This window comes from Salminus brasiliensis, chromosome 19 (genome assembly GCF_030463535.1).
Source record: "Salminus brasiliensis chromosome 19, fSalBra1.hap2, whole genome shotgun sequence".
Lineage (NCBI taxonomy): Eukaryota > Metazoa > Chordata > Actinopteri > Characiformes > Bryconidae > Salminus > Salminus brasiliensis.
The window spans coordinates 33,967,008-34,039,096 of NC_132896.1; the positions used below are offsets into that span (position 1 = coordinate 33,967,008).

At 44.0% G+C, this 72,089-nt stretch overlaps 3 protein-coding genes across 3 annotated transcripts; all 3 read right to left on the minus strand.

Annotated features, from left to right (window-relative positions):
- Window positions 1–6,732: 6,732 nt before the first annotated feature.
- Window positions 6,733–15,406, minus strand: eif4ea (eukaryotic translation initiation factor 4ea). Its single transcript, XM_072662949.1, has 8 exons — window positions 15,339–15,406; window positions 14,179–14,282; window positions 12,682–12,777; window positions 11,975–12,038; window positions 10,847–10,960; window positions 9,842–9,981; window positions 9,049–9,181; window positions 6,733–7,383 (listed from the first exon to the last, which is right to left on the minus strand). Exons 1-7 carry the CDS (start codon window positions 15,354–15,356, stop codon window positions 9,067–9,069), a joined length of 651 nt encoding a protein of 216 aa, XP_072519050.1. The 5' UTR covers window positions 15,357–15,406; the 3' UTR covers window positions 6,733–7,383; window positions 9,049–9,066.
- Window positions 15,407–17,216: 1,810 nt separating this feature from the next.
- Window positions 17,217–23,973, minus strand: adh5 (alcohol dehydrogenase 5). The gene is made up of 9 exons (XM_072662948.1): window positions 23,925–23,973; window positions 22,302–22,403; window positions 22,056–22,197; window positions 21,141–21,228; window positions 20,792–21,011; window positions 19,383–19,643; window positions 19,014–19,149; window positions 17,473–17,611; window positions 17,217–17,386 (listed from the first exon to the last, which is right to left on the minus strand). Exons 1-9 carry the CDS (start codon window positions 23,940–23,942, stop codon window positions 17,362–17,364), a joined length of 1,131 nt encoding a protein of 376 aa, XP_072519049.1. The 5' UTR covers window positions 23,943–23,973; the 3' UTR covers window positions 17,217–17,361.
- A 1,982-nt stretch (window positions 23,974–25,955) lies between these two features.
- Window positions 25,956–34,038, minus strand: gar1 (GAR1 homolog, ribonucleoprotein). The gene is made up of 7 exons (XM_072663660.1): window positions 33,901–34,038; window positions 30,679–30,893; window positions 30,399–30,553; window positions 29,360–29,419; window positions 29,110–29,224; window positions 27,342–27,479; window positions 25,956–26,427 (listed from the first exon to the last, which is right to left on the minus strand). Exons 2-7 carry the CDS (start codon window positions 30,875–30,877, stop codon window positions 26,417–26,419), a joined length of 678 nt encoding a protein of 225 aa, XP_072519761.1. The 5' UTR covers window positions 30,878–30,893; window positions 33,901–34,038; the 3' UTR covers window positions 25,956–26,416.
- Between the last annotated feature and the right edge of the window lie 38,051 nt (window positions 34,039–72,089).

The following is a 72,089-nucleotide window of genomic DNA, read 5'->3' on the forward strand; positions in this document are numbered from 1 at the left end:
CTGACCAGACAACAACTGACCAGTGATGAATGGCGAGAGGGATGGATGGGATGAGCTGCAGTCTGTGACTGTACTCCTACAGCATACACTGTCCTATGAAGTAGGTGGCTCTCATATAGAGGGTTTTTTTAAAAGAGAAAATTGTGTGTGTGTGTGTGTGTGTGTGTGTGTGTGTGTGTGTGTGTGTGTTTAATCTCTGTCTCTGTTGTGATGCCATGCCACAGTGCAAATAATGACTTTGTTAGGCCCCGGTAATTAACAAATTAACTTTAAATGAACTCTAGACTAATAAAGATTTTCCCTCAGTATTGCGTCTCGATGGGATTTCACTTGTTAATTGTGGAGCGATATACTGAGTCAAGGAGTATGTTGATTATGAGATTAATTAATCAATTAATTACAGTACAGATCATCCAATTTAAGGGCTGTTCTTTAATTACTCTTCTTTTTAATGCAGATAAATGCCTTGAAAAGCTTCGAATTTAGCTGACAGACTGTGCAGCCACGTGAGCCAGAGACACTTTACGTATACATACAGTATGTACAGTAAACAGTGTGGATAATATAATAATATAAAATAATATAAATACCCTAACGATTTGTGCTGTTTTTATGCAACAACATGTACAGTGTACATTTAAATATTATAAACTAGCCATAACATTAAGACCCCTAATATCGAGTAGGCCACCAAAACAGCTCTGGTTCCACAAGACCTCTGAAGGTGTCAAGACGTTAAGACCTCAAGACGTTAAGGTGTCAAGACCTCTGAAGGTGTCAAGACCAAGACGTTAAGTCCTGTAAGTTGCCAAATTGAGTCTAGTGCGCCCATGACCCTGTTGCCAGTTCACCAGTTGTCCAGCACTTTAGGTAGGTAGTGACTAGAGCTGGGCAATATGATGATATATTTATCGTGTCATGATAAATTTGCTGCAGGTTCAGTTACTAACAGTGTGATTAGACTGGGTTAATTAGATGAAGAGCAGCAGATGTTGCATAAAAATGACTGTATTCAGTACAGAGAGAGAATCTGAATAGTGGCTAATAAGAATCTGTTGATACTGATGTTTTTAGTCTGTGATTTACATGTATTATGATAAATATCGAGTATTTAGCCTTTAAAAATCGTAATATAGTATTTTTACCATATCGCCCAGCCCTAAGACTTTTTGGAGATGCTCTGAGCCAGTCGTCTAGCCACCACAATCTGGTCGTTCAGATCTACTGAGACCGTCATATAAGTGCAAAGTCAGTGGAGCCACTGTGGTTCAGAGGTCCAGTTTCTCCACTTACTTGTGGATTGCACTAGCAAGACGTTGTGGCATGGACTGTATTAGGTGATTGACAGTCCACAGCTGGTCCACAGTGGCACTCGCCAGAGCCGTTGTTCCCCTCAATGCTGCTGGGAGGCACTCAACATGCAAGCATCCATTCTCAGTACACCTTCACAATGGTGGCTGTAGAACATCCTACGAAGTTAGCGGTTTTTAAAATGCTACCACTCTTCACCTGGAACCTGGTAATGCCCTTTTGGACATCAGTCAAATCGTGGCCTTTGCCCATGACAATCATTTTGCACTCTGTACAACTGACTGGTGTGCCCGCTTATTTAGACCTGCAGCAAACCAGCGGTCACATTGCATTTTTGACGTCCCAGGCCGAGTTCATTCCAAACCAGGGTGGTCATGATGTTTGGACTGAAGCTTGATCTTGTTTTTTTTTTCCTTTATTCTCTTCCTGCATAGTTGTTTTTTTTATTATTATTATTATTTGGTTGCCATGTACTGTATATATTTACAAGTAAATAATAAACAAAATAAAAGAATGGGGTAATGCTGGAATGCCGTGCCAAGTCGAAGGCCATGGTTGAAAAGCCTACAATCCATTCATAACGTAACGGCCCCGTTTGGACTTTACAGGCAATCAGAGACTGAATCTCACTCTCATTCTTTTTCCTTTTCAGAAATCCTGACCGTCACACAAGCATTAGCTAGCTGACCTGAGGTTTGGAATAAGAGTGACTCACACACACACGACTCGGCGAGCTCTCGTAAACTGCACAAAGCTCGCTTACTTCTGATACACTGATGCATTTAATCAGAGGGGTATTTTGCAGCAGAGGCAAAGCAATCATTTCTGCACAATAAGCCACTTCTAAGGCCGTCCACTTCCATTTGTGTGAGTGCGGCTCACAGCCTCCCTGCTGCATTATTTATCCCCATGATGAATTACACTCGCTGGATTCGTGCTGCTCTCCTGATACTGGATGTTTCTTTAATCAGTCACTCTGAAAAAAAAAATACAAAAAAAAAATGCTTGAGTTTCCTCGGGCCTCGGGCTCTCCAAAAATGTCTCTGTGAAGAAAAGCTGAAGGAAAGGAGCAAAACACAATCACTGAAACTCTGAAACGGGCCGCCCGAGATTGAAAGATGGAGGGATTGTTGAAATCAGACAACGAAGACGTTGTTTTCCTGGTAACAAGTGTTTAACGACCAACCAGCCGATGATGATGGAAAATGGACGGGTTCGAAGCCATTTCCTCGTCACGGCAGGGATTATTTAAAGGAGGCTTTCTAAGAACTGACAGCCGAACGCCGATTTCCAGTTACACTCTCAGCTGGGTGGAAGGTTGTAGAAAGCTCTCGTGAGAAATGCCGGGGAGTCGAACCGTCGATTAGGCCGAGTGGCCATTCTGGGTCAATATCATTGTTTTGCTCTTTTATCGATTGCTGTTTCTGAGCCAAGAAAAATCAAAACAAAATGCCCACAAACCATTTTCCACACACACACACACACACACACACACACACACACACACACAGTAACCTAGTCCTTGTCCTTGGTATTCAGTCATATATGCAGATATATTAGGTACTTTCCAGGAAAACACCATGATGACCACCAGGAGGCAGTGCTACATGTATACTATATGGCCAAAATTTGTGAACATCTGCCCATCCAATTTTTCTTCCAAAACCAGTTCCGCCACTCCAGTGAGTGTAGTGTAGGACTGAGTGAGTGTAGTGTAGGATTGAGCGAGTGTAGTGTAGGACTGAGTGAGTGTAGTGTAGGACTGAGTGAGTGTAGTGTAGGATTGAGCGAGTGTAGTGTAGGACTGAGTGAGTGTAGTGTAGGACTGAGTAAATGCAGGGCAGATTGAGTGAGTGTAGTACTGAGTGAGTATAAGGCAGGATTGAGTAAATGCAGGGCAGATTGAGTGAGGGTAAAGCAGGATGGGGTAAAGCAGGGAGGCAGTGTGAAAAAAAACATGTTAGGTGTTTATGCAAGGCTTGCAGTTATGAGGTTCAATAGAAATCCCTTTAAAGGAGAGATACCCTTTACAACGAGCTCTCCGCGCACAGTGAACACAGAGTGAACACACTGCCCTGGATTGCTGTCTTGGGAATTTTCAGTAATGATGCCATATGGTGTGTATTCAGCATTAACAACCAAAGCATGTGTTTTGCATTTCTCACATTACAAGGGCATTTCAGCAGCCAGTGTTGGAATAGAAGCTACAGATATCCTGAGACTGACACCAAAAGTCCAAAAAAGATACCTTGAGACTGACACGATACTCTTAAACATAAAGGAGCTACAATGACTTCATTTGTTGTCATAGGAGAACCACTTCTGGATCCATGAAGAAGCTTTAAATTGATAAATTGATGACATCTCTCAAATAACCCAATTCGTAACCCAATCTCTCAAATAACAAATTTGTTTGGTTAGACGATACACTGTATACACCATATTCTGATTAGCCATAACATCATCTTCATCTACAGTGGCTCCTGACAAGGGGTGGATACTTTGATCAATAGATGAAAAGTCAGTTCTTGATGTTGATGTGTTCAAAAAATGAACAAGCTCATCTACTTTGAGAAGAACCAATCTTTGATTGGCTAGACGACTGGGTCAGAACATCTCCAAAACATCAGACAGGTCTTGTGTGGAGTTCCCGGTATGCAGCGGTCAGTAGATGCCAGAAGTGCTCCAAAAAAGGACAACCGGTGAACCAGCGACAGGGTCATGGGCACCTAAAGCTTACTGATGCTCTTAAAGGTCCCACCTCACAACTTACAGGACTTGAAGGATCTACTGCTAGATACCACAGCAGGATGCTTTCAGAGGTCTTGCGGAGTCCATGCCTCAAATGGTCAGATCAGTTTTGACAGCCTCCACAAACTTCAGCAAGCAGTTCACCATAATTAGTGACCTACTTGAAGGTGTTCCCACTGCTGGAGTTCAGTTTCACCATAGAACAGAACTGACCAATTGGAATTACCGTACCCAAGCCTAAGGTCACCATGCCCAATGCCAGGCCTGGGCGCGAGAGGAGTAGAAAAGCCCCCCAGTATTGGATTGTGCAGTTCTCCGGAGTGATGATGGAGCTCGATCCAATATCTTTGGGATGAGTCAGAGCTGCAGAAGCGATCATCCAGCACCAGTACCTGACCTCACAAGTGTTTGTATGGCGAAATGCAATCAACAATCTCACAGCAATGTTCCAAAATGTAGTGTAAAGCCTTCCCAGAAGAGTAAAGGCTGTAACTTCAGCAAATAAGGGACAAACTCCCAATTAATACCCTTGATTTCAGAAGGAACCGTGGAGGATCAGGGGTCTACAAAAGGTCTCACAGATCGATGACCAGTGCTTCAGGATTTTCACCCCTAAAGAAAGTCTTTACGCCACTTTTTCTACTGAAGAAAGAATTTTCCTGCAATTACACTCCTGCCGTCTGACTGGCAGTAATGACTCATGCCAAAGCTCAATACAAAAGTCAGTTTCCTGTCATTATATCCCTCGAAAATGCAACTGTCTGAAATAAAATTGCATAACAGTGGACACAGTCAAGGCCATACGTCCATTACACAGGCGCATAATTACAGTCATTTTTTTTCCGCTGTTTGAACAGTCGTCTGCTTCACCACTCTGTGTTGTCTGGCCAGCTTCTCTCTCTGAACACTGAGCCTCGTTTACAGCCCTGAACGATCATGGTTAGTGGCATTTATTGGGAAACCTTCCTAGTTTCATCCCTAGGAATCTAGATCCTACACTGTTTTTATTTATTTATTTATTTATTTTAATTTCCCTTATTTTCCTCAGCCAATTACCCAACCCACTCCTTAGCCCTACCCCCCGCCCCCCCCTCAAGTAAGTCTCTCTCTCACAGTTACCATAAACTGGAGTGCACCATGAGTAGAATCGCCACTGCCACCCTAGGCCAACACCCACCCATCCATCATTGCAGAGAACACAGTTCTTCCACTGCTCCACAGCTGGATGCTGGGGGGCTTAATACCCCTCTAGCCCACGCCTGGCATTATTAGTTAGCATGGTGCCAACAGGGTCATGATCTTTATCTGCAGCAGAGAGTCCTATTCTACTGACAGTACTTCTCTACAGGGACTAGACTTGTAGAAGAGGTGTCCACAAACATTTGGACATGTAGCCTAACTATCTTCTTACTCTCTATTGATCTGGATTTTGTATCATTGTACTCCACATTCCTAAATCAGGAAATGCTGCCATCTGCTGGATGATGGATGAAACATACCACCAACTGAGGTGAAGCAGTAAAATGTGCCAGAACCAAAGTCCTCTCTAACGCTCTTGTCGCTGAATGCAATTAAATCCTTCCAGAAATGTTCCTCCAAAATCTAGTAGAAAGTCTTCTTCTCTGGACAGTAGAGACAGTTACTCCAACAAAAGCAGGATCAGCTCTTTTTAAAACTCTTGATTTCAGAAGAAACTATGAATGAGCAGGCGTCCCAATACTTTTGTCCATATAGTGTATGTGTTAAAGGCTGTGGTTGTTTGCACACGTACTGAAAAAGTTCTCCAAATCTTTCACAGATGATTTTGCCCTGGTTATTAGCTGAAGTTTTCCTCTTTCCCGAACTCTCCGTCCCACCTTAAGTAATGCAGCAGTCTTTAAGGTGGATTGGAGAGTTAGCATTGAAACCACCTATAGCTTTTGTTTTTCGGCTGCTAACTAGTACCATAACTGCACCGATCGGCTCAAATAAAGCTCGGTTTTGTTTTGCTCAGCAAAATAACGTCACAGATGAACTCTGTGAACAAAAAAATGTGAAGCTGAGAATTACGTAAATTAACGATGCCTGCAGGACACCAGATGGCGCTCTGCTACAGCAAACCTAAGGATCGGCAGTAGATCGGAACCTTAAAAGCCAATTCCCAATCTAATAAAACGCCTGAACCAAGCCCTGATCCCAAGTCACTGGATTGGATCAGGACATAGCTAATTTTTTATTTATTTATTAATTCTATTAATACTGTCCCCTTAAAAACATACCGCGCGTGACTCCGCCCCATCCAGGAGAACTCAAACACTGAGCAACTTAGCAGCTTATATAACCATTAATTTATCATAATCGAAGTCAAATGCTCAATGCATTGTTTTACTACAGTTGTGAGAAACGTTTGGCCTTAAAAATGCATTGAAAATGCACTTATGGCGGAGGGGTACATCTGGGATGTTGTAAGGCAAACTAGTCCCTCCAGAACTGAACTTATCTCCACCAATGCAGTGATTTTGAGAAACTGGTGCAGTTCCCCTATAGGAAGCTCTGCTTTACGGTGATACATCATCTACGGCTTTGCTTTATGGTTCCTGCCGGCACAGGCTCAGTGTGTAGCGGGTGAGCGTGATGACAAACAGCTGATCACAATCGGAACAAGAATTAAACACTGGGTAAATCACTGGGTTAAGACAATGCACTGTACACGTTTATTTACAGTCGTCTATCACACAAGGCTTTCAGATTAGCTCCCATTATCATAAAGCCTGAAGCACACTTAGCATTGTTTCAGTGTACACACCAGCGCAGAGAACGCAGTGTAATAGAAAATATCAATCATACACATTTACAACAGGGTCCAAATGGACTCGGCATTGTCCAGCTGAAATACAAGAATACCTGAATTGTGGGGGTTTTTTTTGCATTTTGGCCAGAATACAAAAATAATCCATAAAAAAATAACATCATGTTTTACCAAAAAATTCAAATCAAACCTTAATCTGAAACAAACCAAAATTAGAAAAGTGACAAAGCAAATGATGAAACACAATAGAACTATAATAACACATATATAACACACTCTACGTCCTCAAATCAGTCACAAACAACCCAACACTACACACACACATTAATATGGTTCTGCGTTTATACATGTACAGATATAAGACACTAATTGATCATGTCTGTTTATGTCAAATCCACAATCATCCCTCGATCAACATTTCATTAAAACATTACTTGTTGTAGTGTGCTGATCCTCGGAATTCCTCTCGCTCGCTCGCTCTCTCCCGGTGTAACTTTGGTTTCATCATGGGAACAGGACGGCTGTCGCAGCCGCTGTAACAAATTCAATCACAAAATGCTAAATGATAAATAAATACAATAACAGTCCCGACAGTACAACAGTACAGTCTTAGACACTTATCAAGTTACATCAACATAAAAAAATAATAAAATAAAAACTAGCTTTGATTTACAGACGTTATTCAGTGCTTATGCACAGGGGCTATGAAGTCTCTGTCAAAAAAGCATGAAAATTATTATAATTATGAAGACAACCTTGCATTCTGATTGGACCAGGAAACAATGTTTATAGCCAAGATGCTCACTCGACATCAGATTATAGATCAAAAATGAGAGAGTCGGTTTCCTGGTCAATGATGAAGTCTAGTCCTGGACTATGACGAAGCCTAGTATTGGACCATGACGAAGCCTAGGCCTGGACTATGACGAAGCCTAGTATTGGACCATGACGAAGCCTAGTATTGGACCATGACGAAGCCTAGGCCTGGACTATGACGAAGCCTAGTATTGGACCATGACGAAGCCTAGGCCTGGACTATGACGAAGCCTAGGCCTGGACTATGACGAAGCCTAGTATTGGACCATGACGAAGCCTAGGCCTGGACTATGACGAAGCCTAGGCCTGGACTATGACGAAGCCTAGTATTGGACCATGACGAAGCCTAGTATTGGACTATGACGAAGCCTAGGCCTGGACTATGACGAAGCCTAGTATTGGACCATGACGAAGCCTAGTATTGGACCATGACGAAGCCTAGGCCCGGACTATGACGACGCCTAGGCCCGGACTATGACGACGCCTAGGCCCGGACAATGACGAAGCCTAGGCCCGGACAATGACGAAGCCTAGGCCCGGACAATGACGAAGCCTAGGCCCGGACAATGACGAAGCCTAGTATTGGACTATGACGAAGCCTAGGCCTGCACTGTGACGATGCCTAGTCCTGGACTATGACGAAGCCTAGGCCCGGACAATGACGAAGCCTAGGCCCGGACTATGACGACGCCTAGGCCCGGACAATGACGAAGCCTAGGCCCGGACAATGACGAAGCCTAGGCCCGGACAATGACGAAGCCTAGGCCCGGACAATGACGAAGCCTAGGCCCGGACAATGACGAAGCCTAGTATTGGACTATGACGAAGCCTCGTCCTGCGCTGTGACGAAGCCTCCACTGAATGGAACATGTAGTCTAGGACCATGCTTAATCCCAGTATGAAAACCATATACCAGGATAAACACTATGGGCCGGGATTAAGCCTAGTTTTGGACTACAGCATTCTGAACGGTGACTCTCCAATTCTTCCCAACAGTATTGGATGGAGCACCACCATCCATCATTCTAGAGAAGCTCAATGCTGGCGGGCTTTATACCCCTCTTGCCCACGCCTGGCTTTATTAGGCAGCATGGTGCAGATAGGTTCATGTTTATTTGCTCCAGAGAGTCCTACTGTATTGGCAGTAGTTCTCTACAGGGACTAGACAAGCTGTGTGTGTGTGTGTGTGTGTGTGTGTGCGCGCATGTGTGTGCATTTCCACATCTTCATCAGCAATGAGTGCAACTATAAGTAGCTGAAAGCATTCATTAGAAGGGGTGTCCACAAACTTTTGAACATATGATGTCTTTAAGGTCTTTAGTGTCCAGTAGGTGTTACTGGAACGTAACTAAGGTGTCACAGAGGACAACGATGAGACTTACTGTGCACTGGGACGGTCCTTACACCACAAACATGTTCTTGGTGGTGGAGCCGCTCTTCGTAGACGTGTCTGCATGTGACTGATATCCGATGATGACTTTAGGTGGCACGCCTAACCTGGCCTTATACACTCTCCTGTTTAAATACAGCAACCAGATCAGCACAATTCAGCAGGAAAAAGACACAGTTGAGATAACTGATGAAATGTGTGTGTGTGTGTGTGTGTGTGTGTGTGGTCAGCTGTAGGTTAGTATGTGCTGAGCCTGCAGAGCTTCACATGCAAATGTTATTTGCTTCAGTCGTACTCTGAGGATTTTTACACACAGCCACAACCACCGGGTTCTGAACCCCATCAAAGGAAATCAATCGATCGATCAATAGATACATTTTCACAAGACGTGCCCACAAACACGTTGGCTGCTCGGGGTAGACGACTATTGGTTGTCTGGATAAACTATGGTGTCTGGGCTTTCCAATAATTTTCGGCAATTTGTAATTAACCCTTAGAGCCCCAGGGGTGTCCCCCCGCTGCCCCACCTGTACAGGTTTGATTTAAATAATACTTAAAGGCTCAGTGGCTTCAGAGCGAGGGAGAAACTGCTGTTTTTTCCACTAGAAACTGAATTGCTTTGTAAAAAAATGCATCAGCCTTGTTTAAGATGTTCACACATGTTTTTAACGAGTCAAAAGAACAGCCATCGGCTCTCTCCCCACCCTATGAAAACACATGATGGAGCTCAAGCCTAAGGTACTAAAAAAAGTCCACAAGGTCTATAAATGGCAGGTCTGCCTCACCCGACGTGCATGATTGCATCTTTGTTTTCATAGTCTGTCGTCCAGATCGCTATTTTGTCCCCTTTTGTCCGAATGTTGACGACCGCGCCACAGACGTCATCGCTGTGGTCATCAAACGCTTCGCCCACGAGGCACAGCAGCTGAAACACAATCCAGATACATCAGCAAACTAAATATCTATAATATTTTGCACCTGCATAAAGATTTTTTGGTGTGATGATTTAATGCATTAATAAATAAATAAATTATATATATATATTTTAAAATTAATTTATAAATAATAAAATCTCATAAATTCTCTTTTTATTGAAAATGGGTAACATTTTACAATAAAAGGTCCCAATAAAGAGCACCTTCAGCACAAAAAAAATCTATTGGATTATTAATGACAGTTCAAGGGTCTACATCCTCCATTTGTCTTGTATTAATATTTTTATTTTTATTATTATTATTATTATTATTATTATGGACAAGCATTTGGACACCTACTCATTCATTGGTCTTAATTGTCTTTTGAAATCAAGGGCATAAAAAAAAAAAACTGTCTTTACTGTCCAGGGTAGAAGGCTTCCAACCAGATTTTGGAGGAGCATTGCTGTGAGGATTTGATTGCATTCACAACAAGAGCAGTGTTAGTGAGGTCAGGATGTTGGATGATGATCACCACCTCACCTTATCATCCCCAACTCATCCCAAAAGTACTGGATGGAGCTCCACCACCATCATTCCAGAGAACACAGTTCCTCCACTGCTCCACAGCTCCTCAATGCTGGGGGGCTTCATATCCCTCTATAGCCCACGCCTGGCATTATTAGGCAGCATGGAGCCAATAGGTTCATGAGGGAGTCTTATTCTATTGGCAGTACTTCTTCTCTACAGGGGCTAGACAAGCTGTGTGTGTGTGTGTGTGTGTGTGTGTGTGTGTGTGTGTGAGAGAGCACAAATACACAGTGTAAATGAGTGTAAATTGATAACGAGGAGTATCATTATTTTGCCCAAACCTACCGTCTCGAGCCAGAAGCGGTCAAGGTCGGCTCTTCGTTGCTGTTTGGAGAGAGTGATGAGCCAGCGGCCACCTTTCCTGTTCCTCTCGTCCTCCCACATGGGCTCGATACCATCCTGCTCCAAAAACAGAACCGGGGGTCAACACGAGGTCACATACTGCCCTCTCTCTCACGCATGCACACATATAGGGGTTCGGCTATAAGGTAACACACTCTTCTCTTGTTTCCTCACACAAGGGGTCAGCTGGTCTCACACACACACACACACACACACACACTCACACACACACACATACATTAAAAATAACCCTGGGTTGCAACTAGTGGTGTAACAGATCTGTATGGATCACCCCTCAAGGTTCAAGACACACATGAACCGCGGATTTGTCGGCAAACACACCGAGCACGGCCTCACATCTGCAGCTCCATCAGTCTGGTGTGAGAGAGGAGAGCAGAGGTCTGTTAGTGGGAGGAGGGGGAGACTCATATGGGCTCGGGCTGAGAGGAAACAAAATAAAAGTCACTGATACACCTGAGCAAAAGGCTGTGTCAAAATAAAAGCCACTAAAACAAATGATCAGATTGTCAAAATAAAAGTCACCAATTAAGACAGACCATGTAAAAATATAAAAGTATAAAATAAGAGTCTCTAAACCAGAAGTAACACATAATACTTTTGGCCTGAAAGCTAAAATGTCACACATCTATCTGTCACTTTTCCTTTTTTTTCTTATCCGAAAACCATCAGATCCATGATTTAAAAACTGATCTGATCTGAACCATGACATGATCCATTACACCACCAGTTCTAAACCACACTCTGCTTGGCCCTGTTTAGGAGTTTAGGGCTGCACGGTAACTCTCCTCAATAACACAGTTCTGATACTGTTTCCAAAAGCAGTGAAGAGTGAACTGCAGTGAGGTCTTGGGAAGTGAACTGGTCTGTTACTCAGTCCTAACTTCCACCATTCCAGCCTTTTACTGAGAGTTTTCGTTCAATCTAAAGGAAACACCCTCTATGTAACCTAGCAGCTCCTTTATCATATTTAATACACAAACATAAATATCGTACTACCATTAAACACACATAATAAACAGCAAACAGAACAGGTCAGGTTGCACTGCTTACCTTGAAGAGTGAGTAGTCACACCCAGACATTAAGTTACTTGATAACTGTATATGGTTGTAAAGCCTGGGGGGGGGAAAGCTTCTGTATTAGAAACTTCACACAGGACCGTTACTTCAGAAAGAGTATCAGATACTAACATTAACATATATTATTTATTAAATTATTATTATCATTATTATTATTAGCATTATTATTATTATATATTAATCATTACAAAAGCTTTAACTGTATAAACATTATAAACATATGTTTTGTAGGTTCAGGAAATACGAATGTTGGGATTTGATCAGTAAAACAAATTACCAGACTGTCAAAATAAAAGTCACCAATACAGACAGACCATAAAATAAAGTGTTATATAATATTTGTGTTAAAAAAAGTAATATATAAAGTATAAAAAATAAAAGTCTCTAAACCAGCAGTAACACAAAGTACTTTTGGACTGAAAGCTTCAGTTCAGTTCAGTTTATGAGGACAATAGCATCCATTATATATATATATATATATATATATATATATATAGTGAGAAAAAGGGAAAGTAAGCATTACATCAATCTTAAAGTCTCTCTCTAATTATTGATGATCACCTAAACACCTAATCTAGCCTATATACCCATCGGCCAAATCATTAAAACCAGTTCCTGATGAAGTGAAAAACGCTGATTATCCTCATCTACAAAGGCGTCTGCAAAGGGCTGGAACTTACGCCCAAAAGTCTTCGACGGTGTCGAACTTTGAGATGAGCCGCAGGTTAGCTTGCCAGGTTTTGCTTTTGTCGTTTTTAAAGAACCACAGAGCCCATCTGAAACACACAAATATTAATGCTGTTATCATGATAATAAGCTTTTCTAAGCATACGGAGGAGACTGCTGGTGCCTAATAAACACTGATCAGCTGCAGGTTTCATTACAAGCAGTGTAATTAGACTGGGTTAATTAGATAAAGTGCAGCAGATAGAAATAAAATAATAAATAATAATAAAAAGCACTGTATTCAGTACGGGAGAGAATCTGAATAGCAGTTTAAGATAAGATGAGATAAGATAAGATAGGATAATCCTTTATTAGTCCCACAGTGGGGAAATTCTCAGTGTCACAGCAGGAAAGGGATAGCAAGACACTCAGATGCAAAAACGTAGATAAATTACCATTATATACACAATAGAATTAATAGAATTAATAAAAGTAGAAGTTTATAAGAATCTCTACTGATGTTAGTAGTCTGTGTATCGTTTTAGTCATGAATTGTGATAAATATTGTGTATTGTGAAAAAAATCTATATCTATATATATATATATATATATATATATATATATAGAACAGTCACTTAGAAAGTCAGGGCTTCCCAAAGTCCGTCCTGTGGATCAAATAATCAGCCTATCTTATGCACTTCACCTCCTCACACATCAGGAGCTTGTCAGGTCAGGTGTGCTAGTGACTAGTAAGGACCACGGCCGAGGAAGCTGGAACGGGGAGGGGCTAGAGTTCAGGGCAGCTTCGAGATAGGTGCGTGTGTGTATGTGTGTGTGTGTGTAGCCGAGCCCCTTGTAGCTAAGGTCAGCAATGAAGGAGAAGGAAGGAGACGGGTGGAGGTGGGTGCGAAGTTGTTTGACTCAAAGGTGAGGTGGAGGGTGAATATATAGGGCTGAGGAAGAGGAGGAGGAGGAGGAGGAGTTGAGGGTGTGGTCCAGCTCCCAAAATTCAGTTATGACATAAACTCCACTAAGCGAGAGGAGACAGCACTGAGATCAGTTTTAATATAACACTAATGTGTTACTCTTATACGAGCTTATGCAAAAGTTTTGGCACCCCTGTTAAATTACACAAGCCTCTGATTACCTTTATTAAAATAAGTGAACATCCTGTCTAATAACAAATAACAAATTGTTATTTATTTTATTCACATTTAATAACTCCAGCAAATAAACCGGTGTGTCTAAAATATGCAGACAGTGCTATATTTAACATTTATTTATTTCTAGAAAGTCAACAAAGAGCGTCATATGAACTGGGGTGTCCAAACATTTACGACCACAGCTCCTTTCTCAAATATAAGGTCAGATAAAAGACTGAAAAATATGTTTTTATTATTTATTTTAAGAAAGTTACCAATACAAAAACATGAGGCCGGAGTGTGAGCGTATTTATATACCATACTATAACGATCTGGTAGAAATCCAACCTCTAGATCCCTTTATTTTACCTGTTTTGTAGCGGATGTTTAATATAATCCTCAGGAATCACAATCTCCTGCCCAGGAACACAATTCTTCTCTTCCTCAGAATTCAGCGTATTTGAGTTTATGTCCTAAAAAAGACGGAGACAGTGTCAATGCATGAAACACAAGACAAAAGTATTGGGACGCTTGTTCATTCACTGTTTCTTCTGACATCAAGGCCATTTAAAAGAGCTGATCTGTCTCTACTGTCCACTAGATTTTGGAGGAGCACTGCTGTGAGGATTTGATTGCACTGAAGAGCGTTAGTGAGGTCAGGATGTTGGACGATGATCACCACCCAACCTCAGCATCATCATCAACCTTAACTCATCCTAAAAGTACTGGATGGAGCTCCACCACCATCATCATCATCATCCATCATACCAGAGAACACAGGTCTTCCACTGCTCCACAGCTCAATGCTGGGGGGGCTTCTTTACACCCCTCTGCTAGCCCACACCTGGCATTATTAGGCAGCATGGGGCCAATAGGGGCCTGTTTATGGCTAGCTGTGAGTGTGTTGGACTGGTCGTACTGGTATTTATTAATTGATTGATTGATTGATTAATTGATTGATTGATTGATTGGTTGTCAAACTGGTCAACCATCCAAACCAGCTTAAACCGGTCAGGCTGTTTTTCTCAGCAGGGCGAAACGTCACCAGGCTGACAGCCCCGCCCCCGCTCCGCCCCCAGCCACGCCCCCGTCCCAGCCCCGCCCCCAACTCCAGAGCGACAGTTAGCCCCACGGCTAATAACTTTCCCCAACTCCACTCAGCCACAGCAGCCAGACAGCTCGCTAAACTCACATTCCACTGACTCCGAGGCTCACAGCTGCTTAAGCAGGCTGATATAAGTTACATGAGATATTAAACTGCCCCAGATCCAGCAGAACGACTGTGAAACGCCTCTGAAACCAGAATAAGCTCGTTTGTTGTGAGCTAACACGTTAGCAGTCCGGCTAGCTGGCGTTAAGCTGCCTAAGTCCTGAATGAAGTCCCGCGAGCTGGTTAGTGCAGGTCAGCGAAGCAGCAGGCGGAGGGTTCTCCAGGGTTCCTCACAGGAGAACCTCTACAGCACCTTATCAAGAACACGGCGTGCCACAGCTCACCTAGAACCCTGTTTAACTCTCACACGCTCACTCACCAGCTCAGCAGCCGCCATCTTCAGAGAGGGAGTGGGTGGGAGGAGGAGGAGGAGGAGGGGGAGGAGGAGGGGGAGGAGGAGGGGGAGGAGGATGAGGAGGGGGAGGAGGAGGGGGAGGAGGATGAGGAGGAGGAGGAGGGGGAGGAGTGGGAGGAGGAGGAGGAGGAGGGTGGTGGTTACGATAATAATAAGAGTGGTTATGGCAGTGATGAAGATGAGGGTGGTGATAATGATAGTTATGATATTGATGGTGGATATGACATTGGGTATAATAGAGATGGTGGTAATAATAATAATAATAATAATAATGGGGTGGTTATGGTGATGGTTATGAGTGATAATGATAGTGATGTAACAATTATGGTTATGATAGTTCTAATGATGAGTTATAACAGACATTGTGGTGGTTATGGTGGTGGTTATGATTATGTTATGGTAGTAGTAATGATGGGTATGGTATTGATGGGGTGGTTATGATTATGTTATGGTAGTAGTAATGATGGGTATGGTATTGATGGGGTGGTTATGATTATGTTATGGTAGTAGTAATGATGGGTATGGTATTGATGGGGTGGTTATGAGTGATAATGACAGTGATGTAATGATAATGATGAATTATAATAGACATGGTGGTTATGATGATGTTATGGTAGGAATAATAATAGTGATGAGGTGGTTATGATAATGGTTACGAGTGATAATGATAGTGGTGATGATGATTATGACAGTGATGTAATAATAATGGTTATAATTCTAATGATGAGTTATAATAGACATGGTAGTGGTTGACATGATGATGTTATGGTAGTGATGGGGTGGTTATGAGTGATAAAGCTAGCGATAATGATTATGACTAATGGTGGTGGTAATAATAATGGTTATGGTAGCGATGGGGTGGTTATGACTGATGATAGTGGTTATGATAATGTTGTGATAGTGATATAATGGTGGTTATGATGGTTATAATGGCAGCAGTTATAATAGACATGGTGGTTATGATGTGGCAGTAATAATGGTGGTTATGATATTGATGATGGTTATAATAATATAATATAATAATAATATAATATATGGTAATATCGGTTATTGTAGTAATGGGGTGGTTATGATGGTTATGAGTGATAATGATTAGGTTCTTGTAGCAATGTTGGTTATGATAGTGATGAGGTGGTTATGAGTGATAATGATGGTTATACTAATGGTAGTGGTTATAATAATGTAATAGTGATATAATGGTGATTATAATAGTTATGCTGATTGTAATATTATAATGATGGCAGTTATATAAAAAAGACGTGGTGGTGGTTATGATGTTATGGTTGTAATAATAGTGGTTATGATGGTGGTGGTAATATAATAATGGTTATGGTAGTGATGGGGTGGTTATGAGGGATAGTGATGTAATAATGATGGTCATGATACTGATGTGATGGTGGTTATGATGATGGTTATAATGATAGCAGTTAAAATAGACATGTGATGATATCAGTGATGAGTGATGTAATAATGATGGTCATGAGAATGTTGTGATAGTGATATGATGGTGGTTATGATATTGATAATGAAAAATAACATTTTAATAAATACTGAACTGAATCAGTTAAATTGACAAACTATTTCTTTAACCTTTTGAACCATACACCTACTACCATCTATTAGTCTTAAATATAATAAAGGATAAATATGAGCAAAGTGATTTTAATTCTTAATTCTATCAGTAAGAGATCATAAACATGCACATTGTTGCACTGATGAGAGAAGAAAACTAAAGCGTGAACCAATTCAAGCTTGGCTTTAGGTTTATAGTGTATAAGTAGAATATTATATTATTTGCAGTATATATTAAAGTGTAGAAAACAGAAAACGTGCAATAAAACATCCTGAAATCAATTTTATTGACTCCTCTACACATTCTCATGTAATCAAAAAGATCAACAGTGTTAGTGCTCAAAGATTAGACACTAATTAAGGTGATTGCTCCCGACTGGGTGAATTAAGGCTTGCAGATCTTGCAGGCTGGACTTTAGAACGTCAGGACGGCTCGGATGCTGCGGGAGACACACAGGAGACAACAGTTCAGAGCATGTAAACAAGCTTAATAATGAGGGTCAGGAAGGTAAAGGACATTTCAAACCTCTTCCCAGCATGCATGAGGTCAAAAGCTTCGTTGATCTGCGCGAATGGCATGGTGTGAGTCACAAACTCATCCACCATCAGCTTCTTGTTCATGTAGTCGTCCACTAGTTTAGGGACGCTCTCTACGCTCTTCCAGCCTGCAAAGTTAAGCAGAGGTGAAAAATTCATATTAATTATTATTTATAAAAAGTTGTTTTAAGGCTGTTTTGCAAAATTAAAAGTAGTAAACCTCAAGGTCAGACAGCGGCTCTTTTTAATTCCAGACAGGTGAAGATTATCTGAATTTATCTGAATGGGGGAGAGAAGGACTTCCGTCCAAATGTTGGCGATGAGCATGGGCACTTTGACAGGTCTGCAGCTATGCAGCAGGGGGCGCTACACTGTGTGCTGTGAAGCAGGTCTCCCGTAACCATCTCGTGCCACAGTAACCTCTCTCTTTCCGCCCAGAAGGGATAGCCTTTAAGATGCCCTCTCACAGAGAGAAGCTTCGGAGGCCTGTAGCTGGGTTTTAATAGGCCGAATCATAAGAACCGATTCTTCGATCCCAAAATAACGTGACCACAGAGCTTGGCAATATGCCGATATTTTATCGTATTGTGATAAATTTTGTTATTGTGATAATGATATGCTTTCCTAAGCATATGTAGGAGACTGTTAGTGCTTAATAAACACTGATCAGCTGCAGGTTTCATTAATTAGACTGGGTTAATTAGATGAAGAGCAGCAGATGTTGAGTATAAATCACTGTATTCAGTACGGGAGAGGATCTGAATCCGCCTCTACTGATGTTTTTAGTCTGTGGTTACATGTATCGTGTATATATATATATATATAAAAATTTTTTTAAAAATATTGTGATATAGTATTTTTAATATCGCCCAGCCCTATGTGACCATACTTGTTTTATATGGAAACCTTCATTAGATACGCAAGAAGATGAGTTCTCTGGAACTGACAGGGCAGGATAGTAAGCCTACACGTGAAATGCGGGAAAACGAGAGAGAAAGGTAACCATAACATGTGGAATGACATCAGGATCTCCGTTGGATCAGGGATCAGTATGCAAATTGTGCCTCCGAGCATTTATGAAAAAAGGAGCACCTCAAAGGCAGGCATCCAGAATTCGAGATGAGCAGGTGTCGTTAAAATGTTCATAGCCTTAAAAGTTACTGATATTGAGAGAAGATCTCCATCCCACTACTGATGCTGGAAAAAATGCTCCCAATCCATTTACTCAATTGGTTTGTTTTTAGTCGTGGTTTCAAAACTGGTATCAAGAATCAAAGGATTTAAAGTGGTGCTGGTACCGACTACCAAATTTTGGTATCAGGATATCCATCCGTACCTTGGACCACAGTCAATAGTTTCCCACCACAGCTGACCAGGAGCACCTTCCCAGCCTTACTGTTGGAGATATTCTACTGTATCCATTTTTCTCTCACTTTTTTAACAATGTTAAAAATTCTGTCAGTTTTGGACCAATAGAAATGCTCCAAAATGTTTTTTTTTTTGTGCGAGAGCGGTGCAAAAGGGACTTGCCTCCGAAAGCTGTACCCTTCCATGTGCGTCCCGTAACCAACTGGAATGGACGTGTGGAGATCTCCTGTCCTGCCCCGGCTACTCCGATGATCACACTTGTTCCCCAGCCTTTATGGCACGCCTCCAGAGCAGCTCGCTGGAAAACACACAAGCCAGAGTCTCATCATCTCTGAATATTAAATATTCTGCATATTAAAGGACAGTCTGGGAAAATTGCACAATTTTATTCCCAATATAGACGACCAGTCAAGACACAGACAGTCTCACATGACGCATGCATGCAGTTCGCATAGTTCGATAACTGCTGCTGTCCAAGCCATCATGCGTGTGGTGGTCTCACCATCTAGGTATGCTCCATTCACCACTTACCATGATGCCCACATTGCCGATGCACTCAAAAGAGTAGTCCACTCCCCCATCGGTCATCTCCACCAGCACTTCCTGAATGGGTTTGCTGTGGTCCTTAGGGTTCAAGAACTCAGTGGCTCCAAACTTCTTGGCTAGCTCAAACTTGCCAGCGTTGATGTCGATGCCAATGATTCGGGTGGCACCAGCAGCCTTGCAGCCCATAATTGCAGCGAGACCCACCGCTCCCAAACCAAACACAGCACAGGTAGAGCCGGCTTCAACCTGCCGAGAAGAAGAAGCTTTTGCTGAGAATCAGAAATGGATCACAGCTTAGGTTCTAGTGCATATTCCAGGACACATCCACACCACTGCTTCATCTCCTGTGAAGGGGTGGATCTACATATTAGGCAGTGAGAGAACGGTCAGTTCTGGAAGGTGATGGAGGTGTTAAAGCAGGAAAGATGAACAAGATACTTTGACAAGAACCAAACTGTGATGTTCTAGACAAATCAGACTGGGTCAGAAATTCTCCAGAACATCAGGCATCAGGTCTTGTGGGGTTGTTCCTAGTATGCAGTGGCCAGGACCTACCAAAAGTGCTCCATGGAAGGACAACCGGTGAACCGGCGACAGTACACAGGCACTTAAGGCTCACAGATGCTCACGGAGGCCCCGCCCACCTCACAACTTACAGGACTTATTTAAGGATCTGCTGCTGACGTTAGTCTCAGTGTCAGATATCACAGCAGGACGCCTTCAGAGGTCTTGTGGAGTCCATGCCTCAAATGGTCAAATCTGTTGTGCCGTTGCAAGGGGGACCGACTCAATATTAGGCAGGTGGTACTAATGTTATGGCTGATCTGTGTGTGTGTGTGTGTGTGTGTGTGTGTGTGTGTGTGTGTGTGTGTGTGTGTGTGTGTATCCAAATCCACACTTTTGGGATTGTATAGTGCATAGCAGTGGTCTACCATTCCTGGTCCTGGAGGTCCAAATGTCCTGCACTGCACCTCAGTTGGTGCTTGTTATTGAGTTAATTAGTGGACAGTGGTGTCTGAGGGTTGAGGTTTGGGACCGGTGGTGCACAACATCTGTAATTTACCTGAACATCTGTAAAATCTAACATATAATTCAGTGTGCAGATGAAAAAATCATGTACTTCCCAATGTCTTCCCTTGCAAGGCTAGCAACTTTTAAGGCCACGCCCATTTCAAAAGCCTCCAGAGAAAAATAGATTTTTGATATTTCTATTGACTCAGTCAGTAAAAGTTTGTTTCCTTGCTTGAACTATGAAGACATGTCTTCAAGCTGGTAATGTGGATCAATATGCTGCACATCAAAACTGACATTATTATTATTATTATTATTATTATTATTATTATCATCATCATCATCATCTTTCGCTTAAGCCACCAAAAGCAAAAACAGCAGACCTTGGCAGTGTTCAGAGCAGCTCCATATCCAGTAGAGATGCCACAGCCCAGCAGGCACACCTTATCCAGCGGAGCGCTCGGGTCCACCTTAGCCAGTGATATATCTGCCACCACGGTGTACTCAGAGAAGGTGCTGGTGCCCATAAAGTGGAAGACTGTCTTTCCCTTACAGGTGAACCTGGAGGTCTTGTCAGGCATCAGCCCCTGGCCTTGGGTCACCCTGAGAGTAAGAGGAGGAGGAGGAAGAGGAGGAGGAGGAGGAGGAAGACACATGTCCACTGAACTGACCTGAGATTTCTCACACTGGAAATAAATGTTGAAGAAAAAAGAAATGAATACATCTGATTACCTGATTTTCTGGCAGAGGTTGGTTTTGGGGTTTTTACAGAACTTGCATTCTCCACACTGTGGGATGTACAGAGGAACGACGGTGTCCCCTTAACAAGCAGAGCAGAGGGAGGAAAATCATAAGATTATAAACGGGGCGATAAAGTGGCATCGGGGGGTTTCTTCGGTTCACCAAACTCTCCGTACAGATTACCCATGTCCCTCCTCCCCTGAGATTCACATTAACCACTGCTCACCAAACTCAAAGCAATGAAAAGCAACTGAGGACTTGAGAGTTTCTTAACCATCGGCTTGGTCTGGGTGGTAGATCCTCCAGAACCCAGACCTCCATCCTCTTTACACTGGGAGATACTAAAGATTTAACACTATTGGACAGGGCCTTAAATATGTGCCTTATGTTAAGAGATTTTCTATGTGGCTATATACACACACACTAAAGGGACAAAAGTATTGGGACACCCGCTCATTCATTGCTTCTCCTGCTTTTGTTGGAGGAGATGTCTCTACTGTCCAGAGTATGTGATGAGAGCTGTGATGATTTGACTGCATGTGATGATTTGACTGCATTCAGCAACGAGAACGTTAGTGAGGTCAGGATGTTGGATGATTATGATCACCACCTCACCTCATCATCCCCAACTCATCCAAAAAGTATTGGATGAAGCTCCCCCATCCAGTTCTTCCACTGCTCCACAGCTCAATGCTGGGGGGGCTTTATACCCCTCTAGTCCACACCTGGCATTATTAGACATGGTGCCAATAGCTTCATGTTTATTTATCTGCTCCAGGGAGTCCTATTCTACTGGCAGTCTTTCTCTACAGGCGAATAGGTGTCCACAAACATTTGGACACATAATGCATGTTCATATTCCTCAAGCATTCTGAATTTCGCTGTAATGAAGGTCCTCTCTCACACCTGGTTGGAACTTGGTGACTCCCTCTCCCACGCTCTCCACCGTTCCACCTCCCTCATGTCCCAGGATGACTGGAAACAGCCCCTCTGGGTCACTCCCACTCAGGGTGTAGGCATCAGTGTGACACACTCCTGTGGCGTGGACCTGCACAGGAACACACACTCCTGCTCAGGCACACTCCTGCAGCAGATGCAGGCTGATCACACTGGGGTCTTTCGGGCATTTCAGAAACGATTAGGAACGCTCACCTTAATTCGCACTTCGTGGGCTTTGGGAGGCGCCACCTCCACCTCCTCCACAGACAGCGGCTTCCCGGCCTCCCAGGCCACCGCGGCCTTGCACTTGATGACCTACGTTCAAAACGACACATAATCCAGGCCTGTTATTGAGCGAGTCGGAGTGTGTTCACTCTGATACACTGACTGAGCAGCAGCAGCTGAGGAAACGCAGACTCAGCAAATCCTCAACTTTAACTGATGAAGGAAAGCTTCACTTCTTACATAAGAGAGAGAGGGGGGGGGGGCTCAGTCCAGCACAATGAATCTGTGTGTGTAGATTCCCAACACTAGCTACTTTACGTGCAACACCCACACACACACACACACACCACTTTTGTGTGTCTAAAACATTCATACCATTAATAACACACCCACACACACACACACACACACCCACACACACCTTCCTTGCAGCTAGTACACACTTTTTGTGCAAAACAAACTTTGTGGGCACCACACCCACACACACACACACACACTTAATGCAGCTTATACAACCCTAATTCAACACTCATTCGTTACTGTTTTGTGCAACACACACACACACACACACACACACACACACACTTCATACAGTTAACACGCGTATAATTCACGCAGAAATACACACTCATGCACTGTTTTGTGCAACACACACACACACAGCTTTCATGCACCTATAATACACTTTCCCTGCAGCTAATACACACTTTTTGTGAAACACACATTCCTGCACTACTTTTTGCGTGCAACACACACACAGTCAGACACATACCGATATACACACACACTATTCATGCATCTTATACTAGACTTAATGCAACACTCATTTATTACTGTTAATGCACACACACACACACACACACACACACACACACACACACACACACACTTCATACAGTTCACACGTACACAAGTATAATTCATGCAGAAATACACATGCAACACACACTCATGCACTAACGTTACTGTTTTGTGCAACACACACACACACACACACACACACACACACAGCTTTCGTGCACCTATAACACACTTTCCCTGCAGCTAATACACACATTTTGTGCAACACGCGCATGCACTACTTTGTGTGCAACACACACACACACACACACACACACACATATATATATATATATATATATATAAATGCGTGCATAAATTACACACTCATGCACTAACATTACACACACACACACACACACACACACACACCTTCCGTACAGTGAACACACTCATATACACACCATTAATGACACTAAATCACACTCATGCACTATTCTTCGTGTACCACACACACACACACACAAACACACTACTGCTTCGCACAGCTACACACACACACACACACACACACACACACACACTACTGCTTCGCACAGCTACACACACACACACACACACACACACACACACACACACACACACACACACACACACTACTGCTTCGCACAGCTACACACACACACACACACACTCCCAAACTGTCACAACTGCACAAAATATATCCGTAGCCTATTAAAAAGCAGCCAGGCTGAGTTAGAGCACGGCTCTCCTGCTCATTCGCGGATTATTGTATGTCCAGGTCTGAATCTGTGGAGCTCACACACTCACGTGTCCAGCCGTGGCCATGTTCAGCAGCAGCAGCGCAGAAGAGACTCGCTTCATCGATTTGCACCAATCACAGACGAGCCACTGTCCAAAAGCGGCCAATCAGAGAGCACGACGCTAAGGCGGCGCCACCAGGGCGTTCCTCTTCTCATCGCTACTGCCGCGCTGCTGCTCGTGATTGGCTCACTGATTCTCGGGAACCAATCACAAGAGAGTTCAGCCGATCTTAGAAAAGTTTCACATAATTCTGTAAGTACGAGAAAAAAGATCAGTAAAGTGAAGAAATCAGCCAGTAGAGACACGAAAAATTATTTTAATTAATGAATTAATTTTTATTTAAATGTATTGACTCGATCTGCTTGAGCTGACCTCACTGACGGTCAAAGGTCAAAGACTGGCTCTGATTTCTTGTCTAACTCAGAGGCTGAAGGTCCAGCTGATAAGTCATTAGCCATCAGCTTCTTCTTTGCGTCTCACATTTTCCAATAAACATCAGCAGCTTTCCAGAAATCCATATTTCGTCAAAGGCCGTCCAGGCTCGGGTACGAGGCCGCTGCTGTGTGATGCTGGATTCTTCCAGTGGGGGAATCAATGTGGTCCCCTCCAGAGATGAGAGACTACTGCCACTGATTATACATTCACTATACGAGCAAAAGTATCCAGACACTCATTTTAATGAGTGAGTTCAGCTACTTCAGGCTGCACCCATTACTGACACAGGCAGCTGGTTTAATCTCCATAGAAAAGCACTGCCATTAAAACAGGAGGCTCTGGAGCTGCCATGCTCATTGCTAAATGTCCTTCAGGATCAATAAAGTATCTAGCTATCTCTCTCTCAGTTTCTCAATGCTCAACTCCAGTAGACAGAGGGCTGACTTCTCCGCTGGAGCGCTGGAGCTCTGGAGCTCCAGACAATACCTTTGGGATAAGTTTGATTGACATTTCTGATCTGCAACTAATCATCCATCATCAGTACCTGACCTCACTAATGCTCTTATGGCCAAATGCCATCAAATCCTTGCAGCATCCTTGTTCCAAAACCTAGTGTAAGTGATTTCAAGGCAACTCTGGAGGAGCAGGTGTCTGCAAACTTTTGGACATATACTTTTGGCTCATATCACTACGCACCTTCACTTTGCTTATGCAGGGTTATGTACCTCACAATTCTTGTAATTGGCATAGCATGCATTACCACTCCCTGCATTTAATTATTATTAATAATATTATTAATAATACTATTTCTGTAGATCTCTCTGCTTTTAATTATTATCTGCTCTGTGTATTTGCTACCCTCACTGTCCTTATACTGCTATAACACATTGATTTCCCACTGGGATTAATAAAGTGGTGAGTATGGCTATCTAGCTATTTGATCGGGCCACTGTGGCCAGTGTCCAGGGGCCTTAAGCAGCCTCAGGGAGACTAGGCCTAAACCAATCCGGATATACACAAGCAGTAGAGCTGCTGTAGAGCAGAACCACCAGGTTAATCAGTTTCAACAGAGCCGTGATTGTCAAAATGTGAAGGGCAACCTCAGCATTTTATTATTCATATAAAAGCCAATTCCTGATTACATACAATATTCACTATATGATGTCATATTTAATGCTCAATAAGATATGCAGGAACAAAGGCTATTTCATGAATAGATCACCTCTCCAGCTGTTCTGCATTGGGATGGACAGATATTACCATTACTTATTTAATTCATTCTGAACCTTGCAGGATGCCCAAACTTTTAGGGGGGCTGCAGGTGCACCAAATGGGACTGCACTGAAGTGGCTTGGTAACAGCACATCACTCAGACCTGATCCTCATACCATACACACACACTGAACACACCAACTGAAGGCTAAATGACTGCTCACGGGGCATTTCCCTGCTCTACACTAGATGGAGACAAAGAGCTGGTTTGAGGATTAAGAGCTGGCCTAAAATTATACCAGCAGCCACTTGTTTAAAAGACATTTTCTAAATAAATAAATAAAATAAATAAATAAATAAAAGGACATACAAAGAAAATCTGTACAAACATCATAGATTTTATTCAGCATTAGCATGGCGGTACAGCTGTTGCACAGTCCTTGTGGTAAAGAATGTGACGTCCCCGAGTGACTCAGTATAACAGTCATAGCCCAAATGGTATCCATCCATTTACCACATCAACAAAACAGCCCCGGGGCTCCGAGCACTTCACGTCAGATAGTTCTCATACACATGAAAGAGGTCCGACGCTGCGAACGCCCGTCTAACCTCCAGCAAATGCAAAACATACAGAAACTCTAGAATCACGGATACCTAAACATATGCCCAATATGAAATAATACCCCCCCCCCCTCAAAAATACACATCAGGTATATAAAAAAAGCTGTGGGAAAACGAGGCACCAATTAATTCAGCCTGAAAACTGAACCGGCCTCCATCAGCTGCTTCTCTCCAGCTTCATCCATGGAAGCTTCCTCTGAGGACGATCCAAGAAACTGCTCCAGTCACCATCATCTTCCACCTGTGCAGAGAGGAGGAAACTCATGAGGTTGTGTTTACCAACGGCTTCAACACCAATTCATTAATTCATTAAAAAACGTTTATTAAAAAATATGAAATTCAAGCTTTATTACTGTGGGTATGTAAATATTCTCTGTTCCGATTGGTCCAATTCTGTCTCCACTATATTTGGAGGCTGTAGATTAGCCTGGCTAGCTCTCACTGTGAATCACTGATGAAACTACCTCCACCATGTTTGAAAGCTGTACTCTAGACTGGCTAGCTCTCACTGTGAGTCACTGATGAAACTACCTCCACCATGTTTAAAGACTGTACTTTAGCCTGGCTAGCTCTCACTGTGAGTCACTGATGAAACTACCTCCACCATGTTTGAAAGCTGTACTCTAGACTGGCTAGCTCTCACTGTGAGTCACTGATGAAACTACCTCCACCATGTTTGAAAGCTGTACTCTAGACTGGCTAGCTCTCACTGTGAACTGCTGATTTGGTTCAAAACTGTGCTCCTTTACGCCACCAAGAGGAGATTCAAATAATAGGAATGAATTTATCACGACTGCTGTCAGAACTTGCAGATGACAAATGTTTCATTTCATAAAAATCTATTGTGCTAGCGTGTGCACTGCAAACCCACACTGCTGAACTGCAGAGCACACATTTATTGTCGGACTCATTACAGAAAGCCCTCAATATGCTCTGCACACGTTTGCGTTATCGCCGCTCCCACTTGATTGAACTCGTCAGGTAATAATCACATCCTTCACGAGCTGAATGAGGCGAGATAGAGCCGGGAAATGAGAATGTGTGCAGTGCGCCCGGGAGTCATCATTTCTCCTTCCTCACAGCAGCTCCACTGTAAAGTCAACCAGGCCCTCAGTTTTCCCATCAATTCACTGAAATACGACAAATGTAACTCACCTCTGAATCCACGGCCACCTCCGCCTCCTCGTCCCCCTCTGAACCCACCTCCTCCTCTACCACCTCCAAATCCTCCACCAAATCCTCCACCAAATCCACCTCCACGACCACCTCCACCTCTTCCCCCACGGAAACCACCTGCAAGAATATGACTCATTTGTAACCCTTCATATGTACAAATGTACGCATCAGATACACTATGGACAAAAGTATTGGGACACATGCTCAGTCATTGCTTCTTCTGAAATCAAGGGAATTAAAAAGAGTTGATCTTGCTTTTGTTGGAAGCAAGAAGGAGGAGGAGCACTGCTGTGAGGATTTGATTGCCTTCAGCCACAAAGGTGTAAGTGAAGTAAGATATTGGGTAACAACCACCCCACCTCATGCCCAACTCATTCCAAAAGTACTGGATGGGCTTTACACCCCTCTATAGCCCATGCCTGGCATTATTAGGCAGCATGGTGCCAATAGGGGTATGATGTTTATCTGCTCCAATTCTATTGGCAGTACTTCTCTACAGGGACTAGACAAGCTGCATGAGCAATGGGTGCAGCTTAACATAGCCGAATGCATTAATTAGAAGGGGTGTCCACAAACATTTGGGCATGTACAAGTATGTATTATATTAAAATGCATTAGAATTCATATGGCATATTTTATAAACACATTCTATGCTAGATATTTCAAAAACTGGGCTAAACTGATATGGCAATGTCACTGAACCGGTGGAACTGAGGTTTCTGAAAGGCGAAACTCAGCACTTGGTCCATCTTTGCTCTGGCAAGTGTGTAATACACAGTGAGCACCGAATAAGCCCAAAGCGTTTGGACAACTTGCATTTCCAATACCAAGACATAGCCTCTCACATATCAACATTACAGTACGCCCGACTATCATAATGGGAATTTTGACCAGCATCTCATTCCTAATTATACACACCAACCAGCCACTTCATTAAAACCACCTCCTTGTTTCTACACTCACTGTCCATACAGGAGCAGTGTGTAGTTCTGCAAGTCCACACGGTGCCCATCTGTTTCTCTGCAGACTCTGTTATCAGCCTCCTCCTTTCATCCTGTTTGTTCTTCAATGCTCAGGACTCCCAGGACTGACCACCACAGAGCAGACGGTGGTATTTGGGTGGTGGGTCAGCATTCTCAGCACTGCAATGACCCTGACTGACATGGTGGCTGCGAGTGTGTGTGTTGCGCTGGTGGTATGAGAGGAGTGTTGGTGTAGTGTCTCTGTCCACTCACTGTCCACTCTAGTGTCTTGGACACTCCTCCTACCTAGCTGGTCCAGCTTGTAGATGTTAAGTCGGAGACGGAAGCTCTCTGTATCTGCTGCTGCACAGTCTGTGTTGGTCATCCTCGAGTCCTTAATCAGTGGTCATTAGACACTATTCACTATTCTCAGTCCAGCAGCACTGCTGCGTCTGATCATACTCTCGTACCACCAGCGCAACACACACTACTAACACACACACACTCGCCGCCGCCGCCACCATGTCAGTCAGTGTCACTGCAGTGCTGAGAATAATGACCCACCACCCAAATACTACAGTCTGCTCTGTGGTGGTCAGTCCTGTGGGGTCCTGACCACTAAAAATAAATGTGGTGAAAAAAGGGTGAGAGGAGGCTGATGGACAGTCTGGACCTGTGGAGCGGAGACTGGACAATGGGTGCAGAAACAAAGAGGTGGTTTAAATCCGAAACATTCCCAAATCCGGAAACAGCGTGGTCTCTCGAGCACACATCAGGAGTCTTACCTCCTCGTCCGCCCCCTCTGCCACCTCCTCTACCTCCCCGAGGCGGACCCTTCTCACCCGGGGGTCTAGGGAGGAACCTCTGGAGCGGCAACAGCTTCATGGGATCGACGTAAAACTGCAGCCCAAAGCAAAGACAGGGGAATTCAAATGAGGACAGCAGAACCAGCAGCAGCCAGATCACAACCCGCAGCCAGATCACTGGTTACAATGTACAAGAAGTCCCAGATCACAAACACTCAAAAGCACCAACCTTCTGTAATTTCTTGAACGAGGACGCCTTCATGTTTTCAGAGAGCTTGACTGAAAAGTACTGCAGCAGTAATTAAGGAGTAATTACACAGAGAAACGCTCAGTAACGCTCAGGATGAAAAAAAAGGACCGGGTTCAGGATCATGAAGAAGTCATGAGTGAGGATCACAGTGAGGTTCTAGAGAAAGCACTAAAGAATGTCCTAAATAAAATTTCCTTGATGTAATCAATCAAGACTTGAACTAGAGACGGAAAAAACTGATTGGCTACATATTGGTATAATGGGGCCGGCCGATATGCCTCCAATTTAGCCAATCGGATCATATTTGCACGGTAAGGAATTCAGCAGCTCTGGGTGAGGTAGGGCTGGGCAAATCATTGAAATTTCATTAAAAAAATGGACATTTAGAACTTCATCTTAAGAAATATTGATTATGGGCAATTGTTTTACATAGTTCGAGAGATTCTTAAAAACTACTATTCTGTAAAACACAGACGTAAACTTAATGACTAATTCAGTCACATGTTTACCAAATGGTGCAAATAACTTCAATAAGTCTCATTAAGACTCCAAAAATGTATATTTATAAAGCGATGGAGCGCAGCCAGGGATTTATTAATACAATTAATTTATTTTATTATTAGTGGTGTTCTTTTCTTTATTTTATATATATATATATATATATATATATATATATATATATATATATATATATATATATAACAATCACAATATCTCTTATAATATACCCTTAATTTATGTGGCTATTATGTCCTGTGGAGTGGATACCTAAACGAAATTTGGGGAGAAACGAAAAAAAACAACAAAAAAAAACTGAATGTATCGATTAGAAGCAGGAAAAGGAAAAAAATATGTACAGAAATACTCTATTATAAGTTCAGAAAATTAATAAAACACGCCGATCTCCTAAACACACCCTGCAGTGATCATATTCACAATACGCAGGCAAATCCAACACAGAGGGGGACTCTTCATCCAACCTCTGATCCGTTCAGACTGTCGGAACGATCAAGGATACAAAATCTCGGAGCTGGCCGAAGATCTCGTCCACCTTCCCGACCTGCTCCTTGTTCTCCAAGTACACCGGGGCGTTGAAAAAGGGCACCTTGTTGTCCTCGGCCACACACTTACAAACAATGTCATCCTCACAGGGGTGCATGAACTCTCCCAGTGCTGTAGGCGACAAGACACACACAGTAAACCTCAGCTGCAGTCGCTCCCCCTGTATGACCCTGCAGATTCACCGTAACCAGGTTCATCATCATCATCATCATCATCGTCGTCGTCGTCGTATTTACCGACAACGTGCTCCGGAGGACCAAAGTCTTGATATCTGTTGTTGAAGCCACCTCTGCCTCCGCCTCGACCACCTCCTCTACCACCACCTCCTCCTCTCCAGCCTCCACCTCCACCACCTCCTCCTCCTCTGCCACCTCCTCCTCCTCTCCCAAAGCCGCCACCTCGACCTCCTCGACCACCGCCTCCACGGAAAGACATATTTAGGGGTTCAAACCTGCAAACAGAGCAAAAGAAAATAATTCCGGTGAATTTCCTGCAAGACCAGGGCCGACCATCCCTCGACCCGCTGACCACGCATGGAAACAGTACGAATACATTAAGGGTTTGCAGCCTAAAGCCGTGGCTTACAGCACTACCTGCCAGTGAGCTACCACACCATGTGGGAGACTGGGGTTCGATTCTCGGTCTGGGTGACTGTGCTGCTCTACACCAATAAGGGTCCTTGGGTAAGACTCCTAACACTACACTGACCTCCTCTGTAATAGGGGTAACCTTGCAAGTCGCTCTGGATAAGAGCCTCAGATAAATGCTGCAAACGTAAACCATCCTTTAGAAGACGGAAAATATTGAAATCCTTTATTATTTTATCATGTTATTGGTTTCAGCCTTGTTTCAAAAGCTGTGGTAAACCCTGCTCGCTTGTTTCCAGAACCACGGCATTTTTCATACATGCGGACGCTGAGAAATCAAACAATACCCCCCCCACCCACCCTTCAGAGCCCACATACGCTGAGAAATCCTATAATCTAGCTCCATTTATCTGATATTTTTTATTTTTTTTTATTTTTTAGACCTTGCTCCGATCTGAGACATCAGAATATGCTGTTTATGTAATAATAACTTATATAATAATCAGAAAACTGCTAAATTCTGAATTTTGAGAGGATGTGTGTTACAAAACCTGTTACTATTATGATCATCACTACACTGCTACTGCACAGTTATTATCAGGCTTCATTTTAAAGTATTGTATGGTTGGTGTGGCGCAACAGATAACACCACCACCTACCACTGCGTTACAACAACACCATGTGGGAGACCAGGGTTCGATTCCCGGTCTGGGCGGCTATGCTGCACTACACCAATAAGAGTCCTTGGGCAAGACTCCTAACACTGCATTGGTCCTCCTCTGTAATACGAGTAACCCTGTAAGTCGCTCTGGATAAGAGCGTCAGATAAATGCCGTAAATGTAAATGTATTTTTAAGCCTCTAAAACAGAGAAATCTTCAAAGCTTCACTCTGAACTACAGCTGGGCAATACGACAATAATTTATCGCATCGTACTAAACTGTGTTGTCGTAAAACACACTATAAGAGCACTGATTTTATATTACTATCTGCACGTTTAATATAAATGAGTGGAATCAGTCGTATATATATATATATATATATATATATATATATAATAAATATTTGTGAGTGAAGCATGTTTTGAGAGTATTTGGATGGCAGGTTTTTTGTTTTTAATTTTACGCAGTTGGTGCACACTGATCAGCCATAACATTAGTACCACCCATCTCTGAACATTATCTTCATCTACAGCGGCTCCATCTGCCGAGGGGTGGATCTACATATTAGGCAGTGAGTGAACGGTCAGTTCTTGCAGGTGATGAAGAAGGTGATAAAGCAGGAAAAGTGGACAAGCGTAAGGACCTGAGACACTTTGACAAGATAAATATGTACATATGTATATGTATGTATATATATACACACACACACACACACACACACAGACATGCACTATTTCATCTCTGTATATATATTTATATATTTGTATTCTGTACTTTTTTTTTGCTTATTTCTATATTTTCATTTTTATATTCTATTCTTTAACTTAAATGTAACTTATTCTATTTTTATTTTCTTCATTTTTATTTTATTTTTCTTTTGCACTTTACTTCATTAAGTTAAGGTTTAGTTAAGTTTAAATGTAGATTTTTATTGTATAGCTTGATGTGGGCAGACTGTCAAAAAAGCATTTCACTGCAAGTTATAATGTGTATGACTGTATGTGACAAATAAAATTTGATTTGATTTGAAGAACCGAACTGTGATGTTCTACATAGATGACTGGGTCAGAACTGACGAAATATTGTGATGAAGATAATAAAAAAAAAAAAACTCTGTTAAATATCGTGATGTTCATTTTCCCCCTCCATATCGACCAGCTCTACTCTGAACCCAGTTTCTGGTCCTGGATTCTGGTCCTGGGATCACCGGAAGCGAGCTGTAACTGATACCTACCAAATCTTACAACACCCATGACCAGAACCTGGGTCAGCGCAGGTCCAGATGTGAAGGCATTTGCTCTAAAAGCTCTCCTAAATGAAGCTTGTGCACAGACTGGTTATTAATTTAATACAATTATTAATCTCATATGATATGTACTTAGACCAGAGAAGATAAAAGGAGCTATTGAACTGTTTAAAACCCAGAAGACACGTGCTCTGGTTCTGGACTGGTCTGGACTGGACTGGCCGGACTGCTGGTGATGAGGACTCCATGCCCCTTCTCACACTCACTCCTGACCACACGACTGTAGCCAACACTCACGCTACGAGGGTCTGAACGGCTGCAGGCGTGTAGCTTGGTGTTGTACCGAATTGTGTACTCTACCACATCCTGCGCCTTAAGGACCCCTTACGGCAGCTGGCTGTAGACATCGCCTGATTTAAAACCTCCACGTTTGTCAGAGCATTTGAACAGCTAATACACGACTTTCTAGTCAATACTATCTACGTATAAAGCGCACTTTTAATAGACGTTTAATAAACGTCTGTTAAATAATCAATAATTGTTAAACTTATTATATTTAAAAAATAAATAAAAAAAATACATATAATAAAAACGTATAATAATACATTTTAATAGAACACTTCAATAAAAGCACTAATAAAAATGTAGAAGTTTAATAAAAGTGATAAAACTCGACGAACCGCGAGGAGCGCGTGGCAGGAAAGCAAAGGGTGCAGAATCTGCCGGATTCGGATCACAGCGCAACACCTACAGCCCCGATCAGACCGGCGCTCAACACGCCGCTGTTCACACGGATGAATCTCAGATTTAACTATGAAACACTGCAGATAAACCGGCTGAAGTCCGGGTTTAACCTACAGAACAGCCGCTTCAGCAAAGACTGCAGATAAACAGAGGAGCTTCAGCCGTCCAGCCTTACCGCGTTTTCCAGCAAAGCCTCGCGATTAAACGCTGCGAAACTCACCCGAAGCCGGAGAGAATCCAACCGAAGCGCAGAGACGCGTAAAATATTAGAATTCGTGTAAAAATTAAAGTGAAATTTCTATAAAATCCGATCTAAACTCTCCGCGCTGCTCCGTCCGGACACGCACGTGGGAACCGCCGCTGCCTCAAAGGAACCCAGAGTGTCGTAAACATAGAAAAAAAGCTGCAGAGTTCAGCGGTGGCCGACAGGGGGCGCCAAAGACGCCTTCATTTCAGAGTCAGGAATACTTTATTAATATATGAAGTTTATTAATAAAATATGAAGTTTTTACAGCTACAGCCGTTTGTGTAAGAATAAAAACTATTAAAAAGAGTAAAACAAAAAGAGAATAATAAATATGTACATGTTTATAACTTATGTAAATATAATAAAGAGGCAAAGAGATCATTAATATATACATGCTGTAGAATTCAGTAGTTAATAAACATGAGTAAACACACCGATCAGCCATAACATTAGCACCGCTGATCTGTGAACATTATCTTCATCTACAGCGGCTCCATCTGTCGAGGGGTGGATCTACATATAAGTAAGCAGTGAGTGAACGGTCAGTTCTTGTAGGTGATGAAGCAGGAAAAGTGGACAAGCGTAAGAATCTGAGACACTTTGACAAGAACCAAGCTGTGAAGTTCTAGATAGACGACTGGGTCAGAACAGCGGGTCAGTGGCCAGTCCTAAGTGGTTTGAGAAGGGACAAGAGGACAGGGTCATCGGCAGGGTCATCAGCGACAGGGTCATCGGCACCTTTCGCTCATTGATGCAATCTATGGAGGTCTTAATAATAATAATAATAATAAAACATGGTAAAAAGATGAAAGTGTAAATATTGACTTATTCACTTTAACCAAACTACAAAGCGTATATCATTATGATTGCACATTGTAAAACACACTGTTGCACCCATCTAGCACTCTCTTAGCAATACCATAGCAACCACCCATGAGGTTGTAGGTTCGAGACCCAGACTGCCACAAGCTGCCACTGTTGGACCCTTGAGCAAGGCCCTTCACCCTCTCTGCTCTCCGGGCACTGAAGTTGTGTGTGTGTGTGTGCTCACTGCCCCTAGTTCACTAGTGTGTGTGTGTGTGTGTGTGTGTGTGTCAGCGACAAATACGTGCACCTTAACCTTTAACCACTTAGCAACACCATAGCAACCAATAATTGTGTGTTTACTACTACTACTACTACTACTGCTACTGTAAGACTTTGATTAGTACTGCAAGCAACAGCTATTTTTGTGTGTGTGTGTGTTTGTGTGTGTTTGTGTGTGTGTGTGTGTGTGTGTGTGTTTCTCCAGCAGGTGGCAGCAGAGTTCCACTGATGTGAGGCTTTATTTGCTCCTGTTCTCTCAGGGGGTGCAGCAGCTGCCTCTAAACTGCAGTCACTGTGTCCACATACACACACACACACAAATACAAACACAAACACACACACACACACAGAGACACACACACACACACAGAGACACACTTACAGAGAAGACCATATCTGTAAATAGCAGTAGAGTTCCCCTCCTTCCCCTCTCCCGTCTTCTCCTCCATCTCCTTCTTCTGTTGTATGTGTGTGTGTATGTGTGTGTGTGTGTGTGTGTGTGTGTGTGTGTGTGTGAGTTGTCAATTTTCCTCCTGGCGCCCAAGGCAGCTGTCAGCGTCCTGCGTGGGAACACGAGTGTGGCGCTCACTCCAAACAGGACGGGTAGATGGGAAGAGCGAGGGAGGGAGGAGAAGAGTGCTGGGAAGAGAGGAGGAGAGTGGAGAGGAGTGCTGCACTTTGTCTGCTTGGCTTTATCGCTGGGTGTTGTGTCTCTCGTAGCACAGACGTGTTTCTCCCTCCTCTTCGCCTCCGGCTCCAGAAATTCAGACCGAATGACTAAGGCTAAATGGGTCCGTCTCAAACCTGGGTGCGCCGGACGTTGAGTGGAGTGGGTTTCTAAAGAGCATCCCTAACGGCTTGGGGCGAAAAGTTCCTAACGTCTGCTGATTACTCTATAAACCAGTGGAATTCACTGCAGGTGTATGTATGTGTGTGTGTCTGTGTCTGTGTGTGTGTGTGTGTAAATATATATGCATACTGAGGCCATGACCTATGATACAGGTCCACGACCACTCCCTGTCCCTTCCCAGTAGAGCCCTCTGCTCCATGTAGCCCATGCAGATCACCAGCCGCCCTCAGAGCAGCACATCTCTACACATCCATGGTATTAAATGGACCCACCGCTGTCTTCGTCTGAAAAAGCCCGTGTTTGAGGCTTGTGCTCGAGCTGCGTTGGATTTGTGAGAAGATCTGACTAATCTGACGAGGCAGAAGCTGTCCTCAAGACTTGTGACAGCCCAGTTCAGCATGAAAATACGTCGTCCTTCACCATCGTCATTACCTGAACGAGGCTGTGAGTCAGCTGTTTGTCTGCCTGACTCACTGAGTCGGTGTGTGTTTCATCTGTTTTAAACGTGAGTAGGAAAAACAAGCGAGCGCTGATCACGGCCTGTCACCCTCCTGCTAGCGCCGTTGGTTGGTTCGTGTGAGTGATTGTATGAGAAGCTGTGGCAGATGAGGCAACTACGTGTAAACTGCCACCTTCAAAAAGAGTGGAGAAGAAAGGTAGAAACCAAATCAAGGCAACATATTGAGGCCACACACAGTCTTTTGAGACTGAAGGCAATCAAATCCTCACAGCAGTGTGCCAACATCCCAGAAAAGTAGGGGACAAACTCTGTTAATGTCCTTGGTTTCAGAAGAAACCCTGGAGGAGAAGGTCTGCAAACGTCTGGGTGGTGCTCTTCTGGGAAACCCTGGATCCAGGCATTGATGTGGACGCCAGTTTAACATTCAGCTCAGACCCATTTATGATCTATAACTCATCATTCTTTATCAGTACCTAACCTCACTAATGCTCTCATGGCTCAATGCCATCAAATCCTCACAGCAGTGTTGCAAAAAAACCTTGCATAAGGCCTTACTACCTAGTACCTAATGTAAGGTCATTTTTCCCTTGATTTAAAAAGCAGCTCTGGGGAGCAGGTGTCTACAAACTTTTGGACAGTTAGTGTGTGTCACCTATCTGGACTTGTTTACAGACGGCAGGAACAGCCTTCGAGGCTGCGTAGACTGCAAAGGCCGAACTGAATACAGTCTGCCCTGAGGGGCTTCGAGTGGTCCGGTGAACCAAGGCGCTGCCACTATCGCTGGTTCGAATCCCGGGCCGGCTCTCTTGGCCTTGCTCCACCCCGCCCCCCGACCCATCGGTCCTACTGTGATGTTGGTTGGCACAGAAGGAGCTGTGTTTCCTCCGAGCGCAGTGGCTACCTAGCCTTAAAAGAGGAGGCGGCATGTGCTAGGCTTCACTCTCCTAGAGTTGGGGGCATTGCTAATGATGGGGGGGGATAGGGGGTTGGCCTTCCAAATAGGGTAGGGTCACTGCCCTTCCCGTTGCGTCACGAAACGCCACTCCTGTAAGCTAAAAATCGTGACACCTATAGTTGGCCTTGTTGGCCTGCTCTGGCCTGAATTGAGCCCTCCACCTTTAACCCATGCATGCAGTGAACACACACATACACAGGAGTGAACACACATGCCCGGAGCAGTGGGCAGCCAATGCTCTGGCACCCAGGGCGCAGAGAGGGTTAAGGGCTTTGGCAGCTTAGCGAACCCCGGCATCGAACCCACAACCCTGTCACTAATAACCCAGTGCTCTAACTGCTGGGCCTCCATGGCAGTGGTCTCCATGGCAGTGGTCTCCATGGCAATGGCCTCCTACAGCAGTACATTTGAGCATCTGTGGGATGTGCTGGAGCTCCAACTCCAACTAACACTATCTAAGGATCTGCGGCTAACATGTTGGTGCCAGATACGACAGGACGCCCTCAGACTTGTCTTGTAGAGTCCAGACTTTGGTTGGTCGGAGCTGTTGGAGGTGGCATAGAGGACCAACATATCAACATGTCATCATGTTTTTGAAGTCTCCAGTAAGGTTTTCTGGGCTAGAAGAGCCTTAAACAGCGTGGCTGCAGGCAGCAAACTGAACAAGACTGAAGTTTTCAAGCCTTATTTCGTCATGTATGTAGGTCAGCGGCCCCCACTCATAAATCAATAACCAAACACAGACAGGCTTTAGTTGGAATAGGACTGCAGTTAGAGCACACTCACTCCATTACACAGTAATATCAGCCGTACTTACACACAAACCTGCCTTCCTTCAGGCCAGATCGCCTTCCAGATTTTCTGTCTGAGGACTTCAGGCTGGATCCAGAACGCCTACAGGTTTGACATTTAGGCCTGGTTTCTTGGACTTTCTTGGATCGAACCTAATCTTGGGCTGTATTGCAGTGCCAGTAATGTTTGCTATTTTAAAAAGCTGCTTTAGTTCAGGCTTGTGCTTAATGTGGGTCTGAGAAACATCCAACAGAGCTCAGTATGTGATATTAAAGCCTTTAGCTCAACATCCCAGCCTTAAAACTTAGTCCAGTAAAGTGCATCAACAGTAGCATCACACTAATGGTCCACCTTATTTGGCTCAGGAATAATAAATGGGCCATATAATAAAGCACCAATATTGCAGAAAGCCTAATACTCTCTAATATATGGCTCTAATACTGATCTGTGCATCCCTTTGAGGCAAAATACAGTGTTATTTACTATTATCAAGTGGTCTCGAGGGCTCCCCCTAGTGGCCAAGGATCAGAAAGCATGACCCTGGTCATAGCACACTGTCCAATCCATAGGCCTGGGGGTCAGTTCATTGGTAATATCGGCTACTCCTAACTCGAGCAGGTGTAGGATGTTTCTCAGCTCATTAGGTAGCGCTAAACTGCCGGCATCTGCCGCCGGATGTAGCTGAAGACTATCTGTAATCCTTGTCACAGTCCTCACTCATCTTGATGCCAACCGAGTTTCTTTTTCTTTCCCAGATGCCTGTTTGCCTGTGTGAAATATTTAGTCTGCAGGGACTTAAGGTTCCATATTTGGGAGCTGAAAACCAAGAAAAAAAACTAAGCAAAACAAACCAACAGATGCAGAAGACAGAAGACTGAAAAGAGCAGCACTGAGTTCTGTCTTACTAAGCAGATTCAGCTTAATTAGAGCTCCTGACAAGACAGAACCTAACAAATGTGAATTTCCTCTGTTACTTCAGAGTCTTTTTCAATAGATACTAAAGCTATGATTGATCCCTCTGCAGGCAGGAGGCAAGGAGATCGTCATTTAGCAACATTCAGCAAGCCCAGGCTGTTTTCTGGTTCATTGGTTCTGACAGAAGATGAACTAATGAACATGTGCTTTTGTTATTGGTCGATCTTTGCTGTGTCTGTTTTGTTTTTATAAGGACCTCAATTTAAGTAATCTAGGAGCACAATGGAAGTAGGTCCAGAATAGAAATAGTCTGGACTACAGTGAAAATAGGACCACAATGAAAGTAATCTAGGACCTCAATGGAATTAATCTAGGACCACAATGGAAGTATGACCACAATAGAGGTAATCTAGGACCACAACAGAAATATGACCACAATGTAAGTAATCTAGGACCACAATAGAGGTAATCTATGACTGCAACTGAAGTAGGGCCACAGTGAAGTTAATCTAGGACCACAATAGAGGTAATCCAGGACCACAATGGAAGTAATCTAGGACAACAAAAGAGGTAATCTAGGACCACAATGGAAGTAATCTAGGACCACAATAGAGGTAATCCAGGACCACAATGGAAGTAATCTAGGACAACAAAAGAGGTAATCTAGGACCACAATGGAAGTAATCTAGGACAACAATAGAGGTAATCTAGGACCACAATGAAAGTAATCTAGGACAACAATAGAGGTAATCTAGGACTTCAACAGAAGTAGGACCACAATGGGAGTAATCTAGGACCACAATAGAAGTAATATAGGACCACAATAGAGGTAATCAAGGACCACAACAAAAAATAGGACTCCAATGGAAGTACGGCCACAACAGAGGTAATCTAGGAACGCAATGGAAGCAGGACCTCAATGAAAGAATGACTGCAATGGACCACATTGGACGCATAGACAGATGTCCAATCAACCGAATTTACCACAGGTGGACCCCAACCAAGATGATTAAGAGAAGTGGGAGGCCCCTAGAGCTAAATTTCGAGTGTCACTGCAGGGTCTGAATACTTATGTCTATAAAAAAGTAACTTTTTTCTTTTTAATATATTCACAAAACTTTCTCAGTTTTTAATTACATTTTTAAAACATTCTCACTTTCTCATTATGGGGCGTTGAGAGCAGATTGATAGGGATTTTTTTTAGCACAAAAAGTGAAAGGGTCTGAAGACTTCTCGAATGCACTGTATGTAGTATTTTTTTTTTTGTGCTTCTATTGAAAAGTGCTATTTTCCATGCGTTTAGCTGTTTGCTGCAAAGTGGAAGCCCTACTGCCTTCTTCCTTTAGTGTCTTGATTTTATGTGTGCTATAAAACAAATTAATAGCTGATTTGCAGCAATTTGCAAAAAAATGTGACCAAGGAGCCCTGAGTGGTCCAAGAGGTGTTTACGATCCGTAACCCATTAATCTCCCCTAGAGCAGGCTGTGGTAAGTGCACACTGGGGATGTAACCAAATACAAAAACATTATTCAGAATGAACAGATAAACCAACAGATACAAATACAGAAACTGTACATAGCTTTTAATCTTTTGTCCATGCTTTTTGACTGCTGGTGCAAGATAAGATAAAATGGAGCCTTTCTACATCATAAGATCAGGGGTAGGGGACTCCAGTCCTGCCTGCACAGTGTTGTGCTTTTCCTGCTCCAGCACATCAGATTTAACTCACCTGTGAACTGGCAGATTTCAAAATAGTCCCCAAATAGTTGATTGATAATATGAAGTGCAATCCTACTTGGAATGAAAACATCCTTGTTAACAACAGAAAGTGGAAATGAGGCCTAAAGACAGTGCCTTCTCCTCCCTCAACATTTGTGGAGGAAGTGGCCTTGCTATTAAGGTGCCTAAAGATAAGAGAGAAGCTGGTTTGGGATCAGAAGGTTATTGGTTCGCTTCCCTGGATCTGGAAAAAACAAGGATGGGGTAACTGAAGAAACAATGCTTTCTTCTCTTTCAGCATTCATGGCTGAGATGGTCTTGTCATTGTGGTGCTGAAGGTTAGAGAAGCAGGCTTGGGATCAGAAGGTTACTAGTTCAATTCCCTCAACTGGAAGAAACAAGAGTGGGGGAATTGGAGAAATAGTGCTTTTTTCCCCCTTCAACATTCATGGCTGAAGTGGTCTTGCCCTTGATGTGCCTAAAGAGTAGAAAAGCTGGCCTGGGATCAGAAGGTTACTGGTTCGCTTCCCTTAACTGGCAGAAACAAGGATGGGGGATTGACTAAATGGTGCTTTCTTCCCTTTTTTAACATTCATGGCTAAAGTGGTCTTGCCCTTGATGTGCCTAAAGAATATAAAAGATGGCCTGGGATCAGAAGGTTACTGGTTCGCTTCCCTGGACTGGCAGAAACAAGTAAGGGTAGGGTAATTGAAGAAACAACAATTTCTTCTCCCTCAACATTCATGGCTGAAGCAATCCTGCTCTTGAGGTGCCTCAATGTTAGAGAGGTAGGCTTGGGATCAGAAGGTTGCTGGTTCGATTACCTTTCAGATTGTGGTACCTCAGAAGCAAGCCACCTAATAAACTTTCCCTTAAGTTGTAAGAAGTTTTATAGTAAGCCTTATTAAGCTTCACTCGCTTACTTTACTCATGCAAGGTTGGAACGTCCATCTTCACTGTCCTCAGGAAATGGAGCTCATTTGTCGTCAGCGAACTGAGGTAGTTATCACCATTGAAGGCATGAGCCATGAACCATGCGATTCAATTGTCCCACCTCTGAGCGTCTTGCATTGTGTTCTATCGATTTCCTTGTTCGCTAATCCCTGATTGTCACAATGGTCAGTCAGATTAGGGGTAAAAGAGGCACCGTGGCCTTTTAGGCTGGTAATGGGGGAAAAAGCCTGTTAATTGCCCCTGACTGCTGAAAGTAAATTAATTATTGATCGCATTCTCCACTCCCTCTTCTGTACTTACATAGCCTTACAAATCCTTTTATCTCCCCCTGGTGTAAGTACATTTCCTCTCTGGCATAATTACGCACGCAGAAAAGCCCACAGACCACTAAGCACCTCATTAGCCTCAAAAGTTGTTTGTGAGGATTTTTTTTTTTGGGTACTCGGAAAAGGGAGGAAGTTCCTCTGTCTCATTTTCCCTGCGCTCTGTCCTCCTCCTGCTCCGGGCTCCTCCACTATCAGTGCTATCCTTATATTACCTGCCACTCGCCTGCTGAAATAAATAAAGAAAGGTGGTGAATGAATAAAAGCGGGCTGCGAAGTCCGCAGGCTGCATTTTGAGCAGACGACACTGAATGCACTGGGCACGGTCCAGACGTCCCAGGCCGGCATCATTATTCTCCTCATTGATCTCGCCACAGGCCCTCTAAAAGGCACCTGAAATGAACTATAAACAAAGTACAACGGCGCATAACAGCATATTTATTCGCACTCGGCAGGCAGTGAGGCCTGTGGATTAGAGGTTTCACCTTAAAGAGTGAAACAGGAGAAGTGTGTGTGTGTGTGTGTGTGTGTGGTGGAGACACAGTGAATACACTCCTATTTCTGACCTGCTTTAGTCAACGAATGTGCTTTTTATGACAGGTTGAGTGAAACGGACCAAATTGCAGCTGACGTCTAAAGCCAAGGGCACCTGATGGTTAGTCAGAGGCGCAGGGCCACAGGCATTGTGGACTGTCCTGTGTGAATGAGCGAGGGGAATGAAAGGAAAAGGGAGCGGTGGTCTTGTGTTTGCTCTCCTTTGATGTCACAACTACAAAAGATGCCTCTTTGTTTACCCAAAGTTACTGCAGTGTGTGGGAAGCAGTGCTGAAGTGTGAGTTAGTTGACACTCCAGTGGCCTGCAGTAACACATGTGTCTAGGGAGTTGGCTGTGTGTGTGGGGGAGCTGTGGCCTAAAGGTTAAAAAAAAGGCAGGCATGGGACCAGAATGTTATTGGCTTGATTCCCTGGAAGCAGGGAAGCGGTGCTTCAAGCAACAGTGCTTTGTCCTTTCTAAACATTCATGGCTGAGATGCCCTTGCCTTTGAAGTGCGTAAAGGTTAGAGACCAGAAGGTTGTGGGCTCGATTCCTTGGACTTGCAGGAAGCAGGGATGGAGTGATTTAAGGAACAGTGCTTTGTCCTTGCTAAACATGCATGGCTGAGATGCCCCTGCCTCTAAAGTCCCTAAAGGATAGAGGACCAGGCTTGGGACCAGAAGGTTGTGGGCTCAATTCCCTGGACTCACAGGAAGCAGTGGAACAGTGTGGAACAGTGCTTTGTCCTTGCTAAACATGTATGGATGATGCCCTTGCCTCTAAAGTGCTGGAAGGTTAGAGAAGCAGGCTTGGGACCAGAAGGTTGTTGGCTCGATTCCCTGGACTCACAGGAAGCAGTGGAGCAGTGATTTAAGGAACAGTGCTTTGTCCTTTCTAAACATGTATGGCTGAGATGCCCTTGCCTCTAAAGTGTCATCGGTTAGAGAAGCAGGCTTGGGGCCAGAAGGTTGTTGGCTCGATTCCTTGGATTTGCAGGAAGCAGGGATGGAGTGATTTAAGGAACAGCGCTTTGTCCTTCCTAAACATCTATGGCTGAGATGCCCCTGCCTCTGAGGTGCCTTACAGGTTAGAGAAGCAGATTTGGGACCAGAAGGTTGCTGGTTTGAATCCATGGACTTGTAGAAACAAGAGGTCCCTTAGAGGTTCAAGATTCATTTCAGCCTTTTCTGTAATTTTGCCTCAGTTGGTATAAAGGGGCTTCTCCCACCTATTTTGCAGCGGGGTGTTGCGGTTTGCTAAAGATTGACAGTCCTGACCGAGAAAGGTCTCTGATTGGCTCCTTTCCTAATCCTAGCTGGGCCACATCAGTGCATTTTACCCTGTTATGTTTATGTTATGTTATGTTTTTTTCACTGTTGTGTATATAGTCTTGTTCTGTGGAAGCCGAAATGTAATCCATCACATAACTAACTAATAATTATGATGGGAATTATGTATTTAGAATCACATTTATTTAGAATAGTAAAATTACAGTAATAACGCATCACTTACAAACAGTGAAAAGGCAGAAACATGATATACTGTAAATGCTAATAAAATACTGGGTAAACAGAATTCATTTATAAAGAAAATATTACAGATCGTCTACTCAGTGTATTCTGTAACCCTGTTTGCACACATTTGCTTTGTGTGGTTGGGGAAAACAAAAACAAAAACATAACAAAACAAAACAAATTACATATTCTGCCCTTTGCTTCTCGCTTTTAGGGAGTGCTTGTTGTGTTTTCAGGTTCAAATTCACATATTCATGCTGTGCAGAATCCAGCACTTCCTTGAATGTATTCCCAGTGATGTGTCAGTGATCAATATGATATTAGACCCTGCTGGCAGTCGCTCTATTTTGCAAAAGGTAAAAACAGAGAATATCCGCATAAATGAGAGAAACTCCAGCTTTATAAATTATAGCGAGGCTGGAGAGAGAGAAGGGTTTATTATTAATATTATTATTATTTTCATCACAGCAGCAACAGAAGCCAGAAATCTCCCAAAGAGCATGAGTAAGTACTCATGATAACAAATGATAACCTCACAAATAGAACAAGGAAGAACCACTAAATGCAGCTGGGCTCCAAAAGATAACTCCACAGAGCATCTATGAGGAAGAACAAATTAGAGGAACCAAGACATCCCAAAGAGAATGAAGAAGAATCACTAAGAAAGGATTACCTCCTAAAGAGCAGAAGAAAGAACCATAAAGAGCACAAGAAAGAACCATTTATAGGAACCAAGACCTCAAAGTAGAACCTCCCAAAGAGCATGAGGGAGAACCACTGAGAAGAACCGGTAACTTCACAACCAATAAGAGAAACCTAGACTGTAAAGGTGTACCTCTCAGAGTATGAGGAAAAAACACTGAGAGGAACTATGACTCCAACAAAGAACCTCTCAAAGAGCATGGGGAAAAACTACTGTGATGAACCAAGACTCCAAAGGATAACCTCCCAAGGAGCACAAGAAAGAACCATCAGAGGAACCAAGATCTTAAAGTAGAACCTCCCAAACAGCATGAGGAAGAACCACTTGGACGAACCAAGATCTTCCAAAGTGCATAAAGAAGAACCATGAGGCCCCAAGATCCTAAAGAATAACCTTCCAAAGAGCATGAGGAAGAACCACTTTAATAAACCAAGGCCCCCCAAAAGAAACCTTCCAAATAGAACAAGGAAGAACCACTAAATGGAATAACTCAATTTAGAAGAAGCACTGAGAGGAACCAAGACCACAAAGAACCTCCAAATGAGCATGAGAAGGAACCACTTGGATGAACCAAGACCTCCCAAAGAGCTTGAAGAAGAACCACTGAGAAGAATCAAGATCCCAACAGAGAACCTCCCAAAGAGCATGAGGATCAACCAATGAGAGGAACTAAGAATCAAACAAAGAACCTCCCAAAGAGCACAAGAAAGAAGCACTGAGAGGAACCAAGACCACAAAGAACCTCCCAATGAGCACGAGGAGGAACCCCTGGGACGAACCAAGACCTCCCAAAGAGCTTGAGGAAGAACCACTGAGAAGAATCAAGATCCCAACAGAGAACCTCCCAAAGAGCATGGCAAAGAACCACTGAGAACAACCAGGACTCCAAAGGGAAACCTCCCAAAGAGCACAAGGAAGAACCTTTGAGAGGATCCAAGATTCCAAAGGAGATCTTCTCAAAGAGCATGAAGAAGAACCACTGACACCTTCTCAACAGGCAAACAGAAACATCTGCAAAGGATTAAAGAAGAGGGCGGGGCAACAAAGGAGGTACAGGTGGGAACACAGATGACTGGGAGGGGCTAGAAAGGAGACGAAGATCAAAACGTAAACACAGGTCCATGTGCTAGAGCACACTAGGCAAGGCAGGGGTACACGCTACACCCATCCTCCTCGTTCCTCCACCAGATAGTGCAGTTAGAGCAACAAGTTTTACAGCAGTTTTAAAACGAGTTGAAAAATAAAAGAAGACCAGAAAACAAACTAAAGCTACGATAATGCACCATTAGGCCGGATAATAGGTTCCGCTATAAGGGACACGCGTTGTCTTTGATGTCGCTAAATCTAACACTAATGCGGCTGCTTCCCTTTGATATTTCCCAATTTTGTTCGTTCCATTTTCCTCTGCCTTTCGCCCTTCAGCGCGGGGTGATGACCAACATTACACCCATGAGAGCGCCTGAGCGCACCGAAAGCAGCGCCATTAGACCGTACTGCGTCGGCCTTGTGTTCCCCCACACATTTAAACACAGTCCACTCCACACTCCCAACCAGGCCTCATGCTTTGCGAATATACACAGTACATCTCAAAGGGTTGTAGACACCTTCTCATCCAGCATTTCTTCTAAAATCAAGGGCATTCACACAGGGTTTGCCCATCCTTTGCTGCAGTTGCAACCTCTACTCTTCTGGAAACCTCCTGTGTAGAGGATTTGATTGCATTCAGCACTAGTAGAGCATCTGTGAGGTCAGGTTACTGATAGTGGATGATTAGTTCTGGCACTAATCCCGAGCCCATGTGTGCATGTAACATAAAAGACATCAGGTCAGAAGTTGAGTTGAGGAGTCTGATGGCTTGTGGGAAGAAGCTATTGCAGAGTCTGGTCGTGTTGGACCGGATGCTGCGGTACCTTCTTCCTGATGGCAGGAGGGAGAACAGTCTGTGTGAAGGGTGGGTGGAGTCATCCACAATGCTGGTTGCTTTGCGGATGCAGCGAGCAGTGTAAATGTCCATGGCGGAGGGGAGAGAGACTCTGATGATCCTCTCAGCTGTCCTCACAATGCGTTGGAGGGTCTTGCGGTCAGAGGCTGTGCAGGTTCCAAACCAGGCAGTGATGCAGCTGCTCAGGTTGTACGTGACTCACATCCAGAATTACGAGGTTTTCTCTGCCTCTCGTGGAGTCGAATGGACTCTAAGAAACTCATAATTTCCCTGTCGCCGTTTATATATACCAATTTATTCACATATTTCACTGCTTTGGTAAAGCTGAGACTCTGGCAAACCCGTTTCAAGCCCCAAAATAATTCGTCCACATGAGTTTTACATGTTTTTTAAAGGAAATCTTGAGAATTTCTAAAATCTGAGTTCAGGTTTCCAGGAGTATCTCTTCACACAGTGCTGTAGGTCACATGGGGTCTCATTAGAGCGAGCAAGATGGGATTGTTGTGAGCATTTTGGTATAAAACATGAGTAACATGGGTATTATCTTCTATGTAAGTAGCTAACTATTTAAGAGCTTCATAACCGAATTTCCCTTCCACAGAACGGTGAGAGCAGACGTTTGGGTGGATGTTAACCCTAGATGCTGGTCCTCTTTTTCTTTGGAAGAATTCTTTGGATATCAGTTATATGCTGCCCCACATCACTCTGATCTTTTTGCATGGTGTTGGAAAGCTAGCTAGCTCTTCTCTAAATAGCTCTAAATAATGTTAAACTGCTGGAAGATGTTGGAAGGTTGGGTTAGCAATACTTACTACTGTACAGTATAATCAATGTCCACAGCAGTATCTCTTCACACAGTGCTGTAGGTCACACGGGGTCTCATTAGAGAGAGCAAGATGGGATAGTTCTGAGCATTTTGATATAAAACATGAGTAACATGGGTATTATCTTCTATGTAAGTGCCCTTAATGATGATATAAAAAAATCGGAATATCGTGAAAAGGCCCAGAGGGTTATCTCCAGAGGGTTAGAACCAAAAGTAGCTCTTCTATGCCATCAGTTCAAGAACCCTTTTGTGGCATATTTTTATTCACGAGAATAGGCACTTCGTACGCCTCTCGCCAGTGCTTGGCTTTGGGCATGCTGACCTTAGACCTTAGGCTCATATGCAGCTGCTCCAGAACCTCCCATTCTACAGGCCGTGCCGTTCTAGGGAGATTACTGGTGCAATTTAAAGTAGATGAGTGTCTGAATCGTTCTGGACATAAACAAATTCATAATGTGTTCTATGGTGCACATAATTCCTTCACCATTGCAGCAAACTCCCTATAATACCCTTGATTTCAGAAGAACTGTGTGCCTGCCAGCTGTAGTCTTTGTGCTGTTTTGAAGTGCAACTTTTAACAAAAGACGTGAGGTGACTTCTCTGCCGGCACACTTTGTTTTTCTGCTGAAAAACAGTCGTTTCTCTCTCCTCCCTCCCCGATGTGTGGCTCTTGTGCTGCAGGGTATAATACACACTGTTCGAAAACACCCACATAAAGCCTTCACTGCTTCTTCCCCGGGTCACCCCGGGTGAGGCGTCTCTCCTCCCTGTCTTCGCCATTACATGTCACATCAAAGTTTCAAAACAGTCGCCATGTTTTGTGCCAAATGGGGCCTCCATTCATTTTTAATGGCTGCTCCATCCTCCTTTGCTGAATCACGCACAGAGCCAGGAACAGTGACCACCGCAGAGCCTCTCTCCATGACCCCGCTGGCAACACGGGGCGGCAAAGCGATGCTTCTGTTGAAACTGCACTAAAGCACAAACATCTCCAACAGAGTACGGCAGCTACTGTCTGTGTTTAGGTCCCTAAAGCGAAAGCACTGGGGAAACTGTTTCAGACGCTGTTTGTTCCTGACAAACGGGACGTTCCTTCCTCCGAAGCGAGTTAAAGGAACGGTTCGGTGGAAAACTGTCATTTTTATTTCAAATATATTAGTTTAACTAGCAATCGTGTAGCCAACAAGTACAGGAGCTTACACCCCACCAATTTACAGAACATTTACATTCGAGGCATTTAGCAGACGCTCTTATGGGAACGCATTCTGATATATTGAATTTCTTTGAATGACACTAAACTTGAAGCGTTCAGTAAAATCTGATAAAACACACATCTGAAAAATCCCCCAAACAGTCTAGACATGGTCTTAATGTTCGAATGAACTTGCGAGACTGACAGACCTCTATCACTGGCCAACCCAATGTGTTAATGTTACCATGGCAACGCACTCAGCCTTGAACTGCGGTCATGATTTCTCAGATCTTTAGGGTTTGTTAAGGTTCTGATATCTGTAACCCTGTATGGCATCCTCCATCTACCCCATCGTTCTCCTGTCTGGCTTCTGCCGGCTCTTAGCTTCTCGGCTTTGTTGACTAGCTACTCACCGTCCTGGTAGGACAGGGTTTGGGTGGGTGGCGTTAAGTGTATCTCCCCAGCTGCATCTGGGACCTCCCATCCGTCCCCGGACTCTTAAATCTGTGGTGAAGTGGACAGGCAATGGACGACAGGGCATGCAGGCCTTGTGGAGGGGAAACCAAACTACCAACACCAGACCAGCCTTACCCAGAGAAATGGCTTGTTTATGAAGCTCCGGTGAAGCGGACGTGGCGGGTGCTTGTGAGGCTCTTAGCTAGGTTAGCTCTTAGCCTAACATCTTACCTGGCAGTCTCACAAGCATCAGCTTCATCAGAGCTTCATAATCGAGTTTCCCTTCCACAGAATGGTGAAAGCAGACGTCTGGACGTTTGGGTGGATGTTCAACCATAGCTGCCAGCCCTCTTTTTCTTATATATCAGTTATACGGTGCCCCACATCACTCTGATCTTTTTGCATGGTGTTGGAAAGCTAGTTAGCTCTTCTCTAAACAGCTCTAAATAACGTTAAACTGCTGGAAGGTGTTAGAAGGTTGGGTTAGCATAGCAAGCTACTGTATAATCAATGTCCACAGCAGTAGCTACTTCAGACTGCATTCACTCTGAATACGATATGACCACAAACCACCACCGAAGATTCTACGCAGAGGTGGAAGAAACAAAGTCCTGAAAATGGGCGTGGCCAAACATGTGGGTGGAAACCAATACATATCACCAGTAAGAGCATAAACCGAAAACGCCTTAGGCTTAAGCTTAGTCTTTCAGGGTTAAGGATATTCTGCTGACCTGTTAACGGATCCAGGTGTCTTTGTGCAGGGACTGGACGATCTCGGCTCTGCAGTCGTTGCTGAGCATGTACCGATCCTGGGGGGGGTGGGGTGTCACGTTTAGCCGTCTGGGGACATAATGTAAAAACTATTAGCGTGATTAGGCGCACTTCAGAAAACACACATTGTTTGCATGAAAGTGAAGTGTGTAGCGACACTGTGGCAGCATGTCGGGGTGAGTGGGAGGTCGTAGTGTGTGTGTCTGTGTGAAGAGGAGATTTGGAGTGAAAAGCTCGGAGTCACTTGAGTATGGAAACTGCCACCCACGCAGCTGCAGAGAGTCTCCAGTTAGATGTTTATGGCCCTTAATTCCCTTATGCACTGCTATAATCTACCACATCCCTCTTTATCATTTTTATTCTCTTTCTCTCCCTCCCTCTCTCTCCCTCTCTTTCTCTTTCATGGTCCTTTGGTTTCTGTATCATGTCCCTGGTCCCTCGTCCCTTTGTGCCATCGGCTTGCAAAATTCATGCGTTTCATCATCGTGCAATGGGCTCTCATCACCAGCAACTAATTTTAGCGGGAGTCCAGGGGAGGCTTTGTCATAAGCTAGAACTGCAAAGCACCTTTTTATTCTCAGGCTTAAGAGTGTGAGTGTGTATGTGTGTGCAGGTATTGAGCTCTTTGTGGGGACCTCATGTTTGTAGAATGGGGAAAACATGAGCATTTTCCCAGGGTGACTTTTTTTCCCATAAGAATCAAATGTTTATGCACCTTTTATTGGGAAAAGGACCTCCCGGTATGGCTGTAGGAGAACCCAGGTTGCAACCTAAAGAATGAATGTATATATAACATAGGTAGCCTCTTTTTGTAGTCCCCTGTCAAAAATTTGGCTTTTGAGAGTCAAGACTGGCCCAGACTTTTAACCCAGTCTTTTACACTGCAGGACTGATGGCTATCATGGACTCATTAGACCAGTTACGGTGTCCTTTTCCATTTGTTATGCTGCTAAATCAGGACCAGAAAGTGCGAGACGTGATAATAATTCTGCGACAGTTGCTGTTCGGTCTCACCTTACCACCCTGATTTTACAACTTGCGAAACAGAGCAAAGGTGCATCTGCATCTTCTAGTCACCTCAGATACCAATTAATGCTAGTGTGTCCACCACAGACCAAGAGACGGTCTCTGTCATCTTCTGTAATGGAAATATAAACACCTGGGATCTAGTGGCACAAAGGTGACACAAATGTGGAGCCAATCAACACATACCTACGACATTTAGCCCTCCCACCAAACAGTTCTGTGGCCTCAAGTACAGTTAGCTTACCTTAGCTGAGGAAACCAGGCTCATTTTTGGAAATGGAATGGAAATGGACTGGTTAAATATGTTTGACTGGCTTAAATCTGATGGCAGGGGAGCTGCGACAGAGCTTTCTGTGAGCTACCATGTTTTTACTGCTGTAGACTTTCTTTCTTGTTGGATGCACTATGTTTTTTCCTATGAGTGAGAGCTCATTCAGTATGCTGTTTGGATCAGGAAATGCCAAATTGTGTTTGCATCCATTTACCAGCATTTTTTTTGTTTTGCAGCCAGGACAACTAGCCCCTCAGCCTGTAACAGGTAACATTTGTAACATTTGTATTCATGATGCTTCCAGACTAATTTGTTTATAAGCGGCTGGTGCTGGAAACTGGGAGTTTCATATTCCATTTGTAGCAGATAGATGCAGATTGCTTGTTTTAAAATGTTATTTATTTTGACTAAGTGCTTCTAAAATGCTGCCAATTCAATTTCCTTCACTTCAGAGTACACTCTATATACTATACACCTTTTTTTCAGTGTACCGTTACACAGCAGGCCATGAAAACATCCCCAGAAAAGACATTCTAGGGCGTGTCTGTGTGAAACTGAGCAGAGCGATGTCTCTCCTGGCACAGAAGCAGCATTGCTATATTTTCCACTCCATGCTTCTCCCTGCAGTGGACTGTTTCTCTCCACAGAGCCCAGCGTCTCCTCATTTTCCACACACAGCTCGGCAACACGACTCACGGACACTCTGGCCACGTCGGCCTTTTCAGTCTTACTCAGTCAGTCCCTTATTTCACCTCAGAGTACCCTAGCTTATCTTAGCTAACCTCATTTTACTCTGCTGTTGTCAGATAGACTACAGCCTGCTCCTAGGAAGCTACTTTGCTAGCACCTTAATTAGCTTGGCACTGCACCAGGAACCTGCATGTTCAAAGTAGGCGAACCCAGAGGGCTCGGAGTACCCGGCTTTGATAAATTAACTTAGCTTAACTCCCCGAGACCTTAGCTCTGTAGTAATTAAAGCCAAATATTTGATAATATGATATTAATAATGCCTTATGTCATGCTTACAAGTGCAACATCCATTATTATGCCTTACTACGAGTGCAGGAACTGACCGTTTATATATATATATATATATATATATATATATATATATATATACTCTTTTCGGTGCCTATGGGGCACTGTAAACGAGCACAGCCTATTAAACCTCATGGCTTTTATTATAGCCTAAGATTATTGTCAGTAATTACATGGGAAACAGTCCAACCCGCTTGAGTTATTTCTATGTTATAGAAGTGAAGAATGCCAGGCTGCCAGGCTGCCTCCATCACTGAAGTCAGATTGGTCCCCCTGGAGGTTGTTGTTGCAGCATAAAGGGCCCTGAACAAACCGTTAGCCATCACAGACCCAGCTATAATCACTCACACCCCCACCACGCCACCGAGGTGAAACAGAGGAGCTCGTTCAGCAGGACCGAAACACACGTGCTGTGCCAGGGAGAAGCATGTGAGGTCATTTTTACCCTCTGCTATTAGACTCTGTAATGAGTCAGCTTATGGCCCGGCCTGGGCAGCTCGGACCTCCTGCTGCTGGACTGATGATTAATCAGGACAATAACACTAGTACTGATCACTGCTCTACACCCGTGCTCCCTCTACCCTAGTGCTGTTTGGTTCTTTGTGAATAAGGTAGACTGCTCAGTGGGTTCACACTTAAAAACGACACCGACCCGCCATAACATTAAAACCACTGCCAGGTGAATTGAAGAACATTGACGATCTGCTTCCAGCGGCTCCTGTCAAGGGGTGGATATATTAGGCAGCAAGTGAACAGTCAGTTCTTGACTGTTCTTGACATCAGGCAGGTCTTGAGGGGTGGTCCAGCTATGCAGTGGTCAGTACCTACCAAAAGTGCTCTAAGGAAGGACATGGGTGCTGCATACAGGAGCTGTATCCCAATTCAGGGGCTGCATCCTTTGAAGGACGCGGTACACGAAGGCATAGCCTTCCGAGGCTGTGAGGACCATGAAGCCCGAACTCGGCGGTCTTCCCCACAGCGGATTTCCTGTTTTTCCCAAAAGGACGCTCCTGCAACCTAGCAACCGTGATGGCAACAGTTGGCACGCAATGAATCTTGGTCTGCAAATGATCCATCCTTTGGAGCCTTGATTGTGTTCCATGGCCACATATGAAGGAGCCTTCGAAATTTGGGATGGCCTAGTCGCACCGCTGTGGCACAGTCGGTATTCAAATGCAGCCTCCCTAAATTGGGACACAGCGCCCCAGGATCATGGGTGCCCAAGCCTCTTTGATGCTCATGGAGGCCCAACATCACAACCTACAGGACTTAAAGGATTTGCTGTTAATGTTAGTCTTGGTTCCAGATACCACAGCAGGACACCTTCAGAGGTCTTGAGGGGTCCAAAACTCGATGAGTCAGAGCTGTTTTGATGGCACAAGCGGGAACCTACACAATATTAGGGGATAAGAGATATGACCCCGGGCTCAAAGATGCCTTTTAAAATGTCACACATTTAATCAGTAATCTTGCTGTAAATGCAATTGCAATAAATATAGATATTTCATATATTTTGTAATAAGTTATTGTCAATTATTATTATTATTATAATTGTTATTATTATTATTATTACTGTATTATATATATATATTATTGACTATTATTATTCTTTTTTATTAATATAATCAATATTTTGTAAATGTCATATTCTCTTAAATGTTTAAATATGGTTTGCTGTTGTTTGGATTGAAACAAAAGTGAAAATTCTTCGCTTATCTCCCACAATGCAGTGCATACGGGACCTGCCGCGACAGTGCTTGAACAGCAGGGGTCCCTGTTTCTTTGTTTTTATCCATTAGGTGGGTGCTGTTTAAGCACACTGAGGCTTTTCCAGCAGACAACACTGGTGTTACATTGCGTGTGATGTTTTATTAATTGGAGTTGCCTACAAAAAAATATTGACCCCAGTATTTGTCGAACCTAATCGTGTTTACTCTGCTTCCCAGTGGCATGTAAATAATCCCAAATCAGCTTTAATGAGAGAGGAGAGAGTTTGAACTGCCTGCGAGCATCAGGCTGGGATGATAGTGAAGCGGCGAGCTGGAGCTTCTGCTTTCACTGCAGTGGCAGGAGCTGTGTGTTTGGCGAGGAAAGAACAGGGCAGGGGCCGGGGCAGGGCAGGGTCAGGGCAGCAAAGTTAGAGGCAATAACACAAGCCTTTGCTTGTGTGTGTGTGTGTGTGTGTGTGTGTGTGTGTGTGTGTGCGTGTATGTTAGAGACAGAAATAGAGAGAAAGAGAGAGAAGCATGTCAAACTTCCAGTCCAGTGTTTGAGGAGTAAATCAGTAAATACATGTCTGTTGTGATCAGTGCCCTGCATGGAGTATTGATTCAGTCATTCCTAGAAACAGCAGAGCAGTGTGGACATGTGTGTTTGTGTGTTCAGTCCCCAGCATGTGTCGGGCATGATGCCGTGGGGACATTTGCCCCCGCCCCCCCCCCCCCACCCCCCACCCCCCACGAGGTAAAATGCTTTTTCTTCACTGCAAAAACTGTAAGATAGGCCGAGGATAAGCTTTCGGTTTTTCAGATCAGAGGAATGCTGCAGCGTTTCTCAGCAAAACGCCATCGTCTTCATCTGAAGCCTACAGTCAATTACTGCAGAGAGTAATTCACTAACCCTATAAAGCCCATTGACTAAAAGCAGGCTTATAAAATAAGTCAGTGGGCAGGTGCTTTTTCCACTGTATTTTTTAACTGCAGGGGCTCCTCTATATAAACGCCTATAGTAAAGAACCCTGTGCTACCGATTCAGCAGACAGAGAAAGCAGACTATACTATAGCAGACTATAATGCTATTTTTACATTTGTTCAATGAAAGACAATTGAAATCGACATGGTAACGAGCTCATGCATGTTAATTACCTGCTCTCAGAGCCTGGTTGGGTGCCGAATCTACAGAAAATCTTTTCTGTAGGAAGAAATTCTGGAGGAAATGCAGAGTGGTTCTGTAGCTAAACTGATACCATTTCCTGGTAGTGGCTAGGCTGTTGCTACATGGTTGCTATGGTATTCCATGTGATTTCCATGGTGTTGCTAGCAGGTTGCTATGGTGTTGCTAAGCGGTTGCTGCGGTATCCCAGGTGATTGCTATGGTTTTCCAGGTGGTTGCTATATGGTTGAGAAGTGGTTGCTATGGTTTTCCAGGTGGTTGCTATATTGTTGAGAAGTGGTTGCTATGGTTTTCCAGGTGGTTGCTATGGTGTTCATAAGTGGTTGCTAGGTGGTTAATATGGTGTTGCTAAATGGTTGCTATGGTGTTGCTAGGTGGTCAATATGGTGTTGATAAATGCTTGCTATGGTATCCCAGGTGACCCCAATGGTTTTCCAGGTGGTTGCTGTGGTTTTCCAGGTGGTTGCTATATTGTTGCCAAGTGGTTGCTATGATTTTCTGGGTGGTTGCTATATTGTTGCCAAGTGGTTGCTATGGCTTTCCAGGTGGTTGCTGTGGTTTTCCAGGTGATTGCTATTTTATTGCCAAGTGGTTGCTATATTGTTGCTAAGTGGTTGCTATCATTTTCTTGAGTAGTTGCTAGGTGGTTGAAATGGTGTTGTTAAAGGGTTGCTATGGTGTGGCTATTGGGTCGCTATGGTATCCCAGGTGGTTGCTTTTATGCATCTGATCAAAAGGCTAATTTACCAAAGTCTGAATAAGATCATCAGACCGCACAATTGGAAATGTGTTGATTTTTTGACTGTTTTGAATCAATAAAGACAAAAACTCATAATTTAGAAATAAAAAAAAATGTTTTGATGTTTTGTTTGTTAAATGTAGCAACAAATAAACAATGGAAAACCAAAATAATTTTTTATAAACAAACATTAATCATTAGTATTTTTAATGTGCAGCAATAGTTGCAGTTATCTGACAGTGAATTCTGTAATAATATGCTCTGAAATTCTTCTCAAGAAAGTCAATTTCATCCCATATGCAGTTGATGTTCATCACACTGCTCAATAATAGCCTATAAATACAGTATTGCTTAATCAGCTGAGAGTGTGTGTACATGTGTAAGCAGAAAAGATAATCCGGCTTGTTACTGGAACACTTGCGGTCAGATTCATCCGGGTGGTCATTTTTTGCAGGACGGTGTGGTTTATAAGTCAGTAAAGGCACATACGAGTGAAGAGCTGTAGCACCAGATTCCATTAATATCATAATACCTCCAGCTAAGACGGCTGGTAATGCTTGTTCATGAAACTTACTGCAACTAGTCATATCCTGCAGATGCAGCAGGTTGAGGTTAAGTCAACGTGCATGAACCCCACCCCCACCCAAACACTGGAAAACAGGCCACTGTGTTGACTGGTGAACACAGGCCTGAAATCTCTGACTTTTGAGGTCATATAAGCTTATTTAATACAACAGCCTATGTAGCGCAGACACCCCTACACACACTGTGGACCGTCACACTTCCCCAAAGATCTTTGTAGGACAAACGACACCCATCAGACACATTTCACCCTGACAAATGAGCTCATGAGAGATACCAGTGATGTAGTTATTAACATCATATTACACCTAATGATCTGGGTGAGAGCAGAGAGATGGATCATCCATCAGACTGGCCTGCTTTTAGCTTTCTGATTGTCACTCATTAGACGCATATTCTGCTCTATACTTAGACCTGCTAAACACAGCCAGGCTGTACTCATAGTCCTCATCACACCTAAAGCTGACGAGGAAGAGATGGAGACAGGATGAGAGATAAGGAGAGAGAGAGTGACTCGCTTGTGAGATACTACACCGCAGAAATGGTGCGACTGCATTGATCTGCGATCATTGCGAAGTTAAAAAAAATGTTGAGAATTTCACACAAAACCAGGTGGTTGCTATGGTGTTGCCAAGTGGCTAAAATTATTTTTCGAAATGGTTGCTATGGTATCCCAGGTGATTCCCATAGTGCTGCTAGGTGCTTGCGATGGTATTACAGATGGTTGTAATGGTGTTCTCAAGTAGTTGCTAGGTGGTTGCTATGGTGTTGCAAGGTGGTTGCTAAGTGGTTGCTATGTTTTCCCAGGATATTGCAATGGTGTTGCTAAGTGGTAACTAGGTGGTTGTTATGGGTTTGGAAATGGCGCGACTGCATTGATCTGCGATCATTGCGAAGTTGAAAACATGTTGAGCATTTCACACAAAACCAGGTGGTTGCTATGGTGTTGCCAAGTGGCTGAAATTATTTTTCGAAATGGTTGCTATGGTATCCCAGGTGATTCCCATAGTGCTGCTAGGTGCTTGCAATGGTATTTCAGGTGGTTGTAATGGTGTTCTTAAGTAGTTGCTAAGTGGTTGCTATGGTGTTGCAAGGTGGTTGCTAAGTGGTTGCTATGTTTTCCCAGGATATTGCAATGGTGTTGCTAAGTGGTAGCTAGGTGGTTGTTATGGGTTTGCTAAGTGATCGATGTGGTATCCTAGGTGATTGCTATGATGTTGCTATGTGGTTGCTAGGTGGTCGCCATGGTATCCCAGGTGCTTGCTTCCATGCATTTTAAGCATTGATCTGAACTGTGTTCTCTGGAATGATGGATGGTGGAGCTCCATCCAGTACTGTTAGGATAAGGTGGGGAGGAGGAGGTGGGGTGGTGATCATCATCATCCAACATCCTGACCTCTCGAACGCTCTTGTTGCTGAATGCAATCAAATCCTCACAGCAATGCTCCTCCTCCAAAATCTAGTTGAAAGCCATCTTCTCTGGACAGTAGAGACAGTTACTCCAACAAAAGCAGAAGACTCTTTTTAATGGCCTTGAATGATCAGGTGTCCCAATACTTTTGTCCATAAAGTGTGTGTGTGTGTACTAGTAGAGTACTGCTGCTCTGTTGTAGCACACTAGTCCAGAAATGGATTACAGGCACATTTACAGGTTTCCATCTGGGAATTCTGACTTAGGTGGCCGTTTTACTTTACGGAGTCGGAGGTCATATTGCCCCGAGCTCCGAGTGCAATGGAACACAGCATTAAAATGCGCCGGAGCAGCATCGACATGCAACCTAAGTTGCCATGGCGATGTAGCCCGGTAATACATCCAGTTTAGCCAGTTAGCTAGCTAAGCAATAAACCCTGCTTCTGCCCCTGGAGGACGAGAGGAGTGTGAACATGCGACCCGGTACATGGAAGGCATGATAATCAGCATGTGAGCTGCAGCCAGTGAGCTACAGCAGCTCACAGGCTAAAAGGGCCGGCCCAGTGCCCCGAGCCAGTGTCTCGGCCTCACTTTGTCAATGCGGAGACCGGAGAGACCTTTCCTGTGTGTGTGTATATATGTGTGTGTGTATATATGTGTGTGTGTGTGTGTGTGTGTACCATCTGTTATAATGTATGTTCTTTCAAATGGATGAACCTGGGTGGGCCGAGAGGTTACAAAGTGCGTTTGAGGTGAGAGTGGGGTCATGTGTGTGTGTGTGTGTGTGTGTGTGTGTGTGTGGCTTTGTAAGAGTAAGAGTGGTGTGCAGCATTAGCAGGTTGTGTTAGTGAGGGTCTGAAGCGTTCACCTTGAATCTGGGGTCACGTTCAACCTTCATAATCCATAACACACTTGTAATAGGTTTTGCTGTAAGGCTCGACCTCACTGAGCCGGGGAACACACTGTCCAGCCCCCTTCTCCAACTGCCCATTAAAGTCATAAACACACACACACACACACACACACACACACACACACACTCACAGACACTCATCAAAACATGTCTGCCCAAAATGTGGTTCACTGCACAATACAGAGACAATACAAAGAACATAATACTCATTTTGGTTTATATACAGTACATGCAAAAGTTTGGGCACCCCTGATCAAATGAAACGCACTGTCAATTGTAATTGAGTACAAACTGACTAGAGCACAATTACCATTAAAATATGTTCACTTCCGTACATAAATAGAAACCGTCTCTAAATATATACTGATCAGCCATAACATTAATACTACTGACAGCTAAAGTGAAAAACACTCATTACTGTGGCTCCTGTCAGTGGGTGGACCCATATATTAGGCATGTGAACAGTCAGTGCAGAAAAATGGGTGAGCGTAAGAATCTGAGACACTTTGGCAAGAGCATCCACATCGAACTGTGATGTTCTAGACAATGACTGGGTCAGAACATCTCCAGAACATCAGGCAGGTTTTGTGGGGTGCTCTCAGTATGCAGTGGTCAGTACCTACCAAAAGTGCTCCAAGAAAGGGTCAGGGTCATGGGCACGTAAGGCTCACAGATGCTCAGGAGGCCCATGGATTCCATGCCTTGAATGGTCAGATCTGTTTTGGAGACCTGTTCCATATTAAGCAGGTGGTTCTAATGTTATGTATATAATAATAATAATAATAATAATAATTTGAGGCTATATAACAAAAATATAGTACAAAAATGATGTTAACCAGACTCAGCAGAGGCCGCAATATGAAATCGAGACTGATTAAAATTTCATTGGCCAATTATTCCCTGTCAGCTCGCGTGATTAGATGATTGTGTCTATGATGTTAATGAGTGCAGCAGGTGGGTGTAGAGAGGGACGGTTTGACTGTTCCGGTGATGCTGCCCCATCACCTCCCAGAGAACAGCTGGCCAGAGTCAAAACCCTCATTATCCTGGTGCCACAATGCAGTCTGCTCTGCTAGGGTCAGCCTGACATACACACACACACACACACACACACACGGTCAAATACAATCCTCCTTACACTCCTGTACTGCCAGTGCCACACTCTTCACTCTGGCTGATCATTTATAGTGATTGGATTGCAGCTGTCTCGTGGCGTCAAACTAATCAGACTGATACACCCCAGGTGCACAAGCGTGATCTGAAGTAGTCTGATTCACAATTTCACAAAGACTGAAGGACTCTAAATCAGCGGGAGCGAGAGGATGTTCTAGAGCAGTGTGATGAAGCAGGATTATCTAGAATATTATGAGAAGAACATTATAACCCCTGACCAACTGCTACCACTAACCTGCCTCTGCCACTAACCTGCCCCTACTACTAACCTGCCCCTGCCACTAACCTGCCCCTACTACTAACCTGCCTCTACCACTAACCTGCCCCTACTACTAACCTGCCACTTATTAGCCTATACCACACACCTGGCACCACCACAAACTAGCCACTACCGCTAACTAGCCTCGTTTACTAACCTGCCCCAACAATTAATTAACTTCTACTACTAACCTGCCTCCACCACTAATTAGCCTCTACCACTACTTAGCCTCTACTACTAACCTGCCTCCACCATTAATTAGCCTCTACCACTAAGTAGCCTCTACTACTAACCTGCCTTAATCACTAATTAGCCAATACCACACACCTGACACTATCACAAACTAGCCTCTACCACTAACTAGCCACTAGTACTAATCCGTCACAACCACTAACCTGCCCTAACAATTAATTAGCCTCTACTTCTAACCTGCCTCTACCCGTAACTAGCCTATCCTTCCAATCTGCCTCTACTACTAATCTGCCTCTACTACTAATATGCCTCTACCCGTAACTAGCCTATACTTCCAATCTGCCTCTACCCAAAACTAGCCTATACTTCCAATCTGCATCTACTATTAATCTGCCTCTACCACTAATATGCCTCTACCCGTAACTAGCCTATACTTCCAATCTGCATCTACTACTAATCTGCCTCTACCACTAATATGCCTCTACCCGTAACTAGCCTATACTTCCAATCTGCCTCTACTACTAATCTGCCTCTACCACTAATATGCCTCTACCCGTAACTAGCCTCTACTTCCAATCTGCCTCTACTACTAATCTGCCTCTACTACTAATATGCCTCTACCCGTAACTAGCCTCTACTTCCAATCTGCCTCTACCCGTAACTAGCCTATACTTCCAATCTGCCTCTACCTGTAACTAGCCTATACTTCCAATCTGCATCTACTACTAATCTGCCTCTACTACTAATCTGCCTCTACTTCCAATCTGCGTCTACCTGTAACTAGCCTCTACCCTTTATCCAGCCTCTTTTCCACCTTTATTCTCACGCCCCAGTATGACCCAACTATCCTTCTCTATCCCCTTCTCCCCATACCCTACCAGTACGTATACTGCTACCCCAACTCTTCTTCTACACTGCCTCGACCCCAGTACTGACGGGTACTGACAGGTAACTCTATTGTAGATGGTAGGTGCCGGGACAAGTCCGGAGTCCCACCCGAAACTGTACCATGAACAACCTTCCTACACCTCGTGTAGATCAATCAGTCCAGCCTCTCTGAGTTCCCTCCTCCCACTAGATTCACTCACTCCTTCTCTGTCTCGTCCCAAATGCATTTGTTAGTGTGACTCTCTTTCTCTCATTTCCCGAAGAGCAGCCACGGGGGATTCCAGACAGGACCGGAGCTTTCCACATTTCCATTTTCCCTGCGCCACTCCGTCTGATCAGGTGGTGACGGACTGGACGGACGATGTCCCGAGCTGGCGTGCTCTTTATCAAAAGCTTCTATGCGTGTCAGCCTCGGATGTGCACTACCTTTGTAGTGCCAAGGCCCGGCAGGAACAAAGCCTTGCTGAAATGGAGCCTTCAGCATTGCAGATGGGGAAAGCTCATAGAATGACATCTCAATGTCACTGGACTGGAAAACTTTCAAAAATGTGCTTCAGTTCCCACGGGGGAGTCCCCTCTCATTTCGGATGCTTGGCACACGCCCGGGCATATTGTTATTCATTCTTTTTCAAGTCAACTCAAGTTCACACACTTTATTACCCATACAGATTAAGCCACTTACTCTTTCTGTGTCCTTTTCCTGCAGGTAAATATACACTGAATCCAATGAAAGGGTCAGCGGCAGGAGCCTCGACTTGACTCGGCTGTTTTTTTCCATCTCATCTTGAACACTTCGGATTGGTTTCTCACCTTTGCCTTCTAGCTGTAGAATCAATTTCATGAATGCACTATACTTGGCAGCATACAAGCATCATTGCATCAAACAGGAGTAATGAACAGTAGCATTGGGCCCCCAGGGGACAGTCCAGGCCCAACAGAGATTTCCAGATGGCAGATGACAAACTACTTACTGCCTCATCTGTCCTTCACTGTTTACCATAAAAGACCAGCATTGCCCAGAAGAGGGTAGCACCTACGCTACATGGACAAAAGTAATGAGACGCATACCTTATAATCACTGATTTCAGGTAGTTCATTCAGTCCCATTGCCACAGGTGTATATACAATCAAGCCCTTAGCCATGCAGAGCCTGGGAGGTTCTAAAGAGCGGGGTCAGGGCCGAGTGCTGAGCTCAGAGCAGAGTGCAGAAAAGCCTCCAACTGACTCAATAACTGCAGCAGAGCTCCAGACCTGCTGCTGCTGGTAGAGCTTAGAGTAAAGGGGGGGCAGCTCCATATTAATACAGCCTATGGGTTTAGAACAGGATGGCATACAAGCTTATATATACGTGTAATATCTAGGCGTCCCAATACTTTTGTCAGTATAGTGTAGTTATATGTACATAAATAAATCAGTGGACCTACATGGAATATTGCCTTTGTTTAATGGCAATTTATCATACTTTGTACTTTTCTGTTGGTCTCCCCTCTTATTATGAAGGCTTAGCATAGACCCAAACTTCAGCAACATCTGAAAGCAGCAATGTCGGTGTGTGAGCAGAGAGCTTTTAAAGACGGGTGGAAGCTGGTGACCCAGCATTTGAGTCTCTGGTAGATTCTACAGGATCTTTGTTATGTATATTTGTGCTAATGTGTTAATGCTATAAAGTAAATAGGGCTGGTATGAGTGTGTCGGGCACAGTAATGTTGCTGGGACTTAAGACTGTGTCATTGTTAGGGTGGGAGTGGTCCTTTAACTTATCCAGATGTTGAACACTTGGCAACTTGGCAAACCTGGGTATTGACCCCACAACCCTGTCATCAATAACCCAGTGGTCTAACCACCTTAACCAAACCTCAGAAAGGGGCTACAGAGTGGACTACACTCTTTAACTGTACACGAGGAAGGTGGCGCTACAAGACAGGGGTCAGTGTTTGATGAGTGTAGTCTTCAAAAATAAAAGGGTGCTTTAGCTCCCTCTGTTGGCATTAACCTCATCAAACAGCCGTGCGGGTCAGTGGCTCTGCTGTCTCAAAAGTACTGGATTCTCTCTCTTACTGACCTCACCTGTTCACACAGATTTGGGTGCTGGCACTTTTACTGCTAATATTCTGGCTTTGCATCGTTTACTGTTTGAGACTGTAAACAATGTTTTATAAGGATGCACATTAAAATTTGTCATTATAGTCCCTCTAAATAGGATGTGACATCCTCAGCTTTACTGTAATGGCAAACAGCTCCATGCTTCTGCTTCATAAATACACTACTGCAACATTTTTATCACTAAACAAATGATAAGTTGACTGGAAACGCTCCACTTTATCAGACATTCTGCTGCACTTTTACAACCAGCAGCCACACCCTCTTAAAGGGTGTTTGTCTGCTATCAATTATCACGACTAATAAGCTGTGCTGGTTAACGACTGCAACAAGCTACTGTCTCTGAGGCCTAAGCGCACTCAGATCATTACAGTGGCAATGATTCAAACAGTGCCTCTGCAACTGATAGAGATTTCAAAGTTGCAGAGCTCAAATCCCTTCTACTCTGGAGCCAAACACACTGGCCGCCTGGAGCCGAATCAAAGGCGGTGTTAGCTTTGTGCTGTGACGGGGTCAGAAGCAACAACATTTTTTATAAAGTGCTTTTTTTCCCATCTATTAAAGCAGCATTATGTTAGAATTTGTATTTTCTCTCTCGCTCTTGGGTTCCCCCTACTGTTAGGATATAGAATAGACTTCACACTGGAGGCCCTTCATTAGAAAGAAACGATTTAGCTTCCCAGTGGCTTTAGTAAAGCCATTGTCAGGACAGGGTGTGAAGGAATTTATGAATGTCAGACTTCCAGATGTCTGAGACCACAACACTGTTAAGACCTTGGGCCCTGTCTTGCACCACCCTGCATAAGGCGCACCATGATGCTTGTCGCTATCTTTCCCCCCCGCCAACAGTCTAATTTCATGGCATCGTTTAAACAGCAGTGCTGCTTGTGAATATTTCTACGCTGATGGGAGTGGGGGTCTCATGATGAGGGGTGTTCAGTTCAGTTTCTGGAGTATTGCTGTGTATTTTGTCAGCGGAAAACATAGCAGGAGCTCCACTGACCGAAAACAGCCTAGACAGACGTTCGTCTACAGTCAGACATTTGTTGCTATCTTGGCAGTGAATTGTCAACACAGGCGCGTGCAGCCCGACGCTCGTACACCCCCCCCCATGCTTTACACCACTGAAATAGCAACCCTGCCAAGGTCAGTCCGACCGCACCTGGCTCTTAAAGGGATGGCGAGAGACACACTGATTGGTTTATTACTGCACGATACGGCCAAAACAAACACACCCCTGATTCATTTAGAGACTCAGTACATGACTTTTGGAGACATGCAGATTTTCAGATGGCGGCTCGCCTAGAGATCCCTTGTCTTTGTACGGAAAGTCAGGTGTGGTTTGGCCGATCTTTTCCACTGAAGGTCACATATGGAGCTGATGCAGGACATCAAGAGTGGGGCAGTGGTGGCTCAGTGGTTAGAGCTCCGGGCTATTGATAACCGGGCTGTGGGTTCGTTGCCCGGGCTCAGCAGGCTGCCACTGTTGGACGCTTAAGCAAGGCCCTTCACCCTTTCTGCTCCCTGGGTACAGCAGCAATGGCTGTCCACCACTCTGTGCTCAGTGTTCACGTTTCACTGTGTGTATGTGTGTGTTCGCTGCATGGATGGGATAAAAGTGGAAGCCGAATTCCTTCTGTTTCTCAAATGATGAATATGTCTGTCTTGTTATGTGGAATTTCTCATTTCTATATCAATACAGATGCCCCATTAGTCCTTATTCTTTTCCAGGCCTACCAGGCATGGTGTTTACTGCACTGTACCTCCACTTTAAAACACAGACTGCCTCCCTTTGAAACTATAAGCCGTGTAAGTGTGAGGGACAAAAAAGGAGCTTTCAGAGACCGGTTTTGAGGATCATGGGCATGCACATCAATCCTTCAAATAATACAGTACAGCGATTTCCAGCGATTCTGGAACACAGAGTTCTTCAGCATTCTTTCCAGCATCTGCAGCCTTTTTTTTTTTTTTATCGTCTTGTGGAAAACAGCAGGTGAGAGAGAGGCCCATCTGAATGAGGACAGGGTAAATAACAGGACTGTAAATGCGAGGGGGAGAAATTGCTGGGAGAAAGCTCTCTTCAGTTCGACTCGGGTGGAATAATGGCTACCTGAGAAGAATAAAAAATGGGGAATGATTTGTATTTTAGCATTGCCAAAAGCGCCTTTTCCCCCCGCCGAGCACTTGCCGTGACAGCTGCCGGATGAGAGGTTATCAGAGGTAATGCTGCGTGTTGGAGACAGAGATTTACAGCTTTCTGGGGAGTCATTTTGCAGTTGACAATATTTACATAACCTCCACGCAACAGCGCAACCTAAATCATGTTGTTACAACAGTGTCAGTTTTTGATGATAATTAATTTTAACACCTGGCAGACAGAAAGAATCAAATAGCATTTTATTAACACACTTCTCTAAGCCTTCACTGCAGACGCTGCGCTAACCGCTAAATGCATAGCGCTCTGCAAAATGAGAGAAAGTTGGAGAAGGCCAGTGGCAGCAGCGTATAATGAGGTGACCCTGTTTCAGCTATTGTTTTCTCTTTAGGTCACCCAGCAGAAAAAGATTTTCAATCTCCAGCAATCACCCAAAGTCATCATAATGGCCAGCCTGCTCACGATACCAGAATAGCAAGTAACCTGCATGTTAGCCTCAGCCATGGCAGTCTGAAGGCCACCACCATTGGAACAGAGCACTACCTAAACCACTTTTTAATGGAATGTAACTGATTTAGCCTGACCTGCCATAACATTAGTACCACCTATTGCTAGTGCCTATCTTTGTGTAGGTTTCCCTCTTGCTGCCAAAACAGCTCAGATCCATCAAAGCATGGACTCCGCAAGACCTCTGAAAGTGGCCGCAAGGCTCGCAAGCTGTGAGGTGGGACCTCCATGGATCGCGTCAGCCCATGACTCTTGACTCCGTTCTTTTCTTAGAGCACTTTTGGTAGATACTGACCACTGCATACCAGCAACACCCCACAAGACCTGCCTGATGCTTTGAAAAACTGATGTTCCCGGTTGTCTAGAACATCACAGTTCCTCGGTTCCTTTCGAAGGCTAAGCTTGACATGTGCATCTTGAGTATCAGGCCAAGCCACATAAAAATGCAAGTGTAAACACACGTATTGAAAATAGATACAGATCTGATCACTCAAACCACTTCAGGAGGTGGTCTGAGATGCTTTTGAGCCTCAAGTTATATCCACATATCCAAGACAACCGAAACTCCTCCCAGTACAACCGAAACACCGGTCATAATTGCCATGCAACCATCAAATTTGCAAGTGGCTAACATCTGATCAGGATACAATTCAGATACTATTCAGTCACACGAAGTGTCCAGATGTAAACAGTTCAGATTCTTATTTTTCAACTTCATCACCTTCAAGAACTGACTGTTCACTTGCTGCCTCATATATCCACCCCTTGTTAAGAGCTGCTGGAACCAGATCATCGGTGTTATCCACCATCGTCTGTCAGTGGTTTTGTTACAGTAACAAGGTCTGATAATTACACTGTTCCTTTTGATTGAATGGACTCAATGGAAATGTGTGGAATAGCTTTTTTATTGAGTCAGATTTGCTAATTAGCTAACTAGCTAGTTCGTGCTGATGCAGATATGCAGGCCTTATACCTGTCCTTTCATATTTTCTAAGGGATACATTTCCATTGCTTTCCTCAAACTTTTGGGATGTTTACAAAGTGCCCCACACACAACATTATGGCATATTGCAAAGCCTTTGAAGTTTGTCTGAGATGCCTGGTCTCTTTCTCTCTCTCTCTCTCTCTCTCTCTCTCTCTCTCTCTCTGTCTGCCTAGCTTAAAAAAAAACCTGCAACTTACCTCAGTCCTGCTTTCTACTACAGACAGGCACACTAACCACCCACAGGCTCCCACTACTCCACCACTCCTTAGTCATCAGTATTAATGCCATTTCAAGCCGTGCTGAAAAAAAAAAAAAAAAACTAATTTCAGGAAAGTTGCTGAGGACTTTGAAATATGGTACGAGGCAGACTGAACGTTACATGATGACATGGCGTCTTACAAAAGCAATCTGGTGAAGTCAAAAGCGTGAAGAAACAGTCATTCCCTGAGCGGAGCTTTAAAACTAAGCAGAGCTTTAAGAAGAGGTTCAGCTGCCTGCAGTCTATCATAGCCAGTTTGCTGGTAAAGGGAGAACTGAAGGTAACTGATCAAGAAAACTCAAGAAGCTGGATGATTGAACAATGAGGTTTACTCAATGTTTGTCACACGTTCTCAATTATACTCCCTTAACGCATTCAAAATGAATACATCCGTATGTAGCCATCACTGCCCACATGCTTCTATGCGTCCCTTATGTTGGGATGGATTTGAAGCTAAATATCCACTAGAGGGCAGCTCGGAGTCACGCGTTTCTGACAGCAACAACCATGGCCAGAGGTTCTTCTTTGGCGTGTCCATATGTGGCGGTGCTTGGCTACACTGCCCCCTACGATTTCCAGCGGTACTGCTCCATTCCCTCCATATTTGCAAGCAAATTAAACACTGTTGAATATCACATTGGTTAAGATGTGTGGTGTAAGCATTCCTGCAAATAGCCTATAGGTGAAAGGCTCAGACGCTTTAGAGTCAGTCAGATATAGGCTGTTGCTACTGCCTAGATCGTAACCGTCCTAATGATTGACCGTCTATTTAAAGAAAACACATTGTTGCCCCTCCCTGTATCATACCAGTGAACAAACCATATAAGTGTGTACTGATACACACTACTTCGGAGTCACTTGGGGTTGAGCTGCCTGCAGAACGGATTGTGAACTAAGAGCTCCAGCACAGACGAATTAAAGTGTCCACTAGTTTTTAACTAGCATGCAAAACTGTCCCCTAACCACTGGACCCTTAAATCTGTCCGATTAAATCAATGTCAATGTCATCCTGATATCAGTATTAACCCACATTCTTGATGACGGACACATGCTAATTTGCGGACCGCACTAACAGAGCAATCGCACCAGGGTAAGTATAAACACACCCCCTAGTTAGTGGACTAGACTGGACAGGACTCTAAAATGGACAGGACTCAAAAATCAAAGACTGGTCTAATCTACCTGACATAACTGACCCTGTTGTTAAAGCAAATGGGTGCAGAAGCAGAGCAAGATTAGACAACAAGACACTCGTAGCAGCTTATCTGTGCCTGTAGGAGTGATTCCATTGTTGTGAGTTCTGGGTCGTATCCCATTGGGTCGTATCCCATTGTTGTGAGTTCTGAGCTCACTTGTTTAAACCACCTTTGGGCCCTAAAAAGTCTCAATCTGAGCTTTTTACAACAGTCTGGAGACGGAGAGTGTCAATCATTATTTAGGCAAGAGCTGCTCTTCATGCCAAGCCATATATACCCAAAGGACTAGGCCACATCTGCCTTACGCTAACTAAACTTTCGTACTCCAAGAAAATTCATCTTTCAAAAGCAGGCAAGGTAGCCTCAAACTTTAGATTTGAGCGAGTGTGTGCAGTACAGGCGGGCTGTCCACTTCCCAACGCCCGCAGCTTACAACAAACCTCCCTTGTGATGTGCAGTAGACTCATTGTTTTGCTTGCTGGTTCTCACACACTAGCTGTGTTGTATCTGGCTGCAGGCTGGCCGTGGGAGCAAGTGGAAGTGTACGTATAGCTCAAACTAGTCTCTCTCGCTCTATCTCTCTCTCTGTTCTCCCTCTCTCCTTCCTTCTCAGTCTGAAGTTCACACAGCAGCCTCCCACGTGGGTCTTCCAGCAGTGGATAATGAGCTGGCATTTAGACAGCGCTGTGTTGCGCTTTGCCTGCAAGCCACTGGGTCTCTCTCTCTCTCTCTCTCTCTCTCTCTCTCCCTTTTTCTTTCTCTCTCTCTCCCTTGTTTTCTCTTCACTTCTCTCTCTCTCTACCATGTTGCCTTGGCTACTGCTCCACTCTTGCTTCACTGTCAGCGTGGAGGACTCAAAGGCAAGGTCACTGCTCGAAACAGGTCTGAACAAAATCAAACACTTCCAATGCAAGCAACCGGCAACAGATTGAGAGGTACATGTGGGTCTCTGGTCTAGAGGCGCATAGCCGAGCAGGATTAGTTCTATAAGAGCTGTGTTGTCTAAAGCACTCGCTGTTCAGAAGGACCACGGATGGGTTCATGAGTGAACCGCGAGGAAAACAAAAACTGCAGCTGGGTTTAGTGTGGGTTTCTGAACGATAGGATGCTGGCTACCTTTTGTACTAACCTACTGACCTCAGTCTTGAGTGATTTGGGAGAAGTGGCTCATCTACTCAATTCAATTCCAAGTTTACCTTTGGTCAAGAGAATCTGATAAAAGAGGCATTACATTTGAGACTGGAGAGCTTCTGTAGAGTGTCTGAAGGTCTACTTAAACTTTAATGCTGAACAGATGTCAGTGTAGAACTCCTGGCCTCTGAAATCATGACTCTTAAAGTGAGCTCTTAAAATAAGGTGATAAAAGGTGACAAAAATTGTCCTTTATGCGATGCCATAGAAGAACCAATGAGCCAGCATTATAGGCTATGTTCAGACTGCAGGCAGACACAGCCATGGCAATGACGTAGGTGTCAGTACCTAACCTGTAGCTTGTTTTAAAAGCCTTGATTTTGAAAAAAAAACAACAACAAATGAGCAAGTGTCCCAACACTTTTGTCCATATTGTGTATCATAGCTTCATACAAATTAGCTGAGCAGACAGCAGTGATCTGATTGACGGTTATATATATATTATCTCTTAGACTCTCAGCGGCTTCCTGGTCCGGCGCAATGCACCTGTGGACAGTCGTCCGCTAATTAGCCCTTATTCAAATCAGCTCTTGTCCCTCACATGTGAGTATACATATAAACACCTCGGCCTAAATCTATAATCAAAATGATTTCAATGGGATTGGAGAAATTCTGCATATATACACACAGCCAGTATGTGAAACTACCTCCACCATGTTTGGAGGCTGTACTTTTTCCAAATTAGCTGAGCAGACAGCAGTAATCTGACTGGCGGTTATTGTCTCTTAGCCTCTCAGCTGCTTCCTGGCCCGGCACAATGCACCTGTGGACAGTCGTCTGCTAATTAGCCCTCCTTCAAATCAGTTCTTGTCCCTCACATGTAATCCATGTGATGTAATCCTCCAAATGTGCGAGCTGTCTGCTAACTCTCCTGCTGGGAACACAACAAATGAAGCAGGTTCGATACTGTGTAGTTTGCGCTGGTTTCCCCAGAGACGTACATCTCCAAATCCATTCCTGGTCCTTATCTGTTTGGCTGGGCTTGTAATGCTACTCCTGACGCCGTTTAATCCTGCCCCAAAAGTGCTTGTAAATGCTCTTTACTCCTATCAGAAATGCCTCAGATATACATCAAATATCCGGGAGGTGCTAGCGATCCAGCTCGAATTGACGCCGAAGCATTCAATCTTTCCCAAATTGTTGTGGAGGACTTGAATCACCTCAGCTGCGCTGCTGCAGCGGAAACGCCAGGGAGAAATTTAGATTTCAAATGCTATCAGCTGCTCCCTTTATGCCACTGCTTTATGATCTTCGTTGCAGTGCAGCTGTGTATTTTTAGACAGACCGACGGCGCCCTTTTCCGAAATGCCCTTCATTTCCTTAAGTGTTTCACCTCTTACAAAAACAGTAGATGTTCCTCTGCTTCACCCAGGGGACAGGGAGAAGGAGAGTGAGAGGGAAACACACCGAGCGCAGCAGGATTCCTGCTGGAGGGAAGTGAGGAGCTTCTTGCTCTCCGGAGACCTGTCAGGATATGTTGATGCGTCCCTTTTGCAGAACAGCTTCACTTCCAGTGACAAATCTGAGATGAATCATGTGATGCCGCCACCGCAGATGGTCTGGTGGTCTCCCTGGTGGTCTAGTGGTTAGGATTCGGTGCTTCCACCACCGTGACCCAGATTCGATTCCTGGTCAGGGAGTAATAGTTTTGGGCAGTGGTGGGTCAGGGGTTAGAGCACTTGGCTATTGATGACAGCGTTGTAGGTTTGATACCCAGGTTTGACAGGCTGCCACTGTTGGGCCCTTGAGTTGGGCCCCTTCACCTTCCAGCACTAAAGGTGAATCTTGTCTTGTCCTACCAAATAAATTCAAGTCTCTAGCCGTTCTCTGATCCTCCTGAAAGCAGTGGTCCAGTGTTTGCTTCAGGTGTGGTCTGAGGTTCATGGAAGCTATTTCCTCCCACCGCCTGATTGGTTCATTTTGTCATGTGACTCTCCTAAAATTTAGCTAAAATCCTTCTGCTACTCTGTTTGCATGTGTTCCTGCACAGTGAAATGCTATGACTCTATAAAGCGCTGTTCAGGGCTGCTTCTGTGTTTGTTTTAAGGAAAGTAATGAAGAGCAATGAACAGAAGAACCTAGGCAGACTGTTTAGCAAACATGTGAGCAGAAAAGCGATGCTTTAGATTGTACAGTTGATCCACGGCTCATATGGAATTCTGTGAGAAAGCAAACCAGTGATAATAAGCCCCTACAGGCCCCTACGACCTGAAAATCACTGGTTTGAATGTGGCCTGACATCAGCAGTCGGAGTCAAAGAGAATATGTTTGGAGGCTGTACTTTAGCCTGGCTAGTTCTCACTGTAAGTCGTTGATGAAGCTACCTCCACCATGTTTGGAGGCTGTACTTTAGCCTGGCTAGTTCTCACTGTAAGTCGTTGATGAAGCTACC

Bases quoted from the DNA above. Each gene is read 5' to 3' on its own strand.
- eif4ea (XM_072662949.1), bottom strand. The intron at 12,039-12,681 runs GTAAGTTCCAGC...TCCCCCCCCCAG, and splicing joins ACCGTCGAAGACTTTTGGGC to GCTTTACAACCATATACAGT. The intron at 9,982-10,846 runs GTAGGTTTGGGC...ATTGTGTTTCAG, and splicing joins ACCGCTTCTGGCTCGAGACG to CTGCTGTGCCTCGTGGGCGA.
- adh5 (XM_072662948.1), bottom strand. The intron at 22,198-22,301 runs GTGAGCGTTCCT...GTTCCTGTGCAG, and splicing joins CCCACGAAGTGCGAATTAAG to GTCCACGCCACAGGAGTGTG. The intron at 17,612-19,013 runs GCAAGTCCCTTT...TTAACTTTGCAG, and splicing joins GAAGGGTACAGCTTTCGGAG to GCTGGAAGAGCGTAGAGAGC.
- gar1 (XM_072663660.1), bottom strand. From the start codon at position 30,877: ATGTCTTTCCGTGGAGGCGGTGGTCGAGGAGGTCGAGGTGGCGGCTTT. The intron at 30,554-30,678 runs GTAAATACGACG...TGTCGCCTACAG, and splicing joins TCCTCCGGAGCACGTTGTCG to CACTGGGAGAGTTCATGCAC. The intron at 29,225-29,359 runs GTTGGTGCTTTT...TTTGGGCTGCAG, and splicing joins CGTTCAAGAAATTACAGAAG to TTTTACGTCGATCCCATGAA.